Genomic DNA, 62,736 nt, shown 5'->3' with positions numbered 1-62,736 from the left:
TTTGCGGGAAAACCGGCGTCTGAACCGCTCCGCAGACCGATAGGGTACCACGCTGGATGGCAAAATGGGCCCAAACAGCTCCGTCCACACGGATGCAGGTGGTTTGAGTTTCAGCGTTGGAGATGCCCTTTGTCCTTTAAAAAATACATAACATATAATATATCATTGGTCTTTTTTTAAGAAAAGTATGTTTTTGAGTTTCCCCAAATTATAGATTTGGTCCCTTGGTAAACATTTCGTCCTTCTAGTCTTGAAACCGGGTAAGTTTTGTCCAAAACCATATTTTGAGCATGTTGACCGGGTTGACTTTGAAGGAGGTCAAGAATGGCAACTATGGGCGCGAGTTCGTGAAATGCGAGAGCAAGCTAGACAGGCAGGTTAGTTCTCATGATTTTTCTCTAATTTCTTTTTCTATTTTCTTTTAGTTCTTTTTCGATATGGGATTTCGGGTTCATGTTTTCATTTCAGATCGTGAAGAAATGCACACATTTTGAATGGTTGGATGACTACGTTAAGCGGATTCAATTCAATGGGGCCCCAACCCGGGAGCTCAATCTACCGTCAGCACCAACGAATTTAGTCTCTGAAAGTGCTGCTCTGACAGATGGGGATGCAGATCTGAAGGGGGAATTAAATTAGATGAACAAGAACTTGAAGCAGATGATTCAATTGAACAAACAGGCGAATCTGATAGCTTTAGGATTTTATCCCTTTTATTTCTGTGTAGTTGCTCTAGGATTTGCTTACTTACTGGTCATCACTCGTTAGAGATGTTATTAGTTTGGTGTCATGTGCTTTAGGATTTGGTTAAATTTGTGGATCATGTGCTCTACGATTTGCTTAAATTTGTGGATCATGTGCTCTATGCTTTGTGTTGCTTAATTTGTGGATCATGTGCTCTATGCTCTGTGTTGCTTAATTTGTGAATCATGTCAGTTTCGCCAGTTTTGTACACTTTCAGTTTCTTCAGTTTCTTCAGTTTCGTCAGACAACACCGACCGCAGAAGAAAAAAAACGTAGTTCTAGGGCCCAAATTGAAACTAAGCTCTAGTTGGGCCATCTCATTGCGTTGAGTGTCGAAGGCCCACAAAGATAAAAGAGGCCTAAAAAATAGTGCACGCGCTGGCTCTGTTTTTTCATTGATTATTGCCATGGTAAATCCATGTATTGCCATGCCGAACAAAAATAGTGCATGATGGTAAATCGATTTATTGTTGGACTGGCCCATGTCAAATTTATTTGTACATATCGTGGCAATTTCCTTCTGTATATAGCCTACGGTACAACACTTTGATTTTTTAACATGCGGGTATTATAAACATGTTTTTGTTGCAAGAAAAATATTGTATACACGATTTTTTGTTTTAGTTTTTGTTATTAAGAGCATGTCAGACTTAATTATGTAGATCATGATATCCATATGAAACCACATCTAAAATAAAGTCCGGTGGCACCATTAGCCACCATATCCATCTAGAGAGCATGTCAAGGGCTCAACTACGACACCATATCCATCTAGAGAGCATGTCTACGGCTCGGCTACGGCATCATATCCATCTACCGATATCTCACGTAGCAAGCATACATCCATAACATAGAAAGTAGCAACCATAGCATACTTCTTACATAAAACATGGGGTGCCCTAGACCATAGCATAGGCCACAAACTATTCAAAAATTAGCTTGTTTTTGTTCATACAATATACGGAATAGGGCCACCAACAATTCAAAAAACATAGCTTTTCTTCTTCTTTTCAACATCAACATGGCTCATTTTTCTAGCTTTAGTTTCCTTTTTGACACTTCAACTAGTCCATTGTCCACGCGTGCCAAAACTTGACCCTACTCTAAATGGGCCATTTAAACTTGACCTACACAATTACACACCATGAATATAACAAGACGAATGGGCTACCCTCCAACCATTTTTACAACGCTAACCCCAAAACTTGTTGGTTTTCATTGAGGGATACCCTTCCATTGATTGATTTAGCAGAAGGGCTCGTGTGCGGCACCATATCTGACTAGCGATATCTCACGTCAAATAAGATATAAATAGCAAGCAAAATACAGATAACCAATGACATATCAAATAAGGGTAGCAATCATAACATAGTTCTTCGGGGATAACATGACAGAGATAAAAAGTTCACGGTACAAGCAACGACATAATTAAGATAGAAATATATAAAAGATAAAAAGCCCTAACACCATAGGGCAAGACAAGCTCACGAGACCGGGCCTTCACCACCATCTTCACTGCGCCTCCTCTTCACTGCTCCTCCTCTCCATGTCGTCCTCGCCGATGTAGTAGGGGAGGATGTGCATACCGTCGCGGGTGGGGAAGATGCAGTCGAAGTTTGTGATGTTGTGGGTTGTGAATGCGATAATTCGCATCCAGACCAAAACACCTTGCTGAGGAGGTAGTACGCATCAAATCTGTTGATGAAGGTGACGGTGAGCCCTATCGGCGGAGTCCTGGAGTTTGGACGCACTTCCTCCAGTCGGAACATCACCGGCGAGCCCGCCGAGAGGTGGGCGAAGCCCGCGCCGAGGAACCACTGGGCAAACCCCCTTGCACCCCTCCAGCGTGAGAACGCCCACACGCGGAGCGTCCTCTCCACGACGACGCCGGACGGATACTGTCTCTCCGGCACGGTCGGTGGGAGCTCAAAGGTGGGGCTGTTATACTGCATCCTCGCCTCGCTTTCAGAGTGCTCTGGGTTTGGGTGAAGAAGAGAAGGGGGCGGCGCAAATGGATGTGTGGAGAATAGGTGAAGGGATGGTGGTTCAAATAGGGAAAGGGGAAGGGAATGGGAGTGGCACCGACCGTGCTTTGGATTTGCTACGTTCAAACGAGCCGCGTCGATTGATATGCCACTTTAATTGCCAACAGATTTTAATTGCCACGTTGAATAGATGCGAGTGGACCAAAAAGTGTGAAACAATGCTCTACATCGAGGAGACACGCGTGCGAGATGAGACGAACCTGTGGCAGCAACCGTCCCTGCGTCCGTGGTGGCTCGTGTGAAAAAGAGGTCGGTCAGCGTCCGTGGCGGCTCGCGTGCAGAAAGAGGCCGGTCAACGCATCATGACGGCGGGCAGCGGCGCATGCAAGTAGGCTAGCTATGTGCATGCATAGCAGGCTAGCTGGACATGCAGACTTCTGTCGTTGCGGCGCACGCACGGCCCAACGGGCGAACAGCGGCACCGTCCGACGTGACCCCACTCATCAGGTCCAAGGGGTGACACAGTCAGCACGGTCCCACTCGTCAGAGTTAATGGTCAAAGCACTTACCCGACGGCATCCACCGTTTGTGACCAGTTCTGAGAATTTCGGGCAAGGGAGTGGGGAAAAGTGAGCAAAAATTAAGAGCATGGAGATGAATTAGTATGGTTACGAAACCAGGGGCACAAATGTAAAAAACCCTTTTTTTATGGCTCCTTGGATGTCATTTGACCACAAAATTTTACACACTTCTAGCGCACTATGGAATCTTGGTTTCCACAAATCTTTAGTTTTTTCTAAACTTTTTTGCTATTTTTTTTTAAATTTACTGTTCACCTAGAGCATATTTACAGTTGTTTTGCCACAAGCTCCTCGAGTGTTCAAACATCACGAAAAATTGCAAGCACCTTGCGCACCCAGGCATATTGGATGCCAAAAGAATTCAATTTTTGGGTTTTTTTGCTATTTTTGAATTTACTATTCATCAAGCACAGAATATATTGCGGTCAAACCCGGTCAGCATGGTCAAAATCTGGTTTTGGACGAAACTTACCCGTTTTTGAGACTCCGGTGGCCAAATGTCTATAAAAAATTCTTGAGAAATCTAGTCTATATTTCTGGAAAAACTTGGGGGCACAAGAACATACTCTCCTCTTCTTTCTTTAGCGTGATATAATCATTAGTCTAGCTGATGGTCAAAGTTTACTCTTGAAAAACGCGTGGTTCTATTTTGAAAAAACGTGCAAGTTCTATTTTGGAGTCGGAGGGAGTATATGATAGAGATGAGCATGTTTTACAGGATCTCTGTTCTTGTGTTTTTCCATGAAATTGGCAGGACGGAGAACGCCCTCCGTCCTTTCTATCGGCCGTTGCTACGCCCCAATCCATGGTCCAATCCTCGTATATCCAAATCACAGTAACGTCGACCAGACACACCAGCTGTACCAGGCAACAGAATTGGCTAGACCAGACGCTGACCGGTGCTAGGCCATCCGGGTGCTACCAAATTTGAGTGACAGCCAAGAATTCATTGCTCCCCCTACAGAAAAAGTTGAGACGAATCTGCCGTCGAACAAGGAAGGCAACCTTTTCTTCCGCCGGGAAGACTATCATGCCCGCCGTTCCTAGTCCGGACAAAATTACTGTTCTGACCCTTAAGGCAAACTAAATCCCGATTTGACCTCGTTCCAAATTTTTTTTCGTTTCTGACCTTTTTCGGTGACGCCAAGGTTCCTGGCGTCTGGGTTACGAAGCAGACGCCACGGTCCCTGGCGTCTGGCCCCTGGCCCGCACTGCCCGCCTGCCCGTTGACCTGCTGACGTGGCAAAGGGGCCAGACGCCAGGGTCCCTGGCGTCTGGCCCCGGTAAGTGGATAACCGCACCGGGAGAGTGTGTGGGTCCCACCCCACACACTTTCCCCAATCCAGCCCGAGCTTGAAGAAGAGCTGCTGCCTCCCCACTCTCTCTCACCCCTCAAGCTCCCCCTCAAATCCTCTCCAAAAGGTACATCCCTTAGGTGGATCTTTCCATCACTTTGTTGCTCTTGTTAATCTCTCCCAAATCATCCAATTATTTTTTGTTAAGTCTTGTCCTTTTGGTTGCATTTTATACATGTTGGTGGAACCCTAGTTCATGTTTTCTCCCCCTTATGTTAGTGTGAATGGCTTGGTTAACTTTGATAATATAGTGCTATGCATGGTGTGTAGTAGGAATATATGTTTGTTGAGTAGAAAGATTGGGGGTTAGGGTTAGTTAGTGATTAGGGTTAACTTTGCTTAGTGTGTTAATTAGTGATTAGTGATACTTTTATGGTCATCACCAATAATTTAGTGTTGATATGATTTGGATATAATAAGATGTATTTGGATAAACACCAATTCTCATTGAGGTCTTAAATGCATTCATGTAATTTTTAGATGGAGAGACTTGTTAATGTTCATTACATTGACAAGGAGGCATTCTTGAGTAACAATGCCGACACGGGTGAGGAACCATTGGTTTTTGATAGAAGCCCTAGCTATGAGGATGTTGTTGCAAAAGTGAGACAAGTCTTGAAGTGGATGGACACCAATGTTGATGTTAAGTTAATAGGAAGGTATGATGTTGGAGTTGGAGCCAAATCTCGCTTGAAAAGTATGCCTATCACCTCGGATTTGCATTGGGATGTATACAAGGAAAAAGTATCCCAATCGGAAGACAAGTCACTTGAATTGTTTGCCACCACTGAATCTCCTCGGTTTACCTTTGATTTGAACCGGCATGTCTCTTCCCCAATGGATGACATGAGCGAGAGGACAATGGTGGCACTTGTTGAGCATAGGGTTGTGGTTGATGCCCCCAATGTTTATCCCCCACCATGTCCCCGTGTACCAACTATCAAAGCAAATGAGGTTGAGTTGTATGCCCCCAATGCTTCTAGCCAACCACCAACTAGCCAAGCAAATGAGGTTGAGTTGTATGCCCCCAATGCTTCTAGCCAACCACCAACTAGCCAAGCAAATGAGGTTGAGTTGTATGCCCCCAATGCTTCTAGCCAACGACCAACTAGCCAAGCAAATGAAGTTGAGGTGATTGCTAGTGACGGAGTAATTCAAGAGGATGAAGATGCTTATGATGACGACGAAGAGCAAGAAGAAGGGTTTCATGGCAATGATGTTGGTGACTTGGATGTGTACATAGCGCAAAAGGACATGGATCGTGACTTGCCTTTTAGGCGTCAATATGCGTATGACTCGGATGATGAGGGTCCAGTTGAACAGTTGGACGAGGATGGATTCACAAAGGAGGAGAACCAAATCCACTTTGAGCTGACGGGCTTACAAAAAAGAACTCACTTATTTAAAGATCTCGGCCTTGCCCATAAAGCTGTTGTTGACGGTGGAATGAGAATGACGGCGATTGAGCCAACACCATGCCCGGATCCAGGAGAACCAAGGGTGGAGAATGAGGACGAGAATGCTTATTTGAAGAAAGGATTGAAGTTTCTGAGCTTGCCTATGCTGAAGTTTTGGTTGGCTGACTATGCCATTCGAAACCATAGGCCAATTTATGTTGAGCACTCCAACATGAAATTGCGTTACACCGTGGTGTGTGAGCAAAAGGAATGCACATGGAAGGTTCGTGCAAGAAAGCTTAAAGAAACCGAAGAATGGGTGTTAACAAGTTGTGATACCACTCATAGATGCAAACCGCCATCGAAACGACTTAGAAAGACACACCGTCAACTCACATCTGAGTATCTTGGATACAAATGGATGAAAGACATAGCCTTTGATCCCACTGTGAAAGTGAGGTTTCTCATGCGGACGGTGAAAAAACAATTTGGTTATGAAGTCAAGTATGGGAAGGCATGGAAGGCAAAGGCAAATGCTATTAGGATGTTGTACGGTGGTTATGAAGAAGCATACAACCAGCTCCCAAGGTTGTTGGCCGCCATTGCACATAGGAACCCGGGCATGTTTCATGTGGTCGAGGATCACGAGGGAGTGTTCCACCGTGCCTTCTGGAGTTATGGACAATGTGTGGAGGCGTTTCAGCATTGTCGTCCGGTCTTGTCTATAGATGGCACGTTCTTGACCGGTAGATATAAGGGCACACTAATGGTAGCAATGGCACACTCATCAAACGACAACGTGTTGCCATGTGCATTTGCTTTGGTGCCTTCCGAGCACCAAGACAACTGGGAGTGGTTCATGGGTCATGTTAGGCACAACGTGATTGGGGCTAGGGAGGTATGCATCATATCGGACCGACATCATGGCATACTCAAGGCAATGGACATTGTTATTCCAGGATTTCCAAAGCTTCACCACAGATGGTGCATGAGGCATTTCGTGGCCAACTTTTACCGGGCATGTAAGAGCAAGGAGCTCAGCAAAGACCTTACCCATGTATGTGTGGCCTTCACCACCCAAGGTTTCGATGCTCGTTACAACAAACTCTCTGCAGCGGTGAACGAAGGGGGAAAAGACTTCTTAACTAGGAATTTAAGTGAGAAGCACAAGTGGGCACGCGCTCATGACGATGGTGGTTGGCGATATGGCGACATGACGAGCAATCTCGTAGAATGTTTCAACAATGTGTTGAAGGGTGCTCGTGCTTTGCCGGTGACTGCAATAGTGGAGTACACCTTCTTCAAGCTTAATGAGTACTTTCAGAGGCATTCTGAAGAGACTGCAAAATGGATAGGTGAAAAAAAGGATTATCCGGAAAAGGTTGATGAATGGTTGCAGTTACAAGCAAGCAAGTCTTCACGACAACAAGTTATCGTATTCGATAGACTTGAAATGATCTATCAAATTGATGAGCCAGGTGGCACAACACGAGATGGTAGACAATATGGTGGTGCTGCATTCGAGGTGAAACCGAAGACTCGGTGGTGCCAGTGCGAGAGGCCTAGTAAGTATCATTGGCCATGCTCGCATTTGATAACGGCGGCGAAGGCGAGAAACATACATGTTAATGATGGAAAAACCGTGAGGATGCAAGAGTTCCATGTGGAAGCTACTAGGTTGACATGGGCGCCAAGATTTCAACCTTTCTTGGACCAATCACAGTGGCCTGAGTACCATGGACCTCATATTAGGCCAGACCCTCTTCTGAAGGTGGAGACGAAGGGTAGAAGGAGAACTAAGAGGTTCAGGGGTGATATGGATGACCTGGCTGGATACACTGGCATGAAACAATTTGGTAGCGGTCATTTCATGGAGGCTCCTGACATTATCAACTGTGGGGTGTGCGGTGAAGGGGGACACAATGAGCGGACATGCAAAAAAAAGAAAACCAAAAAAAGAAAAACAAGTCGTGGAGGCGGCACCGATGGTGAAAGAGGTGGAAGAGGTGACGGTGGTGGTGGTCGAGGAAGAACGAGTGTCAGAGGTGGTAGTGGTGGTCGTAGAGGGAGCACAAGTGCTAGAGGTGCTAGTGTTCGTAGAGGGAGCACAAGTGCTAGAGGAAGTCAGATGGCCCCAGGGAAAGAAAATTGGTTGACATAACTGATGATGACAAGATTCAAGAAATGCTGGAAGAATGGAAATGGAAAAGGGTTGTTGACTTGCATTGCTACAGGAAACCGAGTTATATGTGATGTTCATGTCGTTTCAACCATCGTGGTCATGAACTACTTATGTCATTCGAGACTATTTGTGTAATTTGAACTATGTTTGTAATTTGCATTGTATCGTAGACCATCGTGGTCATGAACTAAGTTTGTAATTTGAACTATGTTTGTCATTTGTCAACTATAGTGTTATGAAAAGACTATGCAATGCTTATGTATGTATGTTATTCGAAACTACAAGTGAAAAGACAAAACTACAAGTGAAAAAGCAAGTATTGTCTGCACCAGGACCAGACGCCAAGGACCCTGGCGTCTGGCTCCCCTGCTTTACCCTGTTTCTGGTGTCAGTAGACTGCCAGACGCCAAGGACCCTGGCGTTTGGTCCCCTAACATACATCCAGACGCCAAGGACCCTGGCGTCTGGTCCCCTGACATACAGCCAGACGCCAAGGATCCTGGCATCTGGCTCCCTGTGCATATAAATGACTAAATACAGATTTCATCATTCATGTCAGACATTCATATAAACATTCATTTAAATGACTAAATCACAGGAAACAACAATTACCATAAATCACGTCATTCATTCATGTCAAACATTCATAGCAACTTCACGAATCCGGTACAACTTAATTCGAACGGCAACAAGTTCATGGAAAGAAACGACAACAAGTTCATGGAAAGAGACTACACCAGGTTCGTCGAAACAAACTAGAACAAGCTCATTGAAACAAACTACAACAAGCTCACTTCTTCCTTCCTCTCTTCACGATATCTGCAAGTGTATGCTCCTCCTCTTCGCTAGCCTCATGCTCCTCCTCTTCGCTAGCCTCCTCCACCTCTGCATCAATGTTGGACTTATATCTTTGCATTCCCGCAGGCATAAATTGATGAGGATACTCCGGACTATGGAATTGAGTGTTCCATGTCTTCTTTCTACCTTTCTTGCCCGGTGTCTTAGCTATGGCTTTGCCTTTTCTAGAGCGGGCATTGCCTTGTGTCGGTTGTGTAACCTGTGATGGTTGTGGAGCATCAACATCATACTCATGATCCTCTTGATGTGTTGCATCATACTCATGCTCATCATGATGTGTTGGCTCCTCTTGATGTGCTGGCTCCTCTTCATTGACCTCCTCCTCTATGTCCTCTTCGTTCTGGACATAACGCCGTTTATTAGCTCTAGCGGCGCGGCTACCTGGTGCATACACGTCACTGGACTTAGCACCATGGCAAGAAAGCATAGCTGCCATCTTATGGAACCGCTTCTTGAACTTCTGCGACAACACAAAAGATGCTATGATATGAGATCCAAATAACTAATCCGCGAAAAAAACTTTTATAATATATTGCGACTAACCTCCATCGTGCTCCTAAGAGTCCTCTCAGATAATGCACCACCAGCTGGATGACTCAGTGCAACATTGGCATCGTTGACGCACAGAAGCAACTCTCTGCCCTGCAATTCATGAACACACCAAACTTATGTATTTGAAAGAAGACAACATGATGCAAGTATGTTAGAATAGGTCAAACAGACTACCATTTCGTCATGCATCGGTGCGTAGTCAACATGAGCCCCTCTGGTGTCTCTCACAGCCGTGTTGAAGGTATGATAACCTTCTGCAGTCTCCGGGTCTTCAGACACCAACTCCGACCACTCCTCGTGAGTCCAACCTGGCTTCAGCTTTAACCGGTAACGATCCGCATACCACACTTGATACTTCTGATATGCTGACTGATTGTGAGGTCTATTCTCTGATTGCACTAACGTGTCTCTTTGATTCCAAATTTCTATCCACGCACGGTGTTTGTTTGCCCAATCCGATATATCCTGATTGTTCCTTCGATCGAACCTACAAATGATGCACGGGACAAAGCATTAGCAAACACTGACTTATTCAATGCTCTACTACATACTCAAGGCATGCTTGCTTACCGATGCAGAGATAGCATTTCCTCCTTGCTCTCCTCAATTGGAATACCTTGTCTTTTTCCAAATTGTCTTGCCACACGGTCTACAAAGTGCCACTCGACTGCGAAGAAGCATATCATTGGGCACCTCGCCCGCCAAAGATGGCTATCACGCGTGCACATCTCATTAAGATCAAAGTCACCATCTTCCACATAAGGCAACCAATGTACCTGCAAAACAAAGAGATACATTGTTAGCTACATACATAAGTTTCATTCTTGACTAAATTTTATCTCATCGAACTTCTCATAACCTGCTCAGCAGTCAAGGTGTCCAGCTCGTTCATATAGCACTTGTATCGCACATGCGAGCTTCCTGTGTACACTGTCACTTGTTCCCAATAGTAAGCAAGCGTAGGGCGCCGATATGGATCATCATCATGCAACCCGTCATGATTACCCCGTGGGTTTGCCATGAGGGGGTTCTTCAAATCGGGCCGTTCAACCGGGATCCGCTCCCACATCCACACGGATAGGCTCCAAACAAACCCAGACAATGAGGATGTACCTCCCTTCCTCCGACACGCCAAGTCAAGCTGCAATCAAACAAACATGTTAGATATGGAGGCGCATGACAAATGCAAAATAATTGGTTGCAAATATCTCTTACCTGACGATACAAGTATGCTAGTGCGGCCGAACCCCAGCTATACTGGGTATCCCAGTTATTAAGTGGCTCCAAGAACATCCAGAGGGCTGAGTTCCCGGTTGCATCTGAGAAGACTACCTTGGTTAGTACATACCAAAGATAGGCCCGCGCGTACTGCTGCACAACCACGTCATTGGCATCTTGAGGGCACGGGTTGGTGTTTCCTCTGACCAGTTTTAGCCAAGAATGCCTCACTTTCGCTGTATCGGCCTTGCCTTCCTGAGGGCCCTCGGGCTGAACGCCAATTAAATCGGCAGTCCGTTCTCGCCAATTACCCACGCTGACACGACCGGTAACAGCTTGTCCATTGATAGGAAGGCCGCTTATCATAGCCATGTCCTGTAGGGTCATCGTCATCTCCCCACATGGAAGGTGGAAGGAGTGAGTCTCCGGCCTCCAACGATCCACAAGTGCGGTCAGCGCCGCGTGGTTCACCGGCGGAGCGCGTCGCTTAAACTGCAACACGAATGGGAGAAGACCCAATCTCCGAATGTAAGGCTCATACCGCGGGTCGTAATCAAAGTCATCAGCGGAATGACCCCTCATGCGCATAGCAACTACAACCTGCAAATAAAGTGATGTTTTAATAATCAATACAAGAACACAAATGAGAAACAACGAAAATTGACCCAGCCTTGCTTCTTACCTGTCCATTTTCAATGGCACGAGCACGATGCTCCTTATCCCACTCATCGATTAATCCGTCATACCAAGGTCCATCACCATCCGCCATCCTACAAAAAAATTTCACAAACATCTATGAATACATGAACAATATAAAACAATTTCCTTCTCCAAGTTTATTCCATATGAAAACACCATTCTTCTCAAACATAACCACATCATTTCTTTCTTCTACATATGCAAACATATCATCTAGAGTACCAAATTTCACCATCAAATATATTTCATTATCATCATCCGCCATTCTATTGAACAAATCATGTCACACACAATAAGAAAATTTCATCATCTCTTTTGCATAATTTTTTTTGCCAACAATAGGATTATCTACACATACACACATCATCTATCAAACCAAATATAGTATGCCAAAGTCTATTTTACATACACAAATCATATATTCATCACCCCTCTTAATTCAAAAAAAAATCCTATGGACAACATATACACAAAACCGAATTGATTTTACCTACATGTTCAACTACACATCATCTACTGCATACCTAATCATCTATCAACTACACAAAATTTTCTAAAAATAAGAAACCATCTACTCATCTAACATCACCTAGTGTTGAATAATGCATCCAACCAAAGAGGGGAAAACAAAAAAAAATTGGAGGGAATGGGGGAGAATACCTCAAAGAAGCTTGGGGGGGTCCGATCTGTGAGTTTGAGGGGTTGATGGAGTAGATCAAGGGGGGTGGTGGTGGGAGGGAGAGAAGGGGCGAAGAACAGAGCCCTCTGTTCGTCGTGCGCCGCCAGGAGAAAGATGGGGATGGGTGGGCTGGCCCGCGCGGTTATCCACTTACCGGGGCCAGACGCCAGGGACCCTGGCGTCTGGCCCCTTTGCCACGTCAGCAGGTCAACGGGCAGGCGGGCAGTGCGGGCCAGAGGCCAGACGCCAGGGACCGTGGCGTCTGCTGCGTAACCCAGACGCCAGGGACCTTGGCGTCACCGAAAAAGGTCAGAAACGAAAAAAAATTTGGAACGAGATCAAATTGGGATTTAGTTTGCCTTAAGGATCAGAACAGTAATTTTGTCCCCCTAGTCCTACGTCAGTGGCACCGCCCAAAGATCGAGCGCCAGTGGAATCCGAAGCGCTGCGCATGCGCAGCATGGACGCATATGGAGTGCCGCCACCTTTCCCCATGCTGCAGACTCCGTTGCCGCCAAGCGCCGATGCTCCTTTTCCTAGTTCACCGGCTGAACGGAGACCAAATTCCACCGCCAAAAAAAATGCTTGCCCATGAATATAGTTGGGACTTCGAACCCGTTTGATTGCCGGTAAATATAGGTGGGGCTTAAGAGTCTACTCCCTCCAGTCCTTTTCACTCCGCGTAACAGATTTGTGTCAAGTCAAACTCGACAAAGTTTGGCCAAGTTTATATTAGTATTTGCAACGCATATCCGATCACAGGAAAACTGTTCGTCTCATGCGAGAAGCCGGGGAGTTTTTGAGTTCGAGAGGCTTTCGGCCTTGCGTAGCACGCGCGCGTCCGAGGCACCGATGATGCAACCACACGAAGATGAACAGTGGGGTGAGGTCAGGGTCCTGCTTTTGCTTCAGGCGCAGAGCATCCAAAGTTCCAAACTGCAACGAGATAAATTGGGTGCGAAGCAACAGTCCAGTCCAGTCCAGTCCGGTCCAGGCGCAACCGCAACTGCAGCAACAGCACGAGCAACAGCCACAAAATTACGCCGGGGTCCCTGTTCCTCCCAGGCCGGTCCCGGTCAAACCGGTCAACAAAAGACGTGGTGCAGAGCAGTTAATCCAACACTCTGAAGCACGTGAGAGGTCATGTAAACTTGGACCATTAACCTAGTAGTAGATTCCTCCCTTGCTCCGAGAGAGAAAAAAAATATACTCCAGCCGATTGTGTATAAAAGGATTCCCTTTGCAGTGAAAGCAGGCGGTCAAATGATTAGGCGGGATAAGCATATATGCAATGGGTGGACGAAAAGGAGTCTCTAGTTTCTATGGAATGCTACAACTGTCGCCGTATCCTAAATGCAGTACTACTAATAAGTACTGAATTGATAACAATATTGCATACACGTATACTTCCCTGATTTAAGCTGGGATGACAAAATGATTAGTTTTTCTCCTCCACCGCTTTGGGCGTTATTGAATCAAAAGGTCCATGATTGCCATCCCGAAAAGAAAATTTTGCCACCAAATGCAGTCCCCAAATATGGTGTGCGCTTTGTACCGAATTGTAAGCTGGGCGGCCACGAGTCACTCCCCAAGTCTACACTCCCCGTCGGCTAAAAGCCAGGCCATATAATACACATACATCGCCGCCAGAGCCAGACTGATATTCATATTCATATCGTGTGCCAACCTTCTCAAAGCAGACAAGGACTTTCCACCTTTCCTCATTGATTTCCGTAATATTCCCAATCAGCCACTTTATCATATATACATTCTCCAACTCAGGGGAGAATCTCCCTGTCTAGACACAGTAATTGGCCATTTCCGATCAATGCAGGAGTTGCACGTGAAATGATTCAATAATTCAACTCCTACTACTACAGTAACCAACCACAAGCAACAAACTGTCATATTTCCTTGTATTCTCCCATAATTCGTCTGCGAAAAGGAAGGCGCAACTATCAGTCGGCAGAGATCAAGATATTGCATGGATAGGTACACATATGTATACACACGGGCGTCGGAGATTGTATTGTTGCTGTCTGAGATATTGACCCGAGTGATGGATGGACGGCGCTGTTGTTATCGGGGGTGGCTTCAAGGCCAAGGGAGATAAATAGTCAGTAGGAGCTAGACACTAGAGAATAGAGACTGATAGGCCGCGCAAAAGCTTTGGCACAGCGTCCTTGTCCCCGGCCACTCCAAATGGTCTGGGCCGCCCCAGCCGTCCATCTCCAGATCAGATCTGATGGCACATCATGCGTTCCCCCTCGGGCTGCCAGCCAGTGCACATCATCAAATATACCCCCGTGCTTTTGCATGCGCTTTATGTGCACAATGAGAAGAAGAAAAAAACAAATTAAGGGCTCCAGCGCAGCTCGCTAGCTGCTCTTGCTCTCAGAGTGGCTAGGGTTACGGGCTCTGGAGATAATTCCCAATCATTTGTTCTAGTACTGATTTTCATTCGCGGATGGATGATGGTACACGTCGATTAAACTGTAACTGAAAACAACCCAACTTTCGACGATTGGTGGACCAACGTTGTGTGTGGAGGATTAGGATATGGGCTCGCCGGAGAGATGAGCCAAGGGCGACAACAAAAAGAACTAACACGGAAGCAAAGCATTACTTATACTTATAAACATTAATAAAGGAGTACTCATAAATGATACGTGCATAGCATAGCATAGCAAAGAACTAACCTGGAGCTGATCGCAGTGGTGAACCTATACAAAACCTCCTGTGTTGTGTCACGGAACAGAACGGAATTTCGCGTCGGCCAACCCCACCCACCCCACGCCCTCTTCTGCTGGACGCGAGCAAGAACCCTGCTAAGTTTGCTCCCCTCACGCTCGTATCACCGGCCGATCACCCATGATTATCCTCCCTCTAGTCTAGCCATGACGACGCACGTAGCTAGTCCAACCAAATACTCCCAAAAAGAAGAGAATCGGATAAGTTCGCAAAGACCATCCGGAATGCCTCCACATCCTCCAGGTACCGAGCCCCCCAAATTCCCATCAGAATCCCGCTCCGTTCCGTTTCTGCCACTCCGTGGACAGGCACAGCCTAACGACACCCTGTAACAGCTGTTCACTCCGGCGGGGGCGTTCCGGTCATTCCGCCGTGGGCTGGCTGGCGGGCGGGGGTGGGTGTGTCTCCCGGCGCGCAGTATTATTATACTGGGAGGGAGGGGCAGCATGGCTTGGACCAAAAGGACAAGGATGGATGGTGCATTATCATAGCCAGCGCCAGTATATATTTGCCCCTCCTCCCCTGTACACCCCCTTCCTTCCCCTCCCTCTCCCCCACCCCGCCCCTTTCTACTCTAACCTTTAGCTTTTCCTCACTCCCTCCCTCCCTCCGTTCCTCTAACAAGAGCCGCTAGTGTCCTAGCCCAATTCAGATCCTTAGCTGCAGCTGGTTTTAGTTGCTTCCCCTCTGGTGCTGAGGTAGAAGAAGAAGGAGGAGGAGGTAGCAGCATCGCCATGAGCCCGCCGAGTGTGATGGGGCAGTTCGGGGACACGACCTACACCAAGGTGTTCGTGGGCGGGCTGGCGTGGGAGACCCAGAAGGAGACCATGAGGAAGTACTTCGAGCAGTTCGGGGAGATCCTCGAGGCCGTCGTCATCACCGACAAGAACACCGGCAGATCCAAGGGCTACGGATTTGTATGCTTCTTCTATACCTCCTACTGTACACACACACACACACTCTCTCTCTCTCTCTCTCTGCTGGTTTTCCCTTCCCTTTCAGTTTCAGTGCAGTTTAGCTTGGAAGCAGAATTAAGCTTCTAGCTAGTGCAAGTGTTCTCTTTGCTACACTGCACATACTTTTTCTGTTTGCCTGAGCTGCAATATGAACGACGGATGCACTTTGAATTGGTGGTTTTGTAGGTTACCTTCCGGGACCCGGAATCGGCCATGAGGTCTTGCGTCGACCCCGCGCCGGTGATCGACGGGAGGAGGGCCAACTGCAACCTGGCTTCCCTTGGGGTGCAGAGATCCAGGCCTCCAACCCCGCAGCACGGTTAGTAGACATTTCCCATTCTCTCTACCAGCTGCTAGCTACATACACAAAGTAACATTAGAGAAGAGTTAATAGCTAGGTAGCCTAATTGAAAGCATTTCTTTGATGACACCCTCTCTTTAATTATTTGAACGCAGTTCAACTATCACACTAGGTAAAAGCTTTTGAAAAAGCAAAGTAATCGTCATCATTATAGATGCACTGCTGACTCTTCTCATTTCTCTGTGAGCTCTAGCTAGTATATAGTTTCATGATAACCAAGTTAGCTGTTATGATTTTATGCGCAAAAGCACCTTCGTGCAATTAGTATAAAGGAGCTCAATTAGGTCCATAAGGATCTTATTTTGGCATTTACTAGAGAATAAGAGGCTTAAAATGGCTACCTTTAGCTCAGTGCAACCTGATTTTCCCAAGCACAACAACGTCGCTGCCATTTGCTTTGCAGCTGGAAAACTAAATAGTGGCCTTGACAGGATATCCTCTGAGCATTTGCTTGCTGCAGAAAGTAGATAAAGGCGAAACAACATTAGAGGCGCAAAGTTGTTAGTTATCCTCGGAACAAGTGCCGTGTTTCGGATAATGTGCAACGTTAATTAGAAAATCCTAGGGTTAAATAATAAAATCCAACCGAGATGAATGCCAGATTCGAGAATCTTTTACTTCTATTATGTCGTCTTGCAATTCTGAAGACCGAGCCATGGCATGACCGCGAATATATATTCATCTTCATCAGAGGTGCATAGGAACAAGTGCATGCATCCCTTTTACAGCAGTGCGTCTTTTTGTTGATGATGCTAGCGAGTAATGTGGGTGATTAAAAAAACTTAGGGCTACTAACTTTTGTTTTGCTGATGATTTTACTACAGGAGGCGCTAGGAGCTTTCGAGTGATGAAGTCCTTTGGGCAGCAGCAGGCTGCGGCGGGGATCCAAGGTGCGCTGGGCGCAGCTTTTCCTTCGCAGGCCACCTTCCCTCATTATGCCATCCCACAAGGCCTCCCTTACCATGTCTATGGGTAAGTTTCTCTCTCTCTCACTCATCTCTCTCTCATGTGGTGAGGAACCTATGGAAAGTGTCTATGGACCAGCTGTGACGGAGGGTTAATCACATGCATGACATGTGCATTGTGACATCCCATCTTTGGTCAATGGCGACTGGCGTGTAACTTTTTAGCTTGCATGCAACACATCTCTCTCACACATATGCTCGCTCATAAAAGTGACAGAGCGTGCTCTAGTGCCACTGCACGTCTGCACATGACCTCTCAGTCTCACACTCTTGCTGCTCACTCTCTCTTTCTCTCTCTCACACGCACACAAGCTAAGCTTGCTGGTTTATCAAGTACATAATCTAATGCATCATTATTAATTTGTTAAGACATAACTAATGTTTCTTTCTCCCTCGCTGCCGCAGGTATTCTCCCTATTCTCCAGACTACGGTTATCCTGCAGTAAGTTCTATCTTCGCATTAGCAAAAAGTTCTATTGAATTCACCAACAGTTACATATTAATTGCTACGAGTTATTGTACATTAATTTCATTGAGGTTTAATTTGTGTAGACAAGAGAAAAAGATTAGCACATGGCTTTTAAGTTTGCATGTCGCTATACCAGCGTACTTAAAATGTTTCCTAGTATGTATGCATATCATGCATTTTATCATAAGAGCCATGATATGTGATGAAGGGATGCATGAAAAATAGCACTACATAAATGTTACATAAAAGTGAGCATCATGTTACATAGGATATGCTTCGGGGTCATAAAATGCAATGATGTGCAATAACCAAAGAAAGAAAGAAAAATGCTGACCATTTTGCCTCTGCAACTGCTAACTTTCAAGCCAACCTGGAGGATTGGTGTTCGCACTCTTTGTCTGTGCTGCAAATAAGCCCTGCACAGGTTTAACTTAAAAACAGAATGCTTGCTTTGTTTCTATTCATGGAAGCCATAGAATTAACAGTAACCTAGCTCACCAGCAATGGCTTGAGCATGCATAGTAAATTCTAGTATTCCTCTACCAGTACATAAATATAACAGTTACCTGGAGATAAAATAATAGTGATGTCATATCCACAGTCATGTCTCAACTTTCCTACTTGAAAATCTAAACTCTTCAAGTCCTTGTGATCTGGATGTTTCTGAACCATTACAACTGTCCCATCCTACAACATAAATGATGCATGGCCTACTCGTTTTGTTCTGTTGCTGATACTGATTTCGCTTTCTTCCTTTGCTACTGGAGTATTGTGAAAATGTAAAGTGTAGAATTCCTTCTTCCTTTGACCCAGGAGCACAGTGAAATGAAAAGCATAGGCTAGTACAAGTGTACAGCCAGCACAGTGCTACTGAAGTAATTTTTAGTTGCAAAAACTCTCGTGACAGCGAGTACTTCTTAGCACAAACAAACAAACAAACATGAGGCAACTGCTCTTAAAAGACATCCATCAGATGCCTAGCTGCCCACCATGTTGTTTGACAGTAATATACCCAGATAGCCTCTTAACCACCCCTTCAAAGCCATTCCCTTTCTTCAAACAGGTATGGTTGCCATGCTAAGTATAACTTCTACACAAGGATAGATGGTTGTTTTTCTATTTTCCCGCCAAAAATGGCTCCATATGATCAAAGGTGCAGTGCTAAAGGTACATATAGTGCCTTGTGGTCCTATCAACTTCCATCTTACCTTGTACAGCCGCACATGGCATGGGCCCTGGGCTGTCTAGACCGAACCTGCTAAACACTTGATCCATCTTTCCATCAGCAGCGCGCCCTGTTAACCCAATAAACTTATGGCGGCACATGCTAGTGTCCCCATCCCCCCCGAGTCTATCCAAACCGCAACCTCTTACCTCTGCTTGGCTGCATATAAAGGACCCAAATTACCAGCTGGGACTCTGAATCTTGTGAATCTTGGACCGGCCTGTAGGCCAGAGCACACAGGTTTACAGTTAGTGCCTGCGACACTCAGCTATGGCTCTGGCCCAGTTGGATCCAGCGCAGATGGCACATGCAGAGGCAGGCAGCCAGCAAGCAGCCCCTGTGTTCTGCAGGCCAGTGATTTTGTTAGTTTCAAGTCGAATAGGAAGATTTATGAATCTAGGAATTTCAATAGGTGTGAGGTAGACAAAGATCTGGGGTATATCACTACAGCAATAGAACTAGAGGGAAGGAGGGAGATGGTACTGATTTTAATATAGCAGGACAGTATATATACTTGGCATGGTGTAACAGAGCATGGTTTATGAACAACTATTAAGATAGCAGGAATAAGATCCCTTGGTAATTATCACAGCACTATTGGCCTCTGAGAATGCTTAAAGTTGGGAAATTAGACCACAATCTTTTTTCTAATCAACAGATGCTATACTGCTGTTATGTGTCAAATGCGGCAATATCAGAAACAATAACACAAAGCACTATCTGGTGAAACTTTGGGCGGTAAGCAAGCAAATTGACAGGAATGTAACAGCATGAATACTTAAATTAACATCTATTTGTAAGCTAAACAGATGAAGCCTGCATATAAACATAATTCAAGTGTAATTTAACCTATACATAACAGAGCTCCTAACAGACATCATGGCATAATACTTATGTTATGTTTCTCCTTATGTTATTTAGAACTACTACAACATCTATGGAGGAAACCAGTACCCGTTTTACGGAGGAGCAGGAACTGGCATGGTGACCGGAACCAGTCCCTTCTATCCATACTTCCAGTTTGGGCAGTCCGGAAGCACTACGCCCAACTATGCAACTGGACAGGGCTACAACATGCAATTCCCACAGATGTTTCCCTTCTCAACTGTGGCTTCTACAGCTGCTGCTGTAACTGGCTTTGCACAGCAATATGGAGGGCCATTGTCACTTGCAGCCAGTCCTCAAGCCCAAGCAGGTACTACTAGCATCTTGTATAAATCTACTATTTTCTAAATGTTTGTCTTTCATTATTCAAGCCCTACCATGGTTAGCTGAATAAATCCAAGTACAATAGAGTTATGACATGTATCCCTTGATAAAGAAAATGCAACCCAAAATATTACCAGCTTATTTGCAATATAATACTCCCTCCATCCCATAATATAAGAGCGTTTTTGACACTACATTAGTGTTAAAAACGCTCTTATATTATCGGACGGAGGGAGTATATCTCAGTCTGTTCTAGTGAATTACTAAGAACAAGTTAGCTTTTGGTATGGATTTGTCGATCTGTTAGCTTTCTTTATATCCATTACAATGATAACCTAACATATTATCCGCAATGAGTAAATGGTATGGATTTGTTGATCTGTTAGCTTTCTTTGTATCCATTAAAGTGATAACCTATCATATTATCAGCAATTAGTAGATTTTTCTTTCTTTTTGCTCAGTTCTGATACTAATATCTTGACAGTGTGTATCCCCATTAAACAGGCATGACTATGGCTCTCACAGCACCAACCTTGCCAAGTCCAACTCAGGCTGCTCATCCTTACCGGCTCGTCCCCTCGCACTTTGCTGTGTCTGCTGCTCCAGAGCAATCCTTGGCCTAACCATGGTCTCCATCCTCATCGTCACCGTCTCTTTTTTATTTCCTATGTGTTAGTCCATGCATCCATCTCTAACACCAAAGGGTGTCACCAATGTTGATCCCATGTGGATCACGTAAGTGCCCCTCTCTCCATATCCCACATGGTTATGTGATGATTGGAGACCAGCTTGAGCCCCAGGATGGGCTCAAAGCTTGATGCCCCAAGGAAGGGGATGTACTAACAGTCGGGCGCAAACCAGCCGTTTAACCAGTCCAAGGAAGGACTTCATCCAAGAGAGTTAATTTGAGCCCTAGCAAGAGATGGCTACAGTAAAAGGCAACCCTAACAATCAAGCATGACCCCAGGGAGGGTTCATGCTGATACAATCCAAATTGGACAAAACTGACATGTAGACAACCAATTGAGCTAGCATGCCACTCCAAAACTTCATCAGTGGAATTCATACTGTATTTAGCTTAGGCCAAGTGCTTCTGGCTGAAGCATGAGGCATTTAGCAGATCCTAATATTCTATTCATGGGTGTTATCTAGAGCAAATAAAATTTGACATCTGACCAGTCTATAACTTCATTTCCACACATACTCACACCCCCCCCCCTCCCATCACCACCAGCAACTTCACAACAACATCCTGTGATAACTTCTTGTGTAACCAACCACTCTAACTTTTCTATGCACTGAGTAGATGCACCAACTAACAGTTCTTTATCCTTCAGTTTATAGCTTTGCATCTAGGTGGCTCAGGCTCTAAGGAGAGCCTGTGCCCCTCATCAGAGACAGGTTCAGGAGTGCTAATGTTAGTTTTTGGCACTTGGCACTACCTCCTGCCATTTGTAACACAGTGATGGGACTCCAAAGAAGGCTTTGGAGATACCAAAGCACTGCTGTGCAACTCAATAACCCCAATGGACCCAGGCATATTTTTATTGTCTTGGGTCACCCACTCATCTAGATGTTCATCTTCCCCAATGTCATTACCATGGTTAGGTCCAGGACCCACTCTCTTTCTCTCTCTGGGCAGAGAGGCTTTGATGCTTTTTAATGTAATATTATCGGTCACAGTGATTGTAATAATAAAGTAGTACTATGCCACTTCTAGGGCAGGAACTCTTTACTGTTTTATCAGTCGGATCTAGCTAAATATTCTGTCAACCTATAATCAGTACCTTCTCTATCGACATGGTAGCTCGCCATATAATGCAATGTAAAATCTACCTGTTCTGTTGCACATTTTCTATTCAATGTTCTTTTATCTAATTTCGTCTCAGTGCTTAGTAAATAAATGAAGAGTCATAAATGAAAGAGGTAATGTGAAATAGGAGTATGTGTTAACAACATTCTCCCTTCACTTCATATATGATGCACCAGATGCAGACTGGATGGTTGAGAGTTTCAAAGCAAAATTCGTACCTGTCCGGTAGTAGTTTAGATGTATGAATTCCAGATGTTGGCTGAATTAAATCGTTTGGTAATGAATTGGTTCCTTCCGAAGAAAATTAATGCAGCCGCCTTCTAAGCTATAGAGATTGTACCGACGTGCCCATAAGTACAAGGACTTTACAGGAAGCCGTGCTGAATAGCCAATATGTTCAGAGTACTACGATATAAAAAAAGATGTCCATTGACAGCTACCAAGTACTCCCTCTGTAAAGAAATATAAGAGTGTTTATAGATCACTAAAGTAGTGATCTAAATGCTCTTATATTTCTTTACAGAGGGAGTACCAATGTTAGGCCATTTACGTGCCCAATTCTGCAATTCAGTTTGAAGATGGCAATAACCAGTATAATAGCTCGCCGAATTCTGCAGTTCTACGACGATGACACAAAACAGCTTATAATAACTACCCCCTCCGTTCCTAAATATAAGTCTTTTTAGAGATTCCAATATGGACTACATACGGAGCAAAATGAGTGAATCTACACTCTAAACTATGCCTATATAAATCCTTAGTAGCCTGTTACAGTGTTAGTTAAAACATTTTGCAGCTATAGGTTAAGATGACAAGAACAAACTGTTTACAATAACATTCCAATGGTAGTTTAGACTATACACTAGTCAGACAGCATAGCCCAGAATGGCTTCTTGCTATATCATGAAAGGACTTTTTTATTTTTCTGAAAGAGGACACGAGTCACCAGTCCTTAATATAAGGTCAAAGAAAATATAAGCTTTAGAACACTTTGACCTGACGGCAAATACAACATATGGTTTCAATGCCATAGGACAATGTGGGATCAAATAGTTACTTAACAACTAAAGGAGCAATGAACAACATGCATACTGTATCCCCTCAACAAGCAACCTGCTAGCACATAAATGAATATCCAGATATTGAACATTATCAGAAAACATAGAAATCAAGCTTCCCTGAAAATTTGTGGAGAAAGAAATTTAGAAGATGAAACAAGCTGGCTCATTATAAGCACACCATTCAGAACATCAACCACCTTTGTAGCTTACATTAGACAACTAAACGACATTCTAGAATACTTAGTTTTATATGCCGGCACATTCATATCATGTTCAGCACAAAAGGGTAGCCTACTGAACGACAATTGTCCGCGCACTAAGAGACATGAAGCAGAAGTCCAGACCACAAACAATGATCAGTAAGCATCTATGACATATCTTCATGATAGAGATGAAGTCCAAGACCAAGGCGGGCACAAGCTCGGCGAAAAGCCATTCCTTCAGCCTTCTGGACAGGATCTCCAAAGCCTTTTTCCTCAACAGAAGCAGTTCCAGTAGCCTCTCTATAGATCTGAAAATAAGCATATCCAAAAAAAATACATTAGATATAGCCATTACTGAGAAAAAACGCGTACATTTACAGCAGTTTATCACAAGAATCGGTCACCAACTGAAATGTAGAACACTTGAACTATTAGTTTATGTAATGCAAAAACAGAGATGAGTTTATGTCAACACTAGAACATTTAGTGACAGCTAGGCCGCTCACTACGTCATTCCACATACAAATCATATGATCCATTTATACATTTCCAGCATGCATAGTCCATGATCAAAGAACCGATTATACACTCAAAAACTGAGCACACAAGATCAGTGTAAACACAAACCAGATCGAGCAAACTGAACCAAATATAACTCCGAGGAAAAGAAGGGTACCTCTGCATCAGTTCCATAGAGAGTCACACGATAGACAACAGATACAGATTTCCCATCAGATGAGTAGACAATGTTGCGAACCTCCCCAGACCATTCTGCAAAGGGTTACAAAAAATTAAGCTCTCATAGAAAGGACATATAGATATAATATATCCAGAAATTTACCTGGAGCGTGCATATTCAGAATTTTGTTAGCAAGGTGCCTGCAGAAGACATAAAAAGTGAGGTCACAAGTACACAAGATTAAAAATACATATACAGCATGTACACTCATGATCATGTGAACTGAAGCCATTTCGAACAATAAACAGAAAAATGGAGGGTTAAATTAGTCTTCCAAGCAGGGTTCTAGGGTTCTCAGGAGAGCTAACAAACAACAAAAGATTTGATGTTCGGTTTATTTGAAATGCTCTCCAGTTATAATACAGTTATCAGTCTATAAACTGAAAGGCATTGTGCTATGCATAACAGTTCTCTTGAATTTCTGCTGCACGAGAACCAATTTCGGTGACAACAATAGCCAGTGCGCATTAATATAGACCCAAAATCAATTCAGTAAACCAATTGATCACAAGTTTTTCTGATGGACTTCGTCCTAACTAAGCTTTCATCGGCATCCAAATTGATTTTAGCTCTATCAGAAAACCACCAACTGCAACATTGGGAACATAACTACAGATGTGTAAACCAACACTTTGAGTTGATCTTAGATGCAATTCCATATCGAGTAACACAAACCGCGGAGTAAAGGATAGTGCTCAACATAACCTAATGCTTATACATAAATCGGCATATAGGACCAAATCATTCTAGAAGCAAGCAGGAATCCCCTAATTAACCAGCCCTACACGGCACCGCGCAGTAAAAGCTAGAGTCCGGTGAACGATCACTGTTGACGAAGGGGGCTCAGGCTCACCATGGGATGTACTTGAGGGCGAATCCATTGTCCTCGAGGCGGGTCTTCAGGAGGGACTCGGGGACCCTCTTCCCGAGCTCCTTGAGGATGCCGGCGAGCGGCTTGCTGATGCCCTCGGTGGGGATGGGGGCGGCCTCCCCGCCGCTGGTGAAGTCGTCGTCCTCCTCCGACAGGGGCTCCGGCTCCGGCGCCCGCTGCGGCGCGCGGGCCTTCGCGGCGAAGGGGCGCGCCAGGAGCGGGGACGCTGCGCGGCGGCCGATGATGAGGCGGGCTAGGGCACCGGGAGCCATGGTGGGGAGGCGGAGGGGGAGAGGGGTTTGGTTGGGTTTTGGGAATGGGAAAGAGAGTCCCAGATATATCGTAACTTGGAAATTCCCCACCAAGTTTTGCCGACTATTGTGCCAGAAGAATCTGATTTTGATGTCAAATCTTCGTTAGATTATAAATCCAAATCGTTTTTGAACAAATTTGGCCCGGGTATTTGTACAGCAAATTAAATTAAACCGACTGAAACATTAATGCCAAAGTGTGTACTGCTCTTCATCAGCGAATCCCGTGATATCTTAATAATGCTGCTTAATAATCACTATTAGATCAACTCTGTTTGCCATTTTTAAATAAAAAGTTTGAATTGATTTGGTTGGGGTGCGCCAGCCAGGCTGTAGTGCAACGCCTGGACGACTCCCGAGGGTCCCAGTGGCAAGCCACTGTGGTGGGCCCTCTCCCATAAAAAATAAATTTAATATCATCGTGGGCACATGGCCCACATATCAGATATTAAACTGATAAGAACAGATACTACACTTGATCTTAGCCAAAAGGCCGAGAAAGGTATGAGTTAAAACGGTGGCCACCCCAGCTCTTTATAGCCTCGCGGCGTTGCGCTTCCTCCTCGCTAGGCGATGTGGTACTAAACGAGTCGCGTAGAACCAGGCGAGAGGCGAGGATGATGAACTGGCTCCGCGTGACCTCACATGGGCCTCCGGGTTAGGCCGGCCAGGCCTATATCCTGCTTAATTGGGCCTTTCTGGACAACAGCGGGCACCTCTTCTAGTCTAGAGTTTCGTAAAAAAAAACCTCTTCTAGTCTATCTAGAAAGAAAAAACAGTAGTTGCGAGCCCCGGTGGCAGTCAGGTTGGAGTAACTTTATAGGCTTTTATAACAATTCAGAGTTTGCCTAAAAAAATTCAAGTGATGATTTCCTGTGTCTCAAAAAAAAAGTGATGATTTCCTTTCCCTCAAAAAAAGTGATGATTTCCTCACCGTAAAAAAAACAGTTGAAGTGGTGCGGAAATTTTTCTCTGACGCAGAAAATTCGTGGGAAAATCACTATGATTCAAGCTGCTGCTCGGTGCAAAGTGATTTGGTAGTATAACACTGGTGCGACGGAGTTTGAGTTTCGTTCAAACTTCTGCTAATGCGGAGAACACACATGGTTGTAATTTCAGTAAATTACATCAATTCACATTTCAACCAGATGCACCGCAACAAAGTAAACGTACAGGTTCACAAAGATGCACAACGATCATCCAAAACTCACAAGTTAAAGAGTTGGGAGATATATGATTCCTAACGGAAGTACAACAAGCAGTGTTACAAATGATTCACTTGACACGTTGACATCCATTTCAATTCTGCAAGAGCCAATTCCGCTGAACCGCTACATGCAAACTAACACACACAATGGATGGTAATGCAGGTTCAATTCGTCGCATTCAGCAACTCCGGGTCAAGTTTTACCCAACCATTGTTCGTTTTCTGCCCCGCTGCCTGACTGAAAAATCCATGCAAGGAACAGAAATAAGCCATGAGGTTAGGTTAAAACATGAGGCAGCAAATGGACATCGTACTTTGCGGAAGGGCCATGGCAACATATAATACCTTGAGCTAGCTTGTTCGTAGTGGCACACCACTGCCTTGAAGCTTTTCGGTACGCTGCAAGGATCTTCTCCATCTAATTCAAAGCAAAATGGGTGGCTGTTATCCACAAAACTGGAACAGTAATAAAGGCAGTCCATGTCGAGCACGGAAAATCCCATGGCACCGGACTAACTGCTAATATATTCTGATTTGTCAAACCCCATGTTATTTTGGAACACCGTTCTTCTAAGGCAGGGTGTGAAAAACGGCTAGGAAGTCACACACAAGACATGAATATTTCCTCAAGATAAATGGAGTAGGTGTGCTAACAATCGCAGAATAACAATTTTGACAAATTAATTTAACCTTGTGGTCTCTGTATAGGTATGTCATTTCGGACACTGCACGGTGTACAGGAGGCAACTTGCGTACTAGTATGAGCAAGTATATCTACGTTGACCGACTGAAAGTAGTGCTAATATGACGATCATTATATACACATACTTTCAATATAATCAGTTCTCATGTTTTTACCATCATATTTTTTATAGAATACTATAGTATTAGAAGTGTTTCAAAAATGGACAGTTTACGGTCAAGTCAGCACCACCTGAGCATAGCAAAGAACCGTGTGAAGACTGGACGGCCGGAATCTTCCTCGACAGTCGCCGACCACATGGAGTGGCTTGCCCTTTGGGACACAGGCACTCCAAATAAAGCAAAAAATCATACTTGGCGACTAATGTGCAATGGACTCGTTGTTGGAGCCGAGCTCCTTCATCGACATATCAAGATGGGTGTGTTTTGTGCTGTATGTGGTAGGGAGGAAACGCTCTACCTTAGGTTTTGGGAATGTCATCAGCACTGTTCTGGAAATTCATGCACTCGGAATTGGGAGCTCCGGTGGCGATCCTGCCGGTTTCGGCAGGCTCTCAGAGTGCACTATCTAGATGGCTGCCATCGTGGTTTGCTGGCGCTTCAGAAGAGGAAAGAGCCACAATGGTGCAGGGTGCTTATGCACTCTGGCTACCAAGGAATGATACGCGTGAAGGCTACCAAGCTTTGAGTCCAGCACGCGTGAAGGCAAGAAGATCGCAGAGGCACGCGTGAAGGCAAGAAGATCGCAGAGGCACATGTAAGAGTCATAACTTGGGAGTAAACAAAGACACAAAATATCCTAGTGTACATGATTTACACAATTCACTTACCACACCCCCACATGAAGAATGCATGGAAATCAAGGCTCTCTCAAGAACATATAGGTCCACTGCCTTGTCCTCGGGAATAGTTGATGTAAAGCTCAGACCAAAATCAATAAGAACCTGCAAAATGAAAATATAATGTGGTAAATTGATAGCCATATGCAAACTTTTTAAGTTAACACAGTAAATAGATGAATTAAAACAGGGGAAAACAAAGAATATTGTGCGCACCAGTTGATTGGTGCTGTTCTTGATCATCATATTTGAAGTTGTCAAATCACCATGGACAAGACCTCCATCGTGTAGTTTGCCAACTGCATTACCTATCTGTGTGGCAATGTCATTAAGACGTTCTTCATTTATCCCATTTGACCCAAATCCAAGAAGAATATCTTTGACGCACAAGCCATCCACATACTCAAAGGTTAATGTATGTTGAAGAGGGTCCACAGCATACAGAACTGGTGTAGGAACACCAAGCCGCCTCGCTTTTGTCATGCATCTAGCTTCCTACAGATGGAAGGGAGACCGAGGTAAGGCAAGTTTTAATATCATTTGTACATGTTACAACCTAACACGTGAACACAGATCACTCTATGATTCTATCATTCTCTTTCAATATGAAACTGTACAAGAGTTATACTTCTATCCTTAAAAGCATATGGAACTCTTTGCTGCTTGATAAACAAAATAAGAAAGAAATTTGGTATCAATACTATTCATCTTTGAAAGAATGTTTGTACAATTAATCTTAACATAAAGAAAACTGGAAGGGGTACATTATCTCAAAAGAAAAGCACATAGGTTAAGGAGACTGACAGCATTTAAGCGTTTTAGAGTCAGCTTTGAGTCCAGCAATGGGTGACGGTACTTCTTTGAAAAGCGCTCTTTGATTACGCATTTTCGTCCAACAAATGTAGAAACAAATACCCTCTGCAAACAAGCAAACAAACTATTGAAAACAGGTACAGGACAAACTGAAACTATATAAGTCTAGAGTTTTGACTCACTCCTTCAGCCCCCTGCTTTAGTAGCACACCAAAATCTTGTTGTTGCTCCTGAGATATGTCCATAAAGTTCGATGTGCGCTTAAAACAGAACTGTAACAGTGACAATAAAGAAAAGGGGGAAAGGTCAGCAAACAAAAAAACTAATCATAACAGTATACTTTATGATAGAGAACTTCGACATAAGGATTAAGGAGGGCAGTTGCTATACAATACTGCCAGAGTGCCAGTCATTTTTGCAAACTACTATAATGGCAGAACGGCAATAAAATACTAAAAGCAAAAGTAACAGCTTCACTGAATTATAGTAGTTCACTTGACTATTAAAAACAGTAGTCATGGAACGGATTCCACATAAAAATAGGGTAATTACATGTAAGATTCAGGAAAGATTTGACAACTGATTAATTGAGTTTATTAAGTAACAACAAAAACAAGGGTCATCAACTCATCATACATAGTTCCAAACCAAAGGTTTAGAAGCAAATATGCTCGGATAAGTTGACTAGTCCCATAGTACCTAGACTCCCTGCTTTGTCCTGGGACAGAGTGTCCTACTTATTTATTGCTCGAGCAGCAGTACCCTTCTTAGTTCGGATCAAGCTCTTACAGTTCTGAGAGGTCTGTCTTTGTGCAGGACGAACTGGTCTGAATACTTCTGTCTTCAAGGGATCCAACAGATCCGATGAGCACCCTAACACAATGCCATTCTTAGTAGCATCATCCCATAACTCCTTTGCAACCTCGAACCTACCGTTCCTAGAAAGCTTTTCTATAAGCAGATCATATGTATGAGTGTCCGCTAACTCACAACTCTTCATAATTCTGAACATGTCAAGAGCATGATCAACTTTCTCTGTCCCACAAAGGATGCCAATGAGGCCATGGAAAAACTTTGCTGTCGGAAGCACCCCACTTTCAAGCATATCTTCTACAAGCCTTTTTCCTCTGATAATTCTATCGGTCAAATAGAGGACCTTAACTACAAGATAGTAGCTAACCCAGTCAGGTGAGCACCCTTCTTCTCCTTCCCTCATCAAATAGAGGATTCTGTATGCTTCTTTCACTCTTCTTGCTCGTCCCAAACAAGACAGTAAGATGTTGAAGCTGGATGAATCAGGGGTGACACCATAGGACCTCATCTCAGTTAAGATATCCATGGCCTCAGAAACAAGCGCAGAAGGATTAAACTTGAGGTTTCTATTGCACACGCAGTTTAGAAAGTCGTTGAACGACGGCAATCCCAATGGGCAGCCTGAGGACTTGATATCATCAAGGACTCTCCGAGCTTCCTTAGCATTTCCATGGACGCACCATCCATGGAGGAGGCTACGCTGAACGATGCTGACCATGGGCTCCGCTGAGAGTTTGCTCTTATGGTGCCACACAACACCCTGCGCCTCACGAGCATAGCCCTTCATGCACAATGTCTGGACCATGGCAAGGCTGCTGCACCATATGCCTTCCCCTCCAGCACCCGGGCCTTGCTGAGGCAGCAATTTCTGCCTCTCCAAGCCTCTGAACAACCTAACAGCTTCATCCTCCTTCCCTGCCTTGACAAGAGCCTCGACCACAGCGGTGAACGTCTCCGGAGCCATCCTACGGCCATCCTTCTCTCCATCTCCGACAGCAATTTTCATAGCGGTGAGGTCACCCATCCGCGCAAGCACCGCAATCGCCCTGTCGTGCTCCTCATCCCCCAATCCGGCGAGGTCCTTAGAGCGGCACCACGATAGGAACCGCAGCAGCCTCCTGCCTGAATCACTCCTCTCGCTACAAGAATCGATCACCCGCCTGACCAGGGCCGGCGATATGGCCAGGTTCAGGCGATCCAGCCTGCTTCCCACCTCGTCCAGGCTCCCGGAGCCGAAGCACACGACGTCGCGCACCGCCGCCTCGGATTCCCCCTCCTGCCACGCGCCGGAGCACATAGCGCGACGGATTCGGCAGCGTCCCAGCCTCGATCTTGGCGCGAGGGAGCTCTGGATCAGGCTAAGCGCCGTTACTGATCTCCTCATCACCGTCGCCATCACGGCCCGGTGAATCCCCAACCCAATACGGACACAATTTGGTCTGGAGCAGAGAGGAAGCGGGAGTGGTGGGTCGTGGAGAACTGACCTTTATGGGTTTACACGGCCTCCGCCGCCAACGACGCGCTGCTCCGGGGCGAGGCTGACGGAGGAGGAGGGCGGCGGCGGCGGGGTTCGGGGTTCGGAACAGAAGCACTGCTGGCCAACCAGGAGAACCTAGGCGCCCTTTGGGTAACTGGGCCGGTAAGCCGTAGCAAATCCTGCCACGTGCAGAGAAAAAATAGATTTCACACAAGAGTTTCAAAAAAACAAGAGTCCATCTTTATCTTTATATCTTTATTCTTTATCTATTTCTATTTCTATTTCTATTTTTATAATCTAATCTATTCTAATTTCTAATTTCTATTTTTAATCTATCTAATTTTAAAGGAAGGATTGTTTCTTCACTTTTTTTGGTTTGCGGTGGGACCAGATGTTTTTTCGTCTGTCACAAATCCTCTCGAGCTAGTTTGCTTTTGGTGGTGGGCTCGAACTATATCTGGCCATGGGCCGGGCCGGGCCGGGCCTGAAAAAGCCCACGGCAGAAAACTGAGGCCCAGGCCCTCCCAGGCCCTACCATCGGGCCTACTTTTCAAGTCCAAACCCGGCCCATCTGGTAAAAAGCCCTGAAAAGCCCTTAAGGCTTAGGGCCGTGGGCCGGGCCTCTTCCTTAAAATACCAATATGCCAAGCCCAAGCCCGTCCAGGCCCTGCTGGTGGGCTCAAAACTCAGGCCCAAGCCCAGCCCACGCGCAAGCCCATCGGGCCTAGGCCCTGGATTTTAGGGCCGGGACTGGGTGGGCCGACAGGGCCGGGCCTAAGATGGCCAGGACTAGCTCGAACCAGCAACCAGCTGCTGCCACACCCGCGTACCTAGCCATTACACCAGCCTGCCTTCGGTGCAAGTTTAGCAGCGCGGCCTTTAAAGAAAAGAGAGAGTGGCAAAGCAAAACACAAAAAAGGCTAACAAAAAATTGTGTGTGAGTGGGACCAATCATATGACCTCCCGTAAGTTAACAACGTCCCTAGCCATTGTAGTTCTTCGGTTTTTTTTATCTAAAAATTGCAGCGAAAGATTTAAACTTTGTTAAGTTTGCAAAAAAAATTGAAAAGAAGTGAACAAATTTTCAAAATCTAAACAATGTTTGAATTTCTGGACAAATTTGAAAACAAGATTATTTTTTTGAAAAATGAACTAAAAAGAAACCTTGAGTTAGTAAATTGGGCTAGCTCGTACTTCTTTCTATTACATTCATCCATCATTATTAAGCCAGGTGCAATGAGTATGTCCGTTATTTTTGGGCCGTTCGATAAAAATGCTTGATTTATTCTCTCCAGCAGATCGTTATAGGGCATCAGCCAATGTATGCGATGGGTTTTCTTTCCTTCGACTGGTGCATTGTATGCGGGCTCAATTATCCCACGTGGCAGCCAAAATGTAATATTTACGTGGAAATTGCTTCTTCACACAGTCACTGGCTACAGTTAGATGCATTTAATCTTCACGCGAGGCTGTCTCTTGGTCGTAGAGTTTTGCCCTCGAGCGCTTTAAATTCAGATGAGAGGGTTTATTTACTTATCAATTTAAATACTGGCTTCTCATTTTCTTACACTAAATTTCATCAGTTCATATATGTTTACAAGTTGTGTGGAAAATCAATAAACCGCTTCATGAATTGATAGAGGGTGAGGAGTGGGTACCGATTATCCCTGGAGAAACGAACACATAATTGTTTTGTTATAAATGAGTAGGGAGGATTTAACTCACATTTCTCAAAAAGAAGAAATCAAGTCCCAATGTTCTGGATGCTTTTTACGCGGGATTGTCGATGAACATGAGATAGACAGTATATTACGCGGGATTATGATATAACTTAATATAAAATTGCAATCCGACAATGTTTAACTTGGCCGTATTGTATGTTCATCAACTGCACATTCACAACCTAGATTTAGGGTTAATACATATATATATGATTATAAGTTCAAATATAGTGCGGAGTGCCCTTAGGGAAATTAAGTGTGTCAGTTAAAACTACTTAATGAGTTGATATGTCATACTTGCACATCTAATGTTCTCTAAATTTAAGTACACATCAATTTTCTCTCCCGTTGCAATGCACAGACATATGTGCTAGTAATTTCCTAAAAAAATACATGAGACTTAAAAAAACTTCAGGTGAGTTTATATTAATAAACTAAAAATAGTAGAAAAATGAGGAAGAGGAAGGATCAGAGAAAGACTCGATAGAGGATTAGTAAATGAGATTTGGTCAAGATTGTTCCCACAGGTGGCATTAGAGAACTTGGAATTTAACCACCGGTCATTGTTAGTTAACACAGAGTATTATTCCTAGCCGGTTGCAGGTGGAAGTGGCCAGCAGAAAAAGTTTGAAGCTCGCTGGTTACGGGAAGAGAAGTTTAATGAGACGGTACTACAGGCTTGGGCGAAGGTTGGCTCTGATCCAATGGCAACAAATATTTATAAAAAGCTTAATATGATGCACACAGTTTCATGATTGGGACCAGCGGGTCTTAAAAAAACCAAAAAAGCGTTTGCGTAAAGCTCAGCGAGACATGGAAAAAGTAATGTCCGGGCCGATGAATGCGGAAAATGAGGAGAAAAAGAAAGAGCTGGAGGAACTAATAGAATACTTATTGGAATTGGAGGAGATCCAAGCAAGGCAGATTTCACGGACGACCTGGCTAACTAGCGGTGACCAGAATACCGTGTTCTTTCAGGCGTTCGCACCTGCGAGAATGAAAAGAAATTTCATCAAGAAACTTAAAAGTGAAGGTGGAAATTGGTTAGAAGGTAATGCAGCCCTTAATCTCCATGTTCAGAATTATTTTTCTAACCTTTTCACACAAGAAGTGCAGCAAACAAGTCCGGAAGTGCTAGCTAAAGTGCAACCGAAAGTCACAAATCAAATGAATGATATGTTGATGGCATCGTTCACGGCAGAAGATGTTCGCAAGGCTGTTTATAGTATTGGAGATCTGAAGGCGCCCGGGCCTGATGGATTGCATGCTATATTTTTCAAAAAGTATTGGCATATTCTTGGAGAGGAAATAACTCAGGAGGTAATGGTTGCAATAAATTCCAGGAAAATTCCAGATGAGTGGAATGATACAACAATTGTCATGATCCTCAAGGTTGAATCCCCTGAACTAGTTACTCAGTTTCGTCCTATTAGCTTATGCAATGTCCTTTATAAAATTGTTTCAAAGATGTTAGCACTACGCTTGGAAAACATTCTGCCGGAAATTATATCCCCAACGCAAAGTACTTTTGTTCCGGGTAGAATGGTTACGGATAACATCTTGATAGTATATGAATGTATTAATAAGATAAAAAACAAGAGGTCGGGCAAAACGGGATTATGTGCGGTTAAGCTTGACGTGCACAAAGTATATGACCGAGTTGAATGGAATTTTCTGAGGGATACGATGCACAAACTAGGCTTTCATGAGCATTGGATTGATATGATGATAGCGTGCGTCAACTCGGTGAGGTATAAAGTGAGATTCAATTCTCAGGAAACAGATATTTTTACTCCTACTAGGGGGATTAGGCAGGGGGATCCCCTCTCCCCTTACCTCTTTCTCCTTTGCGCGGAAGGGCTTTCTAGTCTATTGCAGTTTGAAGAAGAGGTTGGTGGCATTAAGGGAATAAGAGTGTGCAGAAATGCACCATCGGTATCACACCTTTTATTTGCTGATGACTCTCTAATTCTCATGAGCGCAGATGTTTTAAATGTAGCTTCCTTACATCGTGTGCTAGATTCCTACTGCCAAAGTTCAGGTCAAATGGTGAGTCTATCAAAATCAAGTATATTTTTTAGTCCTAATACACATGTGGTATCTAGGACTGAAATTTGCCAGTTGCTTCATATTGATACGGAGGCTCCATCTGATAAATATCTTGGCCTGCCTGCCATGGTGGGGGCGGATAGGAGCGATTGTTTCAGACACTTTTGTGAAATGATAAATGAAAGACTCAAGGGATGGATGGAGAAGCAGCTGTCCGCTGGCGGTAAGGATATTATATTAAAGTCGGTGGCTCAGGCTATCCCAGTTTTTGCTATGTCAGTATTTAGCTTACCTTTGGGTATTTGTAAGGATACCACAGATTTAATTGCTCAGTTCTGGTGGGGTGATGATGAGGAACATAGGAAGTGCATTGGTTCTCTTGGTGGAAATTGTGCTATCCAAAAAATGAGGGGGGTATGGGATTCAAGGACCTCCAATCCTTTAATCTTGCGATGCTCGTGAAACAAAGTTGGAGACTTATTACTAATCCAGACTCCCTTGGTGCAAGAGTTATTAAGGCCAAGTATTTCCCTAATGGAACCCTTTTGCAGGCTACTCCAAAGAATGGTTCTTCTTTCACCTGGCAGAGTATACTGATGGGACTAGAAAATTTTAAGCTTGGTTATATCTGGAGGATTGGGACCGGCGAGATGGTCAATATTTGGAATGAACCATGGGTCCCAGCTAGTCCGAATAGAAGAATTATCACTGTCAGAGGACAAACGATTGTGACACGAGTTAGTGTAAGTGCATCTAGTGCCACCCCTAGTTGGTTTTGGAGTATTGCCGACAAACCTGGTTGAGGGACTAATGTGTTTGTGAGAATTGCAGGATAACACAGGTAGTAGTCCCTCATTGATTCGGTTTTCCTACCGGAGATGACCCCTAAAAATGTATGAAGACATTGAAGACAAAGGTGCTATGTGAAGATATTCACATTAAAGACTATGACAAGAGAAGACATTGAGTGAAGACTATGGAGCGCGAAGACTTAGTTGTTTCCTTGTTTCCTTTTCTTCTTTGTTGAGTCATAGGAACAGCCGCACTGTTAAGTGGGGTCCTAGTGAACAAAGTCAGAGTGACTGAAGTGATGCTTAACCAAAATCCTATGTCTTCGAGCGAAGACAATGAGAGCGAATCTTATCCAGAGCTAGATGATTCAACTTTACTTGTAGCCCAAGTAAAGTTGTTGCGTGTGTTTGAAATCTGACCGTTGGAACACGTGTCAGTTCCTTAGTGACTTAGGGTCATTTCGGACAAATCAGGTCGGGTTGCCTAGTGGCTACAAATAGCCCACCCCCTACACCATAAATTGGTTGGCTTCTCAGAGTTAGTGCACGACTTTTGTCGATTGAGAGCAACCCACCTCGAAGCCTTTGAGAGAGAAATCCTTGCGAGGACAAAGCCCTAAACACCCAGAGCCAAAGAGTGTTAGGCATCACTGAAGTCTTCCTGTCTGTGTGATCTGAAGACTTGTTACACTTGAGGACTGTGAATCCTCCAGCCGGTTAGGCGTCACATTCTGAGCATCCAAGAGCCATTGTGGATCGTCGGTGAACGAAGTCTGTGAAGGTTTGAAAGTCTCCCTTGAAGACTTACCAGAGTGATTGGGCGAGGACTGGGTGTCCTTAGCTCAAGGGGAATAAGGTGCAGACACGGTCTTTTGAGTTAAATCTTAGCCTCCCTAACCAGACGTACAGTTGTCACAGCAACTGGAACTGGTCCAACAAATCATTGTCTTCAACGAGCAACTAGTTATATCCTTTCCATCTATTTATTTACAGTTGGTCATTGTGAAGTCATTGTCTGTTTGCATTATCTATTTGTCTTCACTCTGTGACTGCTTGTTCTGATTGGCTTCATACTGTTTTCCATCCTGATCCATACCGCCTAGATGCTATTAGTTTTCGTGCTTTCACTTCATTGAATACTTGACTATGGCTTGCCTAGTGTAGTCTACTTTCCGCTGCATGTTAATAGGTTCATTTCTATCGATTGTCTTTGAAACTTACATGTTTTGAAGACTTTCATAAAAATCGCCTATTCACCCCCCCTCTAGTCGATCACTAGCACTTTCAATTGGTATCAGAGCAAGGTACTCCCTTGTTCTGTGTGATTCGGTTTAACCACCTGGAGTTTTAGCTATGTCGACTGCAGGGATAATCAAAGTCTCCGCTGCGTGCCCCGTCTTCGATGGCACTGATTATCCCAAATGGAAGACTATGATGAGGAAGCGACTCCTTGCAATGGACAGTGAGCTTTGGACGGACACAGAGATTGGCCTCACCGACTTATGCAAGATGGCAGATGCCGAAGACATTCAGAAGTTCACTATGCTGGATGTCAAGGCGAAGGACATTATATGCTCCTCTCTGTCCAAAGATGAGTTCGGGCGCATCATGCATCTCTGCAATGCAAAGCTTATATGGGATCAGATTTCTGATGTTTATGAAGGTCATCAGACATGTCAGGATCCCTGGTTCCTCGACTTCAAGGAGTCACTTAAAACAATGTCTCCCGAACCCGATCCATCCTCTCCAACCTACTGCTTCATGGCACGTGGTGCCAAGGTAAACTCACGTGATGCTTACTTTCAAACATCAAGTGAAGATGACTCTGATTGTAATTCCAAACCCAGCTACAAAACACTTGCTAAAATTGCAACTGAACAACAGAAAGCTATGGAACATATTCAAAAATTGTTAGACAAAAGCGATGACCTGTTGGACGCTGAAATGACTCAATCTCAGTCCTTAATTGAAGACATAAAAAATCTTCATGTTAATTATGAGGAACTTGAAAGTCGTCATGAAACGCTCTCAACAACTCATGAAAAGCTTTCCTACGATTATCTTCAAAGGAAGCAAGAACTTGAGAAATTGAGAGCGGCTCATGAAGATCTTCAAAAGGAAAACAAGTCACTTCGCGCCGAACAGACCAGTCCCGCTCAGGAAGGATTTGAACCACCATGTCTTAAATGCCTTGAGTGTGATAACGCTACTTTTGTTGCTGGATGTTCTACTGCTGCTACCGTTGCAATACCTTCAACTGTTGATGTGGTAACTAACCCCTCTGTTGAGGATGCCACTGCTATTGTTGATGAAAATGCTAGGTTGAAGACATTGCTTGAAACAGGGATGTACAAAAGTCTCAAAGGGCATCAGACACTATGTGATGTCCTCAAAAGGCAGATCCTGAACCGAAACCCTAGGAAAGAGGGTGTTGGGTTGGAGAGGAAAATGAATGCTGATGGCTCTTACTGGAAACCTGAGCAGTATCCCAAAACCACATGGGTTGCTGCAAAGTAACCTTCAGTGGATCCATCCACCCTATCTGGCTTCACTTGTGCTAATCCCATCATCATTGATGAATCCTTTGATGAAAACTATAAACTGTTTAAGAATCAGAATGGTGAAGTGTTTGCCAGGTATATTGGTACTAACTGCAGGAATGGGCCACCTATGAAGAAAGTCTGCGTGCCAAAAAGGTGTCTGGAGAATCTTCTTGCGAATGTCGTCATGACACCACAAGGGAAGAAGACAAACCCCAGACCACAGGCTTCATATGGTCCAAAGGCTTCATATAGACAGTTTCATCAAATGTTTTGCAGGGAAACCATACTCAGGCCTATGAATATGAGCGTGTTTCATCAAACCGCCATGTTCATAAGACCCATAACTACTCTGCTTATTCTTATGAGTACTATTCTCCACCTGCAAGACTATTTGCTAGGGCTCCAAAGCCAAAGTTCTCAGATGCTGCACTTAGACTCATTACTTCGAAGCCACCCTTGAAGATGTGGGTGGCTAAGAAAGCTTAACTATCTTTTGCAAGGAAAGGTCTCCAGCCGAAAATCAAATGCGTCTGAAGCTATTGCTGGGGACCTAAAACATCTTGTAGGGCGCAAGATCAAATGCCCAAATGGTGTTATTATGTATTTTGTTCCTGAGTCATTTGCTACTTGTCCTATCAGTCCTAACCTCGATCTAAGCTTTAATAATCCTCTTGCTCGTCAAATGTTTATGCTTCACAATGCTCTTCATGAAGCCTATCCCCCTAACTGCATTGTAGGGTATGACACCAGCTGCTTCAGAATGGATTATTGATAGTGGATGTACTAATCACATGACTGGCAAACGAAGTCTTCTCATGGACTCAACCCTACGTCCATCTGACAAAAGTCACATCACATTTGCTGATACTGGTAAAAGCAAGGTATTGGGTCTAGGTAGAGTTGCAATCTCAAAGGATCAACACATGCATAAAGTGATGCTTGTTAAATCCCTTGGTTTCAACTTAATGTATGTCTCAATGCTTTGTGATTTGAACATGATTGTGATATTTGGAAAATATCGTTGCCTTGTTCTAATGGAATCTGACAAGCCTCTAGTCTTTGAAGGGTATCGGAAAGATGATTTGTACATGGTAGATTTCTTAGCAGGACCACAGCTTTCCGTATGTCTTCTTGCAAACGCTTCAGAATGCTGGCTCTGGCATCGGAGGCTAGGGCATCACTCATAAGTTCACAGCTCCGTACACACCGTAGCAGAATGGCATCATGGAACGCAAGAACAGAACACTCATTGAGATGGCTCGGACGATGCTCGATGAATACAAGACACCAAGAAAGTTCTGGCCTGAAGCTATTGATACTGCATGCCATGTCATCAACCGTGTTTATCTTCACAAGCTTCTGAAGAAAACATCCTATGAACTCCTCACCGGTAAGAAGCCAAATGTGAGTTACTTCAGAGTATTTGGTGCTAGGTGCTGGATCAAGGATCCACATCACACTTCAAAATTTGCACCGAAAGCACATGAAGGTTTTATGCTTGGTTACGGAAAGGATTTGCACTCCTACAGAGTCTTCAACCTCTTTCACTATAAAGTGGTTGAAACTGTGGATGTGTGGTTCGATGAGACTAACGGCTCGCAAAGAGAGCACCTACCAAATGTGCTAGATGAAATTCCACCCAGTGAATCCATCAAGCTTATGGGAACTGGAGAAATCATACCGTCTGAAGTACAACCTGAAGAGGAACTTATCATCTCTGTACCTAATCAACCTGAAGACAATGCTCATCCTGAAGACAATCCTTCAAACGATGACAATGATCAGCAAGAGCAAAATCTTCGTCCAGTTCATCCTCGTGTTGCAAATGAAGTACATATTGAGAAGATAATTGATAGCATCAATGCACCTGGTCCACTCACTCGTTCAAGGGCAACACAACTAGCAAATTTCTGTGGGCACTTTGCATTCGTCTCAATATCTGAACCCAAAAAAGTTGATGAAGCCTTCATGGAACCTGAATGGATTCAAGCTATGCAAGAAGAGCTTCAACAGTTTGAGCTGAATAATGTATGGGAACTGGTCAAGCGTCTTGATCCTCGTAAACACAATATCATAGGCACTAAATGGATATATCGCAACAAGCAAGATGAGCATGGTCAAGTTGTCAGAAACAAGGCTCGTCTCGTTGCTCAAGGATACACTCAAGTCGAAGGAATTGACTTCGATGAAACATTTGCTCCTGTGGCTAGGCTTGAAGCTATATGCATACTGCTACCCTATGCAAATCGTCATAACATCCTTCTGTATCAAATGGATGTGAAGAGCGCCTTTCTCAATGGCAAGATTGAAGAAGAAGTGTATGTTGCACAACCGCCTGGTTTTGAAGATCCAAAATATCCTGACATGGTTTACAAGCTCAACAAGGCACTGTATGGCCTCAAACAAGCCCCTCGTGCTTGGTATGACACACTCAAAGACTTCCTGAATAGCAAAGGCTTCAAACCTGGTTCCCTGGATCCCACACTCTTCACGAAGACATATGATGGTGAACTGTTTGTGTGCCAAATATATGTGGATGACATTATCTTCGGTTGCACTAATCATAAATACAGTTATGAGTTTGGATACATGATGCAAGAGCAATATCAGATGTCCATGATGGGTGAGCTGAAGTTCTTCCTTGGTCTTCAAATATGGCAGCAACGCAACGACATCTTCATATCTCAAGAGAAATACCTCAAAGATTGCCTAAAGAAGTTTGGAATGCAAGACTTCAAAGGTTATACGACGCCAATGCCTACCAAGAGTCATCTGGATTCTGACGCCAATGGTAAAGAGTTCGATCAAAAGGTATACCACTTCATGATTGGTTCTTTGCTTTATTTATGTGCATCTAGGCTAGATATCATGCTTAGTGTTTGCATGTGAAAGATCGTGGATGTCGCCTAGAGGGGGGGGGGGTGAATAGGCGCTTTTAAAATAATTATGGTTTAGGCTTGAACAAATGCGGAATAAACCTAGCGGTTAATTTGTCAAGCACAAAACCTACAACAACTAGGCTCACCTATGTGCACCAACAACTTATGCTAAGTAAGATAAACTACTAGGTGATAGAAAGATATATGACAAGAAACAATATGGCTATCACAAGGTAAAGCACATAAGTAAAGAGCAAAGAGGGTGCCCAAACACCCAAGAGTAATAAGCTTCTCAAACTTCACTTCCACGTATCACCGTGGAGAACTCAAACCGATGCACCAAATGCAATGGCAAGGGCACACGGAGTGCCCAAGTCCTTCTCTCCCAATCCGACCAAAGCAACTAATGCTAGGGAAGAAAATGAGAGGAAGAACGAAAGAAGAACACGAAGAACTCCAAGATCTAGATCCAAGGGGTTCCCCTCACTTAGAGGAGAAAGTGATTGGTGGAAACGTGGATCTAGATCTCCTCTCTCTTTTCCCTCAAGAACTAGCAAGAATCATTGGAGGGATTGAGAGTTAGCAAGCTCGAAGAAGGTCAACAATGGGGGAAGAACACGAGCTAAAAGGATAAGGTTCATTGGGGAAGAAGACCCCCTTTTATAGGTGGGAAAAAATCCAACCGTTATGCTCACAGCCCGCACAGAGCGGTACTACCGCTCCAAGGAGCGGTACTACCGCTAGGACGGAAGTACCCCTTTGAAAAACAACAGCGAGGAGGCAAAAGGCCAGAAGAACCGCCGGAGCAGTACTACCGCTCGTCCTCACGGTACTACCGCTCGACCTCACGGTACTACCGCAAATGGTAGCGGTACTACTGCTTGCGAGCGGTACTAAAAAAATACATCCGGGCCTACCACCGCAAGACTTGGGACGAGTTTTTGGTCCGGAGCGGTACTACCGCTATAGGAGCCGCGATAGTACTGCTCTGGAGCGGTAGTAAAAAATTACATCCGCTCCAATTCGCGGTAGTACCGCTGCAGCCTTTTCAGAACACCAAAACTGCCACAACTTTTGCAAACGGACTCCGAATTCGATGAAACCAAATTTGTTGGAAAGCTAGCGACAAGGGCTAACACAATATTCAAAGAAATATCAATAATAAGCAAATGATAAAAGGCCCATAAGAAAATGGTGAGAACCCTTCCTCAGAAAAGACCGGTAAAACCTCCAACACCGAAAACATCATAGAAGATGCATGCGAACTCCGTTTTCGATGAACTCAAGCTTATCATCAAGATGACCATAAGCTCTAAGATTCACAAAGAGAACCAAACAAGAACCAAGAAATATGATGCAAGGATGCAATGGTTTGAGCTCTCTACTAACGATACGATCAAGCTACCAACTTGAGAGCCCCCTTGATAGTACGGCAAACGATCCTATAACCCGGTCTCCAAACTACCACCATGAGACCGGTAAAATAGAAAACCTATAAAGGGCAAACCTTTGCCTTGCACATGGTCCACTTGAGCTAGATGATGACGATCTTGACTCCCTCAAGTTGGACCACCTTTCTTGATTGCGTTGGCTCGATGAAGACTAGATGATTGCTCCCCCATAGTCCACTATGGGTGAGCCACTCTTCGGCACATCTTCACAAGTCCATTGTCACCACAATGGACGGCAAGCTTCAAGCACTTGATCTCTTCGCGATGATCCACTTGAACTTGCACACGGCAATATTGATGACGATCACCACTTGATGTCATCCTCTCCATGGGTTGAGTGATATCTTCCTCTTGACACAAGCCCATGAACATGTACCTAACCCCACGTAGAACTCTCACATAGACCATGGGTTAGTACACAAAGCACAATGGACAATGCTTACCAAACCATGGGATCACTTGATCCCTCTCGGTACATCTTCTACGCTTTGTGAGTTGATCAACTTGATTCACTCTTGACTTAGTCTTGATCAACCTTGAATCTTTCCAACTCTCTTCATTTGGATGATGTCTTGAAGGTAAACATGAATGATCACACAATCTTCTTCTTCAAGACATGCTTGCAATAAGCTCAACTCTCACATGACCAAGCTTTGGATAATTCCTTAATAGCACCTTGGTCAACACAAACTCTCCTTGAAACCAACACATGTACTTCAAGAAAAGCCTATGGACAAAACCTTCAAATATAACTCAAGGCAACCATTAGTCTATAGAGATTGTCATCAATTACCAAAACCAAACATGGGGGCACCGCATGTTCTTTCAATCTCCCCCATTTTGGTAATTGATGACAATCACTTTCAAGAGAGTTTATACAAGGAATTATGCATCACCATGCACTGCAACAACCAATAATGCATGCGAATGAGATGCAAAAGCTAAGGAAACATAAACCAAAGCTTCTCCACAAAACTCTCTGAAACTTCTCCCATTGGCATCGATTGCCAAAATGGGTGAAAAGCTTAGAGGGCCAATATAAATTGTGGTCCTCCATAAATTGTGTATTTCTCAACAAGAGAGTGGAATGCAATACACACATCCAGCGGTAAATACTTGGAGGAAGACAAACTATATTGAGGCCCAAAGATTGCAAAAGGAAGATATGCCACAAAGACATAACAAAGAGAGAAACAAGCAACCAAGCAATCAAAAGATATCTATTGAAGCAAGCTATCAAAAGATACCAATTGAACCAACTAGCCCAATGATCCTACGAGCCACATGAATAAAAGATATTATGACATGAGCAAAGGAGTGTTCTAAAGAAACTAGAGAGGCTCCCCATGATTTGTGCACACATAAGAATATTTGAATTCGGAAACAAAGTGCACAAAATAGGATCATAGCTCCCCCAAAATCAATAGAAACTTACAACAAGTGCAAGTGAGCATATAGGAAACTAAGCCTAGTACATGTAACAAACACATGGTTGAGCAAAAGTGAAAGAGACAACTTAAGAATGGGCTCAACCAAAATGATGTGTGTGAGTCAAGGCAATGCACTTGAGAAGACTAATGTACTGATGAGCATTAAGCATCAATAAAGTCTTGAAAGATTGAGGCAACACAGTGCAAGGCCTATCATTCCCACACACAACAAGCAAATGGGTTCACAAGCTTACTAATAAGCATATAGAGAACCTATGCTTGTGACAACCCGCGGTGAAGATAGAAGATGAAAGGTGCGTCAAGACGAGGGATGCCAATTAAGATGGCAAAAACCTCGTAAAGAAAAGCATGAGGAAAATAATGTTCACCACACAAGAGCGCATCAAGATGCAACGATAGAAGAGACGCACTCAAGGCAAAAGCTTTCACGGAGCCACCAAAGAAATAACATAAGAAAGACAAGGTGGATGTGAAAGAAAGGATATCATCTAGAGATGTAATTTCTCTCAAGTGTATATGGTTCTAGGTAGACTAGATCATGATGATATATATCTACAAAGAAGGATGTACACCCGAAATAGTTACAACACGAAGGAACAAGATATCCAAAAGGAAGTCATACATATACCAATAAGATATTTGCTTGGAAGCATAGCACATGGCTAGATATGGTCTTATAGTATATAAATGATTTCCTACCACACACCCATCAAAGACATCACAACTAGCAACGAGACATCATTGTTGGGATGCTTTGAGAAAGGAAACAAGTATCACAAGAAAGAATGGATAACATGCCATGATACAACCTACACAAGGTTGATGCAAGAAATGTGTGCATGAAGTATATGAAGATACTTGTTACCGAGATAACATTGGAAGGATGTAGTAGATACCAATTGAAGGTACAAAGTAGTTCATTGATCATCCTAGCTTGACTCCAATAAGCACATGGTTACAACACCTTCCTTGTGAGTGAGCCGAGCATCCAATGCATCTCCACTTGTTCCTAGAACAATAACACAAACAAAATGGTACCCAAACTCATTGGGACCAAAGAGTTAGAGAACCAACAACACATAGGACAAACTCCACATAAATATGTGCATATAGATATGAAAATGAATTTCATGCACATCTCATCCAATTTGAGACTTGGTGGAGTTCCCCCTATATATTGGGTCAAAGAAATAAAACATGCCAAAGAAACTACAAGAAGTAAATATGCATGCTCAAGACTTTCAAGAACTGATACCAAATGAATAAAACATCACTTGGAGGATATCCATAAAAGATACATCAAGGAATGAGATATCCATTGATACACTCAAAAAAGGTATCAAACTCCCAAAAGAGAGGATGGTTCCAAACAAACCAAGCTCTCTACAAAGTTTCATGATGGCACAAAGTACCAAAATGAAAACGGCTTGCCTTCCACCAACACACACTTGATAAGGATCGCAAGACGAGTGTTTTATAGAAAATAGGATAGCTCCCCCAAGACTAGTGCATTGAGAGAATTTGCATTTGAATACAAAATGCACAAGGTGGGATCACCACTTTCACTATATCTAGAAAACACTAAACAAGATCCACAAGTGGTATGGAAGACAAAGGGAGATGATACAAACCTTGGCAAGAGAAAACGCAAATAAAAAACAAAAGCCAATGTAAAGATGATCAATAAATTCTACCACAAAAGTGAGTACCAATTGTCGAAAGACAAGAAGTAAATGGAAATAATTCCCGGTGGTAGATAGCAAGGATATCCGACATCATCTTCACACCATACAAAAAGCAAATTGCAACTTGTAGAGCTAACATGCCACCTAGGAACAAGATAATTTACAATATCAACTCTAGATGACAATATCTCAAATGTACACATTTTCTAGGCTAGTAATATACACATAGCATATTACTCCCCCATAATGTGATACCAATTAAAGATAGACAAGAGGCAATTAAAGGATCCAACAAGAGATAATTAATGGACTATTTAGAATTTGAATTTATTATGAGAAGACATACCACATAGTGACTAGATAAGCTTGCAATATCAATACTAAGTGGTATTCCCCATGTACCCACCTTTATAGGATTGTGAAGTGCACAAAGCACATCACTCCCCCATAATGGGATATTCCATTAATCTCTCACAAGAGCCAACTAATAAATAAACAAGATGCAAAAGGCTCAACGCATGACACACACATACATGATGTGCAAACCAACACACACATACTTGATTGCTCAAGATAATCAAGTTGGAAGCACAACATATACAAACACATGCAAGGAACAAAACCAAAACATGCAAGGGGGCAAGTAACTTTCAATGTAAGCAATTGAGGTACAAGTTACCATAAGGAGGCACATTGGATATAAGATATAATCTTGATTATTCAATTGACTTGGCTTGAGACAATTAGAATGATGAAGTCCCCTTAATTCTTCATAAAGTAGCCAAGTCTCCAGTGCCCTCCAACAACATCTATTGATCAAGTTTGAGCTTGTTGGTCCCCAACCAAGTTGGGTCCTAAGAGGTTAGTCACAATAGGCTTGGCTACCCAAATGGTTCTCTTCTTGACACCACTTTGAGTACCAACAACTTTGGCAAACACATTGCCAACATTATCCTTCCCAAGAGAATAGATATCATCAATAATAATTGGGTTGGATAAGTTACCACTAGTGCATGAAGAGGCGAGGTGACCTTTCTCACGACATAAGTAGCAACGTCTACTCTTCACTTTCTTCTCACTTGATTTCTCAACTTGAGAAGCATTAGCTTGAGGATTCTTGGGAAGAGTACTTTCTTCAACTTGTGGTTGAGCATGAGATCGAACTTGTGGCCGCTTCCCTTCTTGCTTGTCACTAATGGCCTTCTTCTTCAATGGGCAAGATCTAACATGATGCCCTTCTACTTTGCACTTGAAGCAAACAATCTTGGCCGAATTCTTGACTTGTTCTTGGCCCTTCTTTTTGTTCACTTTGGACTTCTTCTTCTTGTTGGAGTTGAATCCAAGTCCACCTTTGTCATTGGGGGATTTTTTTTGCACACTCAAGATATTATTGAGTGTGAATTTTCCTTCATGACTCTTTTCCAAGTCTTCCTTCAAAGAAGTGACTTGGGCCTTGAGCTCTTTGATTTTCTCCGCATGGTTAGTCTCAACACAAGTACTAGAGGAAGTATAAGCTTCATCGTTAGAGCAACAAGGCAAGGAAAGCAATTCATCACAAGATGTACCAATGTTATGCATGGATGAATCGCGAGGACTAGCACAAGGCAATATATCATTTTGACCAAAAGTAGTGCTAGTATCCACATGAGGCTCACTAGATGTTACCTTAGCAAGCATGGCCTCATGAGCTATCTTTAGCACATTATGGGATACTAGAAGATCATCATGAAAGCTTGTGAGGTTTACATGATTTTCTTCCAACATCCCGTAATTGCTAGATAGCAACTCAAGTTGAGCCCTTATCTCAACATTCTCCTTTAATATGGATGCTTCACAAGAGATAGAGTTAGTAGCACAAGCATCATCATTAGCAACAAGAGGAGAAGACAACTTGGCAAGCTCTTTTGAATATGAAGCTTTAAGTTGAGCATGAGACTCGGTGAGTTTGATGAGCTCACCCTTGATGACCCTCGAGCCATTTTCAAGGTGCTCAAAATCCTCAAGGAGTCTTGCATGAGCAACTTCAAGCTTAGCATTTTTAGTTTTGAAATCATTGGCCACCTCGAGTGCTCTATCATGAGATTCCTTTATTCTAGATAATTCTAGAGCAAAGGTCTCCTCAAGAGATTCAGATGTGGTTTGTTCATGTTCAAGAGCTTGAGATAGCTCCACGATCTCATTTGCGTAATCACGCTCATGAGCTTCCATTTTCTCAATGGTGACCTCATGCTCCTCTAGATGAGATTCCAACTCCTCAATGTATTTCTTGCCTTCAATGGCAAGAGACATGATTTCCATGAAGTTGGAACAAGCAAGTTTATTTTTGTGAAGAGCTTTAAAAATCATTTCCCCCTTAGTTTTTAAGGAGGCAACATTATCATTCTCTTCATCATAATCAACATCATCATCACTCTTGCCATCATCACAAGATATATTGGGATTCAAAGTGGGAGATACCTTTGAAGCCTTGGCCATAAGGCAAAATGCAATAGATGATGATGAAGGATCCGTTGAAGCACCATTCAAGACCACATCTTGTTCCATGGGGTGTTGGGTTTCCTCTACATTGTTAGCACAACAATTCGAGGACATATATGCATTTTTATCATGGCAACAAGACATAGTAAACATATCATCATGGGATTTAGTCAAGCAATTTCTACATGATATGCAAGGACTATCAACACAAGCATGTGAAACATTTGGAGTGCTCGAAGTGTTAAAGCCCAAAGAAGGAGCATTGCAATAAGATAGTGATGAAGGATCATCCACAATAAACATACTATCATCATTGCAATGACCAACACTACTCACCATATCATTACCTTGTGGCAAGCCACATGTAGGTGAAGTAGAAGAAGTTGAGAAGACTATACGTCCGTATGTGGAGGGAGAACAATCATCCCCACAAAACTTGGACACGCCATATTTATCTTGAAGCTTTGTCCACAACTCATGAGCATCCCGGAACGACATGAGTTGAAATATAACTACATTGCTCAAAGCATCGAAAAGCACATTAGAAGCTTGAGCATTGAGATAAGAGTTTTTCTCATCCTCTAAAGATAATCTTTGAGGATCCTTTGGAGGAGAAAAACCCATATCTACAATTCGCTCTAAATTTGGGTCCATGACCCTAAAGAGATTAAGCATGCCAATTACCCAAACATCAAAATTTGTGCCATCGAAACTAAGAGTGTGAGAGAATCCTAATCCCCTAGTCGACATCTTTACTCTCTAGGCGGTTAAGCCTAACAAAGAGAGACGAGGCTCTGATACCAATTGAAAGATCGTGGATGTCGCCTAGAGGGGGGGTGAATAGGCGCTTTTAAAATAATTACGGTTTAGGCTTGAACAAATGCGGAATAAACCTAGCGGTTAATTTGTCAAGCACAAAACCTACAACAACTAGGCTCACCTATGTGCACCAGCAACTTATGCTAAGTAAGATAAACTACTAGGTGATAGCAAGATATATGACAAGAAACAATATGGCTATCACAAGGTAAAGCACATAAGTAAAGAGCTCAGGTAAGAGATAACCGAGGCACGTGGAGACGACGATGTATCCCGAAGTTCACACCCTTGCGGATGCTAATCTCCGTTTGGAGCGGTGTGGAGGCACAATGCTCCCCAAGAAGCCACTAGGGCCACCGTAATCTCCTCACGCCCTCGCACAATGCAAGATGCCGTGATTCCACTAAGGGACCCTTGAGGGCGGTCACCGAACCCGTACAAATGGCAACCCTTGGGGGCGGTCACCGAACCCGTACACTTTGGCAACCCTTGGGGGCGGTCACCGGTACCCGTCAAATTGCTCGGGGCGATCTCCACAACCTAATTGGAGACCCCGACGCTTTCCCGGAGCTTTACACCACAATGATTAAGCTCCAAACACCGCCAACCATCTAGGGCGCCAAGGCACCCAAGAGGAACAAGCTCTAGGGTGCCCAAACACCCAAGAGTAATAAGCTTCTCAAACTTCACTTCCACGTATCACCGTGGAGAACTCAAACCGATGCACCAAATGCAATGGCAAGGGCACACGGAGTGCCCAAGTCCTTCTCTCCCAATCTGACCAAAGCAACTAATGCTAGGGAAGAAAATGAGAGGAAGAACAAAAGAAGAACATGAAGAACTCCAAGATCTAGATCCAAGGGGTTCCCCTCACTTAGAGGAGAAAGTGATTGGTGGAAACATGGATCTAGATCTCCTCTCTCTTTTCCCTCAAGAACTAGCAAGAATCATTGGAGGGACTGAGAGTTAGCAAGCTCGAAGAAGGTCAACAATGGGGGAAGAACACGAGCTAAAAGGATAAGGTTCATTGGGGAAGAAGACCCCCTTTTATAGGTGGGGAAAAATCCAACAGTTATGCTCACAGCCCGCACAGAGCGGTACTACCGCTCCAAGGAGCGGTACTACCGCTAGGACGGAAGTACCCCTTTGAAAAACAACAACGAGGAGGCAAAAGGCCAGAAGAACCGCCGGAGCGGTACTACCGCTCGTCCTCACGGTACTACCGCTCGACCTCACGGTACTACCGCAAATGGTAGCGGTACTACTGCTTGCGAGCGGTACTACTGCTGGCGAGCGGTACTAAAAAATACATCCGGGCATACCACCGCAAGACTTGGGACGAGTTTTTGGTCCGGAGCGGTACTACCGCTGTAGGAGCCGCGGTAGTACTGCTCTGGAGCGGTAGTAAAAAATTACATCCGCTCCAATTCGCGGTAGTACCGCTGCAGCCTTTTCAGAACACCAAAACTGCCACAACTTTTGCAAACGGACTCCGACTTCGATGAAACCAAGTTTGTTGGAAAGCTAGTGACAAGGGCTAACACAATCTTCAAAGAAATATCAATAAGAAGAAAATGAGAAAAGGCCCATAAGAAAATGGTGAGAACCCTTCCTCGGAAAAGACCGGTAAAACCTCCAACACCGAAAACATCATAGAAGATGCATGCGAACTCCGTTTTCAATGAACTCAAGCTTGTCATCAAGATGACCATAAGCTCTAAGACTCACAAAGAGAACCAAACAAGAACCAAGAAATATGATGCAAGGATGCAATGGTTTGAGCTCTCTACTAACGATACGATCAAGCTACCAACTTGAGAGCCCCCCTTGATAGTACGGCAAACGATCCTATAACCCGATCTCCAAACTACCACCATGAGACCGGTAAAATAGAAAACCTATCAAGGGCAAACCTTTGCCTTGCACATGGTCCACTTGAGCTAGATGATGACGATCTTGACTCCCTCAAGTTGGACCACCTTTCTTGATTGCGTTGGCTCGATGAAGACTATATGATTGCTCCCCCATAGTCCACTATGGGTGGGCCACTCTTCGGCACATATTCACAAGTCCATTGTCACCACAATGGACGGCAAGCTTCAAGCACTTGATCTCTTCGGGATGATCCACTTGAACTTGCACACGACAATCTTGATGACGATCACCACTTGATGTCATCCTCTCCATGGGTTGAGTGATATCTTCCTCTTGACACAAGCCCATGAACACGTACCTAACCCCACGTAGAACTCTCACATAGACCATGGGTTAGTACACAAAGCACAATGGACAACGCTTACCAAACCATGGGATCACTTGATCCCTCTCGGTACATCTTCTACGCTTTGTGAGTTGATCAACTTGATTCACTCTTGACTTAGTCTTGATCAACCTTGAATCTTTCCAACTCTCTTCATTTGGATGATGTCTTGAAGGTAAACATGAATGATCACACAATCTTCTTCTTCAAGACATGCTTGCAATAAGCTCAACTCTCACATGACCAAGCTTTGGATAATTCCTTAATAGCACCTTGGTCAACACAAACTCTCCTTGAAACCAACAAATGTACTCCAAGAAAAGCCTATGGACAAAACCTTCAAATATAACTCAAGGCAACCATTAGTCCATAGATATTGTCATCAATTACCAAAACCAAACATGGGGGCACCGCATGTTCTTTCAGCATGTGTGCCCGATTCCAAGCGGCACCAAAGGAATCGCATCACTTAGCTTTGAAGTGAATTCTTCGATATTTGGCTTACACCCCAACACTAGGATTATGGTATCCAAAGGGCTCGGAGTTTGATCTAGTTGGATTCTCGGATGCTGATTATGATGGTGACAAGGTGGATCGCAAGTCTACATCAGGCACATGTCACTTTCTGGGACAATCACGTGTGTGTTGGTCTTCAAAGAAGCAAAACCGTGTATCTCTCTCCACTGCTGAATCTGAATACATTGCTGCTGGATCTTGCTGCGCTCAGCTTCTATGGATGAAGCAAACACTCAAAGACTATGGCATTCATCTGAAGCAAGTGCCACTCTACTGCGACAATGAAAGCGCCATCAAGATCGCCAACAACCTAGTTCAACACTCGAAGACAAAGCACATTCAGATCCGTCATCACTTTCTCAGAGATCATGTCATGAAGGAAGATATTGATATCATTGACGTCAACACTGAAGAGCAACTGGCAGATATCTTCACAAAGCCCTTGGATGAGAAAAGGTTTTGCAAGTTGCGGTGTGAGCTAAATATCTTGGAATCCTCAAATGTCCTGTGATCATGCACACATCCTAACACTTATGCATGTTGATGTCTTAGATGTGCAACACACGAAGCAGCGTATATCTTCAAGTAATGAAGACTTACACTCTAAGTGTGAATGCATTAACGCGGAATTTGACTTCGGAGCGCCACGATAATTGTGCGCCGTGTCTAGGTCTAATACTTCCTATACGGTGGGTAACGCCACCACCAAACTTTTGTTTGGAGTATTTTCTGTTGGCGTTACACCTGCAAAGTCTTCGCATTTGGTTTGTCTTCAATATTAACATGGTTTCATGTTTATCTTCACTATATTGATTTGGTCTTATTCGGATATATTCATATGATTGTGTTCTGTCCTCTACAGCATTCACTTATAGCTATGTCTTCTCGTTGAATCTTATGAACTAAGTGAATGTGATTGGACCCTAACCTTTCTATGCTCCCGTCTCAAATCTATCTATCCAAATCATATGCATTCTATTGAAACTGTCGAATGTCTTCGCTGCGTCCTTGTCAGCAGAAGATACATAGACAAACATCAAATCTGTTTTAAATGCTCAATCCTTTTTTCCTGAAACCCGGAGAAGCGGGAACGACCACCCGACAACCCAGGCGTACGTGGGAACGTGGAACAACCTCCAATAAGTTGCATGATTGCCACGTGTCCTTCAGATGTGAACCGCCAGGGGCACCCGCGTAATAACACTGCGTCATCCCTGTCCTTATAAATACTCACCACACCCTAGTCATTATCTCTTCTTCCACTTCTCTTCCTCGCACACACCCTAGCGCCACCGCTAGCCCTCGACGACGCCGGCGACGAAGCGCTTAGCTGCCGCGACCTCACCGACACCGTCATCACGCCGGCCGCGGACATCGTCTTCTCCGCCGTCGCCATAGGTGTCCTCCGTCGCCAAGTTAGGGCACGGAAGATCGAACTGCTCTGCCTCATCTCCTACTCCGTCTAGCAGTTCCTCAAGTGGTAAATAAAAACTCTTTTTACAGTCCTTTTTGATCTGATAGATTCATCCTTTTCAACCACAAGTGGTTTCTGTTCCAACAAAGTTGGATCTATCCTGTTCTGCATCTCATAGCATGCCTAGCATGTTCACTTATGCTTCACAAAAGTAGTTAGATTCCTCACTTGTACTTATTCATGGATTCGTACAAATCTCGAACCAACTCTCTACATATGAGTGAATGTCTTCGCACTATGAGGTCAATGTCTTCTAAACTGATTTATCTTCAAAATCTTCTAAGAATGCATATGACCTCTTCCCCTTCCCTCGCATATCTAATGTTGTCACAGGTACATGTCCGTGGGAGAATCCCTTGGTTCTCATAGTCTGCATTCATTTGCAGAGTTCTTACAGCATCACATAAATTCTCCTGAAGCCAGTTCCTGTCTGACCAGCAGACGAAAGACTTTGACAGTGTTGAAGCCTTTCAGTCTAAACTTCATGGCAACAGAGAAATCAGCAAGGAAGGGTGGCAGACAGCGCCGTGGGGGTACATCAATGGACCTGCCCGAAGATCTCTATGAACTATACAAAACTGACCCCGAAGAAAGCTATGGTCAGCGCAAGACACGAATCCAATGGATTCGAAGATACTGGGCCGAGCAATGGTTCAAGTACAGATTCGTCACCAAGGAGTATGCTGAAAAGAATGCTATCACGCGTCCTTGGGGAGATATTCTCTATAAAAATCTTCAACCCAAGACCAGAACTGAAGCCATTGCTCAAGGATTTTACCCTTGCATGGTCCGAGGGCCACAACCTACTGATGCCGACCCATCGTCATTGCTATGGTGTCGAGATGATAATATGTTCAAGCGCAACTATCAGTTTGCAAAGAACTCGGCCAAGGAAAACAAGAAGTCTTTGGGATTAGACTTCAACCCAGGCCCCTCTGCGCCATGTGCCGATGGCACACGCGAAGCTGAACCCAATCTTGTTAGGCCCTTCTACAACTTAGAAGGTCTCATCACTCATATAATGGTTCAAGGGGCATACATGGATCAACCTGCAGACGACGCTGACTCTGACGAAGCGCCTGCACCACCAAAGCCGAAGAAGCAGAAGAAACCTAAGGCTTCGAAGCTTTCCACTCCACCAAAAGTGTCGCGCGCGAAGCCTCTGGCCACTGCTCCTCCTGCACCAAGTGTGCAGTCTAAAGATCTCTCTCGCATCCCTAAGACTGAGAAGAAAAAGAAGAAGCCCGTGCACTCCTCAAGTCCTGTTCTGACTCCTACTGCTGTTTTGAGAAACGAGGATGACGCCATTGATCTGTCTAGCGACGACGATCTTGGCGATGATGCTCTTGAGAAATTGATAAAGAGCAAGCAAGAGGCGGAAATCTTCAATGATCTTCCCCTCTTTGATGTGGAAATCCTGTGCAAGTTTATTGATGAGTGTTTTGACAGCCCAGATCTCAATTTTGATGACCTTCAACTCCCAATTGCCCTCAGCGTCTCTTTCCATGGAGCCATTGCTCCTGAGCTGGCTCTTGCACAGAAGATTGTTGAGCTGAAGCACAAGATTGATTATGAAAAGGCTCAGTTCAAGAAGCACATGGCCAAGCTCAATGTTGAAGATATTCAAAACTTCAAGGTCATGATGCATGAGCTCAAGGAGGCGTTCCACAAGAAACAAGAAGAAGCAAAAGGTTCTCATGAGCGCATGAAGAATCTTGCTGCCAAATGTGTCCAAGGCTACAATGAAGCTGAAAAGCGCAAGGCTTTGGGGCGACCAGGCATCGACCCCAGAATGGTTGCCAAGAAGAAGAAGAAGAAGCCTGTTGTGGCCCAACCAGAAGCATCAAGGCAGGAAGAACCTCACATTGTCTTCCCGGCCAGTATGATAGGCTCAAAGCCTAAGGTCCCCACAGTGGCTTCAGAGTACCAAAAAACTAGAGCAGCTGAAGCCGAAGCCAGAAATCGCAAGTCCAAAGCCACCACTGATGATGCTCCACCGATCAAGAAGAGAAAGACCAAGAAGAGAGACCGGGCTGCTCCCACAGAGCCCCTTGTTGTCGAGCCAATCTCAGTGGCTCGTCCTGCGTTTGAACATCGTGAGCGCTAGTTGATCGTTCATGAGCCTGCTTCCATAGAGGCTCCAGTAGTTGAAGACATTCCAGCTGTTGACCTCGCCGCAGCTGAAGACATTGGTCATCACGACAATGTTGAAGATGATGAAGTCCTTCCTCAAATCAGGCACAATTTGGTATCATTGCCTGTTCTCACGAACAGCGAACTCATCAGCATTGGTCGTCCATTGACGCCAATTGCTCAGGATGACTCATGGGCTGATCACCCTCAAGAATCCCCTCGTGATGAAGAAACACCAGTTACTCCCCCAACCCAGGTCACCACTCTGGTGATTGACAATGAAGACCTTGAGGCCCAACCAACTCCATCTCCACATGCATCGCTAGCGTTTTGCAGGCTTCACAAAGGACCAAGGCCACATGTCACTTTGTCAAGTGTTCCAGAAGGAGAAGAGCGCCAATCCGTTTCATGCGAAGTCTTTCCCGAAGCCTCTCCTACTGCGAACATCCCTGAATCTGAAGCCAAAACGGCTGAAGATATTCCTGCTGCATCAGCCGATGACCAAGAAGAAGAACCAAGAGAAGAAGAACGTGTTGCTACACCCCCGTCCAACCCTGAAGTTGTTCTCGAGGAGAACGTGTCCGACCCTCCAGCTCCTGAAGTGGAGGTTACCAATACTGAGGCGGCCACCAACATCAACACTGAAGCTAATGACATTGTCATGGTTGAAGCTAATGCGGCGCCTGAAGCTAATGTGGTGCCAGAAGTGAATGCACCTGAAGCAAATGCAGCACCCGAAGCAAATCCCCTGCCTGAAGCCAATGCCTCTGCTCCTGTACCTCCTCCAAGGCCACACACCATCGAGTAAGCATATGATCGTGGACAACTTGTTACCGTCCGCTAGCCAATTCTGGTTCCTCCGCCTACTCTTGGACCTCAATTTAACTATCATGTGGAGCACAGGCCTCAGGTCCAGAAGCCAAAGCCAAGGCTACCACGGTTTCTAGGTACTGCAATGTCACCAGGATCGTTTAATCTGAATGGATTCAAGGCACACAACACATTCTTTAACAGTGACAAGAACCCCTACACAAGGCCAAGAATCTCCTCATATCGATTCTGGAGTTATGAGCATCGCAGTTACTATTCTTGCATCTTGTACAATCAGGGGCGCATTGATAACCCACAAGTATAGGGGATCGCAACAGTTTTCGATAAGTAAGAGTGTCAAACCCAATGAGGAGCTAAAGGTAGAACAAATATTCCCTCAAGTTCTATCGACCACTGTGGGAGTCCTGGATTAGGGGGTCTCTGGACAGCCGGACTATATCCTTTGGCCAGACTGTTAGACTATGAAGATACAAGATTGAAGACTTCGTCTCGTGTCCGGATGGGACTCTACTTGGCGTGGAAGGCAAGCTAGGCAATACAGATATGTATATCTCCTCCTTTGTAACCGACCTTGTGTAGGACAACAGACAATCATACCATAAGCTAGCTTCTAGAGTTTAGCCTCTCCGATCTCGTGGTAGATCTACTCTTATACTACCCATATCATCAATATTAATCAAGCAGGATGTAGGGTTTTACCTCCATCAAGAGGGCCCGAACCTGGGTAAAACATTGTGTCCCCTGCCTCCTGTTACCATCCGCCTTAGACGCACAGTTCGGGACCCCCTACCCGAGATCCGCCGGTTTTGACACCGACATTGGTGCTTTCATTGAGAGTTCCTCTGTGTCGTCGCCGTTAGGCTTGATGGCTCCTACTATCATCAATAGCGATGCAGTCCAGGGTGAGACTTTTCTCTCTGGACAGATCTTCGTGTTCGGCGGCTTTACACTGCAGGCCAATTCACTTGGCCATCTAGAGCAGATTGAAAGTTATGCCCCTGGCCACCAGGTCAGGTTTGGAAGCTTAAACTACACGGCCGATATCCGTGGAGACTTGCTCTTCGACGGATTCGAGCCCCTGCCTTGTGCGTCACGCGGTCACGATGAGTACGATTTAGCTCTACCATCGGACAGTGTTCAGGAGATTGCACATGCAGCTGCTCCGACCCTCAATTCGGAGCCAGGTGCGCCGTCCACAGACAGGTGGATGGACCCCGCCACGGAGGCCTTACCCTCAGCGGCGATCGAGCCAAACATCGACCTTACCTTGCACGAGAGCCGTGTTGTTAAACTGCCGGATCCTTCTCCGGCCACGGACTCCGAACCGCCTGCGCCCGTTCCTATCGAATCCGATTGGGAGCCGATCATGGAGTTTACCTCTGCGGATATTTTTCAGCACTCGCCCTTTGGCGACATACTGAACTCATTAAGGTCTCTCTCCTTGTCAGGAGGATCCTGGCCGAACTATGTCCAGCAGGACTGGGATGCGGAAGACGAAGAAATTTGCGGCCCACCCACCACCCACTTAGTAGCCACTGTCGATGAGTTAACCGACATGCTCGACTTCGACTCCGAAGACATCGACGGTATGGACGACAATGCGGGAGACGAAGAGGAACCACTGCCCACAGGGCACTAGACAGCCACCTCATCATACGATATATACATGGTGGATACACCCAAAGAAGGCAATGGCAACGAGATAGCGGAGGATGACCCCTCCAAGAAGCAACCCAAGCGCCAACGTCAACGGCGCCGCTCTAAGTCCCGCCAAAGCAAAAGTGGTGATACCGGCACAGGAGATAATAACACTCCGAATAGTGCCGAAGACAACAACAACCCCCTCCAGCAAGATTTAGAGCAGGAGGATGGAGGAGCCAGCCCTCCTGAGAGAGCGGCAAATGGAGAGGCGGAGGATGATAATTACATGCCCCCCTCCGAAGACGAGGCAAACCTCGGCGACGACGAATTCGCCGTGCCAGAGGATCCCATCGAACAAGAGCGCTTCAAACGCCGGCTTATAGCCACGACAAATAGCCTTAAGAAAAAGCAGCAACAGCTTCAAGCTGATCAAGATCTGCTAGCTGACAGATGGACTTAAGTCCTCGCGGACGAGGAATATAAACTCGAGTGCCCCTCCAAGAGTTACCCAAAATGTAGGTTGCTACCCCGACTGGAGGAAGAAGCGTAGGACGCGTCTGATCGGCCACCTCGTGGCCGCGATAGAGAGGCATTCCAGCCAAAAACTCAGCCTGCACCCCGACGCCATTCAAATAAAAAGGCATGGGGAGATACGCCAGACCTGCGAGGCATATTGGAGGACAAAGCAAAGCATGCAAGATCGATCTACCGATCACGAGGGCGCGCCACTATGCGAGACGATAAACGTCACGCCGGATACAGTAAAAGTAAATTCGGCCAGGCCGAACACAGCGGGCAAGACCCATTCGAGCTGCATCGCGATATAGCCCAATACAGAGGCGCCACACACCCCTTATGCTTCACAAACGAAGTAATGGATCATCAAATCCCAGAAGGTTTCAAACCTCTAAATATTGAATCATACGACGGCACAACAGATCCCGCGGTATGGATCGACGATTTCCTCCTCCACATCCACATGGCCCGTGGTGATGACTTACACGCCATCAAATACCTCCCACTAAAGCTCAAGGGACCAGCGCGACATTGGCTTAATAGCTTGCCAGCAGAGTCCATTAGCTGTTGGGAAGATCTGGAAGCCGCATTCCTCGACAACTTTCAGGGCACTTATGTGCGGCCACCAGATGCCGATAACTTGAGCCACATAATTCAGCAGCCAGAAGAATCGGCCAAGCAATTCTGGACTCGGTTCCTAACAAAGAAAAATCAAATCGTCGACTGTCCAAATGCAGAGGCCCTAGCGGCTTTCAAACACAACATCCGCGATGAATGGCTAGCCCGGCACCTTGGTCAGGAAAAGCCAAAATCTATGGCAGCCCTCACGACACTCATGACCCGCTTTTGTGCGGGAGAGGACAGCTGGCTGGCTCGTAGTAATAACATATCAAAGAACCATGGTACTTCGGATACCAAGGACGGCAATAGCAGGTCACGTCGCAACAAACATAAGCGCCGCATTAACAACGATAATACCAAGGATACGACAGTCAATGTCTGATTCAAAGGCTCTAAACCCGGTCAGCAGAAAAAGCCATTCAAACAAAGTACGCCGGGTCCGTCTAGCTTGGACCGTATACTCGATCGCTCATGTCAAATACACGGCACCCCAGAAAAGCCAGCCAATCACACCAATAGGGATTGTTGGGTGTTCAAGCAGGCTGACAAGTTAGTTGCCGAAAACAAGGACAAGGGGCCACATAGCGATGACGAGGAGGAGCCCCGGCAGCCACACACCGGAGGACAGAAGAGGTTTCCCCCACAAGTGCGGACGGTGAACATGATATACGCAACCCACATCCCCAAGAGGGAGCGGAAGCGTGCGCTCAGGGATGTATATGCGTTGGAGCCAGTCGCCCCAAAGTTCAACCCATGGTCCTCCTATCCGATCACTTTCGATCGCAGGGACCATCCCACTAGTATCCGTCATGGCGGATTCGCCGCACTGGTTCTGGACCCAATCATTGACGGATTTCATGTCACTCGAGCCTTATGGATGGCGGCAGCAGCCTGAACCTGCTTTATTAGGACACAATGCGCAAAATGGGTATAGACCCCTCAAGGATCAAACCCACAAAAACGACCTTTAAAGGCGTCATTCCAGGCGTAGAGGCCCATTGCATAGGCTCAATTACACTGGAAGTGGTCTTCGGATCCCCGGATAACTTCCGAAGCGAAGAGTTAATCTTCGATATAGTCCCGTTCTGCAGTGGTTATCATGCACTGCTCGAGCGAACCGCATTTGCGAGATTCAATGCGGTACCTCATTATGCATACCTCAAGATCAAGATGCCAGGACCTCGCGGGGTTATTACAGTCAATGGAAACACAGAGCACTCTCTCCGAATGGAGGAGCACACCGCGGCAGCAGAAGCACAAAGCAGCCTCTCAAGGCAATCCACCAGTTCGGCGTTTCAAGACCCGGACACCTTCAAGCGCGCTCGGAGCAATCGGCAACTAGACCGCCTGGCACGATCTGAGCTCACGTAGCAATGCGGCCCCCACCACAGTCCCAGCCGAACGGCGGAACTCATGCCACACGTACATAATTACGCATTAAAAATACCATGGGCACAGGTGGGGAGGGGGGCACAACTGCGGCACACCCCAAGACGCGGCTTAAACCGCACTAGGGGCTTCTCGTTTGGTTATTTTTCTCTTTTTCAGGACCTTAATCTCTGGAAACCCTGTCCGGCAGCACCATTGCCAAACACATGATGCAACAACCAAGGAGGTAGAAAGCTACGCCACACCACGGAATTCCCAGGTGGATTACAATAACGAGCGAAGTATTTGATTTAATACTGTTCCTCAGCTTGCCCTTGGAAGGGACATAGTCCTACTCTTTGTTTATCGCACCATATGTATCATTCTGCTTTAACGCACCTTTTTGAATAAACAACGCATAACATTACGACTATTATTGCATTCTTGTTATATATATATGTGTTCATTAATGATGCCTTGCAACCGTACACTTTGGTACGACCAATACACCAGGGGCTTACGTACCCCACAATATGGTGTGAAAAGTCCGAACACTTTCACAAGTGCGGCACCCCGGACTTATAGCATTATATGCATCAGCTTCGAATCATGTCTTTGGTCAAATGTTGGGTTTGCCCGGCTCCTATGTTTTGGTACCTTACGTTCCGCTCTATCAGCTAAGGTAGCGCTAGGAGAACTACTGCGATTGTGCCCCGGTTCTGCTGGGCTAAGCACCTCAGTAGAGAAAGCTAAAACTGACTGTCATGATAAGGCAAGAGATTGGTCGCTGTTCGGCGAGGTTTTCAAGTCCCTAAAGGCTTATGCCGCTTAGAGCGAGGGGCCGGCCCTGTCCAGCTTAAAGGCGTGTATCGCGCCCCGAATTCGCCTTCCGAATACCAGGGGCTTCGCCGAAATTTAAAATTATAGAATTCTATGGCTAAGTGAGAGTGATAAAGCATTATTAGTCTGGTTGCCTTGTTCGTTGTGCTGAGCACCTCCCTCGAAGGACCCAAACATGGGAACAAGAGTGCTCCGGTTTATCCCGAACACCCCAACACTCGTGGCATGGGGGCAGAAGCCGAGGACTAGCCATCTCTCAGATTGGATAAACAGCCAAACGTAAGGTAATATTTTAAATTCACACAAGCGTTGCATAGCGCATATGAAACAAGTTTTCATCATACAGGATCACACGAGCAAGTTTACTCAAATATTACATCCTTTGAACATTCGTCCGCTACAAGACGAGCACCCTTCAGGACACCCTCATAATAAATTTCAGGGGTGCGATGCTCCTTGCCCTGCGGCGGCCCTTCCTTGATCAGCTTTGCGGCGTCTAGCTTAGCCCACTGCACCTTCACACGGGCGAAAGCCCGATGTGCACCTTCGATGCAGACGGACCGCTTGACGACCTCCAGCCGTGGGCAGGCATCCACAAGCCGCCTCACCAGGCCGAAGTAGATGTTCGGAAGGGCGTCGCCAGGCCACAGCCGGACTATAAGGCCCTTCATGGCCTGTTCGGCCGCCTTGTGCAGCTTGACCAGCTGCTTTAGCTGGTCGCTCAGAGGCATCGGGTGTTCGGTCCCAGTATACTGAGACCAGAACAACTTCTCCGTTGAGCTTCCCTCCTCGGCCTGGTAAAACTGTGCGGCATCCGACACGCTGCGGGGCAAATCTGCGAATGCTCCTGGAGAGCTCCGAATTCGGGTAAGTAATTGGTAATTTACTTTTACATGCTTGCTCTGCATATAGAATGCCTTACCCGCCGCTATCTTCTTCATTGCGTCGATCTCCTGGAGGGCCTTTTGGGCTTCGGCCTTGGCACTTTTTGCGCTCTCGAGGGCCGCGGCAAGCTCAGACTCTCGCATCTTCGAGTCAAGCTCCAACACCTTGTGCTTCGTCACGAGAGCCTGGAGCTCTTCCTGCACCTCGCCCACCCGAGCCTCTTGCTTTTCTCGCTCAGTGCGCTCCTTGGTCACTTTATCTTCGGCCTCAGACATCGCTTGCTTTAGGGTCGCCACTTCGATCGTGGCCCCTGGCAAATTCATGATGATCCTGTCATTTTGCAATCGCACTCTTTTTATACATATCCACAGACTAGGTACTACTTACCTTTGTTCTCCTCGAGCTGCCTCTTGAGACCGAGCTTGTCCTGGGACCCTTTAAGGTCCTGCTTCAGTACGGCGACCTCCGCAGTCAGTGCGGCGGACGCCAGCAGCGAAGCCTGCATATGCATATTGACATACTCATATTAGACTACTTCAATATTGTTTGATCCTTTGTTCGGCTTTTCTTTGTGAACACCGAACAGAGCATCAGGGGCTACTGTCTATGCGGTAATATTTTCCTATATTTCAAACACTTACCTCAAAGCCTGTTAGAAGGCTGGCACAGGCTTCAGTCAATCCGCTCTTGGCGGACTGAACCTTCTGGATCACCGCACTCATGATAGTGCGGTGCTCCTCGTTGATGGA

The 62,736-nt window shown here is 44.9% G+C and overlaps 4 protein-coding genes and 1 non-coding gene across 8 annotated transcripts; 1 reads left to right on the top strand and 4 right to left on the bottom strand.

Annotated features, from left to right (window-relative positions):
* Window positions 1-9,034: 9,034 nt before the first annotated feature.
* On the bottom strand, window positions 9,035-12,429 carry LOC119272718 (serine/threonine-protein phosphatase 7 long form homolog). Its single transcript, XM_037554138.1, has 9 exons — window positions 12,232-12,429; window positions 11,555-11,642; window positions 10,870-11,472; window positions 10,514-10,795; window positions 10,225-10,430; window positions 9,829-10,141; window positions 9,646-9,744; window positions 9,419-9,562; window positions 9,035-9,301 (listed from the first exon to the last, which is right to left on the bottom strand). Exons 2-9 carry the CDS (start codon window positions 11,639-11,641, stop codon window positions 9,035-9,037), a joined length of 2,001 nt encoding a protein of 666 aa, XP_037410035.1. The 5' UTR covers window position 11,642; window positions 12,232-12,429.
* A 3,104-nt stretch (window positions 12,430-15,533) lies between these two features.
* On the top strand, window positions 15,534-22,064 carry LOC119269801 (RNA-binding protein 24-B-like). 2 transcript variants are annotated; one of them, XM_037551723.1, is made up of 6 exons: window positions 15,534-15,918; window positions 16,144-16,276; window positions 17,143-17,290; window positions 17,689-17,725; window positions 19,899-20,172; window positions 20,691-22,064. In XM_037551723.1, exons 1-6 carry the CDS (start codon window positions 15,736-15,738, stop codon window positions 20,807-20,809), a joined length of 894 nt encoding a protein of 297 aa, XP_037407620.1. In that variant the 5' UTR covers window positions 15,534-15,735; the 3' UTR covers window positions 20,810-22,064. The 2 variants fall into 2 exon arrangements, with proteins under 2 accessions (XP_037407620.1, XP_037407621.1); XM_037551724.1 differs by having other exon boundaries at window positions 20,671-22,064.
* A 1,052-nt stretch (window positions 22,065-23,116) lies between these two features.
* On the bottom strand, window positions 23,117-25,197 carry LOC119269800 (DNA repair RAD52-like protein 1, mitochondrial). The gene is made up of 4 exons (XM_037551722.1): window positions 24,856-25,197; window positions 24,105-24,142; window positions 23,940-24,034; window positions 23,117-23,571 (listed from the first exon to the last, which is right to left on the bottom strand). Exons 1-4 carry the CDS (start codon window positions 25,143-25,145, stop codon window positions 23,428-23,430), a joined length of 567 nt encoding a protein of 188 aa, XP_037407619.1. The 5' UTR covers window positions 25,146-25,197; the 3' UTR covers window positions 23,117-23,427.
* A 298-nt stretch (window positions 25,198-25,495) lies between these two features.
* LOC119273928 lies at window positions 25,496-25,690 on the bottom strand. The gene has a single exon (XR_005135056.1). It is a non-coding gene; the product is annotated as a U2 spliceosomal RNA (small nuclear RNA).
* Window positions 25,691-26,297: 607 nt separating this feature from the next.
* LOC119269799 (EKC/KEOPS complex subunit bud32-like) lies at window positions 26,298-31,199 on the bottom strand. 3 transcript variants are annotated; one of them, XM_037551721.1, is made up of 8 exons: window positions 29,535-31,011; window positions 29,061-29,122; window positions 28,928-29,017; window positions 28,737-28,850; window positions 28,149-28,427; window positions 27,924-28,037; window positions 26,737-26,809; window positions 26,298-26,629 (listed from the first exon to the last, which is right to left on the bottom strand). In XM_037551721.1, the coding sequence occupies exons 1-8, from the start codon at window positions 30,952-30,954 to the stop codon at window positions 26,592-26,594; spliced, it is 2,190 nt and encodes a 729-aa protein (XP_037407618.1). In that variant the 5' UTR covers window positions 30,955-31,011; the 3' UTR covers window positions 26,298-26,591. The 3 variants fall into 3 exon arrangements, with proteins under 3 accessions (XP_037407618.1, XP_037407617.1, XP_037407616.1); XM_037551720.1 differs by lacking the exons at window positions 29,061-29,122; window positions 29,535-31,011 and adding an exon at window positions 31,043-31,199 and having other exon boundaries at window positions 26,355-26,629; XM_037551719.1 differs by lacking the exon at window positions 29,061-29,122 and having other exon boundaries at window positions 26,355-26,629; window positions 29,445-29,541.
* Between the last annotated feature and the right edge of the window lie 31,537 nt (window positions 31,200-62,736).

The sequence above is a fragment of the Triticum dicoccoides genome, chromosome 3A (assembly GCF_002162155.2).
Source record: "Triticum dicoccoides isolate Atlit2015 ecotype Zavitan chromosome 3A, WEW_v2.0, whole genome shotgun sequence".
Lineage (NCBI taxonomy): Eukaryota > Viridiplantae > Streptophyta > Magnoliopsida > Poales > Poaceae > Triticum > Triticum dicoccoides.
The sequence above is the reverse complement of the archived record's forward strand: the minus strand, read 5'-3'. Positions and strand labels throughout refer to the sequence as shown.

What these genes read in the sequence shown, in the direction of transcription:
- LOC119272718 (XM_037554138.1), bottom strand. Translation starts at nt 11,641, where the DNA reads ATGGCGGATGGTGATGGACCTTGGTATGACGGATTAATCGATGAGTGG. An exon ending in ACACCTTGACTGCTGAGCAG is followed by an intron (nt 10,431 to 10,513) that starts GTTATGAGAAGT and finishes TTTGTTTTGCAG; the next exon opens with GTACATTGGTTGCCTTATGT. An exon ending in GAAATGCTATCTCTGCATCG is followed by an intron (nt 10,142 to 10,224) that starts GTAAGCAAGCAT and finishes CATCATTTGTAG; the next exon opens with GTTCGATCGAAGGAACAATC.
- LOC119269801 (XM_037551723.1), top strand. Translation starts at nt 15,736, where the DNA reads ATGAGCCCGCCGAGTGTGATGGGGCAGTTCGGGGACACGACCTACACC. An exon ending in GCCTCCAACCCCGCAGCACG is followed by an intron (nt 16,277 to 17,142) that starts GTTAGTAGACAT and finishes ATTTTACTACAG; the next exon opens with GAGGCGCTAGGAGCTTTCGA. An exon ending in CAGTCCTCAAGCCCAAGCAG is followed by an intron (nt 20,173 to 20,690) that starts GTACTACTAGCA and finishes CCCATTAAACAG; the next exon opens with GCATGACTATGGCTCTCACA.
- LOC119269800 (XM_037551722.1), bottom strand. Translation starts at nt 25,145, where the DNA reads ATGGCTCCCGGTGCCCTAGCCCGCCTCATCATCGGCCGCCGCGCAGCG. An exon ending in GCCCTCAAGTACATCCCATG is followed by an intron (nt 24,143 to 24,855) that starts GTGAGCCTGAGC and finishes TGTCTTCTGCAG; the next exon opens with GCACCTTGCTAACAAAATTC. An exon ending in TCTGAATATGCACGCTCCAG is followed by an intron (nt 24,035 to 24,104) that starts GTAAATTTCTGG and finishes AACCCTTTGCAG; the next exon opens with AATGGTCTGGGGAGGTTCGC.
- LOC119269799 (XM_037551721.1), bottom strand. Translation starts at nt 30,954, where the DNA reads ATGGCGACGGTGATGAGGAGATCAGTAACGGCGCTTAGCCTGATCCAG. An exon ending in CTGTTATGATTAGTTTTTTT is followed by an intron (nt 29,018 to 29,060) that starts GTTTGCTGACCT and finishes TCACTGTTACAG; the next exon opens with TTCTGTTTTAAGCGCACATC. An exon ending in TACGAACAAGCTAGCTCAAG is followed by an intron (nt 26,630 to 26,736) that starts GTATTATATGTT and finishes TGGATTTTTCAG; the next exon opens with TCAGGCAGCGGGGCAGAAAA.